The 72,089-nt window shown below is 45.3% G+C and overlaps 1 protein-coding gene across 1 annotated transcript; it reads right to left on the bottom strand.

Moving 5' to 3' along the window:
- Positions 1-18,109: 18,109 nt before the first annotated feature.
- Positions 18,110-47,854, bottom strand: LOC132825287 (putative sodium-coupled neutral amino acid transporter 10). Its single transcript, XM_060840391.1, has 5 exons — positions 47,742-47,854; positions 46,615-46,726; positions 45,130-45,236; positions 41,622-41,769; positions 18,110-18,231 (listed from the first exon to the last, which is right to left on the bottom strand). The coding sequence occupies exons 2-5, from the start codon at positions 46,691-46,693 to the stop codon at positions 18,110-18,112; spliced, it is 456 nt and encodes a 151-aa protein (XP_060696374.1). The 5' UTR covers positions 46,694-46,726; positions 47,742-47,854.
- Between the last annotated feature and the right edge of the window lie 24,235 nt (positions 47,855-72,089).

The following is a 72,089-nucleotide window of genomic DNA, read 5'->3' as shown; positions in this document are numbered from 1 at the left end:
GATCTCAATATATCAGCTCCAGAAGTGGGGTCAAAATTACATAAGATCTCGCTGTAGACAGACGATGTTCTAATTTTCTTAACAAATCCAGCAGTTACAGTGCCTTGCCTGATACAATGCATTCATGTGTTTGGCGCTTTTTCAGGGTAAGATTAATTTTGCTAAATCAGAGGCTATGCCTATGGGTGGTCTTACAAAAGAGTTGGCTCTTGAGAGTGACTATAGATTCCCATTTAGGTGGTCACAGGGGGGTTTTGTGTATTTGGGCATATTCATTACTCCAGTTCTGGATTGGTTTTTTCAAAGCCAATTTTACTCAATTATTTGAAAAAATTAAACAAGATCTCCAAAGATGGGAGGCACTTCCAGTCTCATGGTTGGGTCGGATAGCGCTTATTAAGATGAATATTCTCCCTCATTTGTTGTACCCTATACAGATGCTCCCCCGATTTTCAATAAACAAACACCCAGGAGATTGAACGGTTGGTTCAGCTCCTTTATCTGGCACCATAAACGGCCCCTTATTAAATTAGCAAAACTGCAGTTGCCTCACAGATTAGGGGGAGTAGACCTTCCGGATGTTAAAAATGACCAATTAAGCTCACTTTTGACCTGCGTGAGTGATTGGGTTTGTGGGGCCCCTCTTTCAATATGGCTAGATATCGAAGCCTCCCAGGCGAGGTGCCCCCTTACCAGTTTGCTGTTTTTGGACAAGGTGAGGACAGTTAGGGAATATTGCCATAATCCAATAGTCATCAATACTGTTAAAGCATGGAGGGCGATTCAGCAGAGGAAAGGTAATATTGGCAAAACGTCTTTGTTTACACCTTTAGTGGGTATGCCGGGTTTTCAACCGGGTATGATAGATTCAGGATTTAAACGTTGGGCAGCTCGGGGTATACCTTGCATGGGTGATTTATTTGAGGGAGATGTTATGATGTCCTTCAATCAGTTAGTATGGAAGTACAAGTTACCTAATAGAGACCTCTTTCATTTTTTTCAAGTTAGGGATTTTATTCAAAAAAAGACCACACTTTTGACAAATCCCTACAAATCTGACATAGAAAGAGGGGTACTAAGGGCTAAGAGTACACTCTAACTCAGTACTCTATATCACCAATTGGTGGGTGCCACCTCAGATGAGTCCGATCGACTCTGCAAGATGTGGGAAAGAGAGCTGGGTGTTGAAGTTTCTTCAGAGGCATGGGAGGATATTTGGGAGAATGCAAGGAAGATATCAATTTGCAAAAGGACCCATGCTTTACAGTTGAAGATTCTCCACAGGATCCACTTAGCCCCAGACCATTTGTCAAAATTTAAACCAGGGGTATCTTCAGCAATGCCCCAAGTGCAAGGTCTGTACGGGTACTCTTACCCATTGTCTTTGGTCTTGTGACAGGCTTCAAACATATTGGAGCGCTGTGGTGTGTGCAATGGAGAGGAGTTTAGGTGTAGGGGTGGAGAAGGACCCTACTTCGCTCCTTTGGGGCCTACCCACTGTGTTTCCTGCAGACGCGCATAAGAAAAAACTTTTCAATATTCTTACGTTCTGTGCAAGGAAGAATATCCTGCTAGGTTGAATATCCGAAAAACCCCCAGGCCTGTCGTGTTGGCGGAAGATTGTTATGGAGCATATTCCCCTGGATTTTCTCACAGATATGTTACACCACAAAACTGAGAATTTTTACAAGACATGGCAACCCTTTTATGAAATACCTGGACACAGATTTATCTGCCACACTAACAAGGGCTTTTATACAGCCGTAACGATTGTGTTTCATGAGTCCGATATCCAGGGAGAAGGAGCTGTGAATGTATGAGTGTTTTGTTTGGCTGGGCTGAGTTATTACTATTTATTTGTTTGTTTTTAGGTATTTATTTATTTAATTAAACAGCTAGTTTAGGTTTTTTTTTAATTTTATACTTCTATATATATGTTTATACATTTGTTTAAGAGGGTGGGTTGGGGAATTTTTTTTATTGTTTGGGTTTAGTTTTGTACTATTTTTGTACTCTTTTGAATTGCATTGTTTTGTATTTGTTGTAATATTTAAAAACCTATTTTTTCTTAATAAAAGTATATTACTAAAAAAAAAATCACACAACACCAGGTTATAGTCCAACAGGTTTAATTGGAAGCACACTAGCTTTTGGAGCGACGCTCCTTCATCAGGTGGTTCACTACCTGATGAAGGAGCGACACTCTGAAAGCTAGTGTTTCCAATTAAACCTGTTGGACTATAACCTGGTGTTGTGTGATTTTTAACTTTATGCACCCCAGTCCAACACCAGCATCTCCAAATCATTGCTGGAGAAAGTGCAATTTACAATCCTGATAAAATAAATGCAGAATATTATCGGGGAAAATGGTTGGCGTGATTAAACGTTTTAATGAGTACAAAAGACTAGGCACGAAATGACTATTTTTGATGATCAGGGAAACCAGAACAATAAGGCATAATCTTTCTGAAGATAGGCTACTGAGGGATATCAAGCTAAAGTGGTAAAGGTCAGCTCTGATCAAATTGAATGGTAGAAAGGGGTCGAATGGCCTGTTCCTTTTTTTAAATTCAATCAAGTGGTGTTGGTGTCGCTGGCTGGGCCCAGCATTTATTGCCCGTCCCTAGTTGCCCTTGAGGAGGTGGGGGTGAGCTGCCTTTTTGAACTGCTACAGTCTACCTGCTGTGCGTTGACCCACAATGCCATTAGGGAGGGATCTCCAGGATCTTGACCCAGCGATAGTGAAGAAATAGTGATATATTTCAACGTCAGGATGGTGAGTGGAGAGGACTTTGCAGGTGATCCCACAAATCCTCTGCCTTTACTCTTCGAAATAGAAGTTGGTCTTGGGTTTGGAAGGTGCTGTCAGGGGAGATTTGATGAATTGCTAATTGATTTTTGGTTTTGTTTCAATGAAACAATGTAGCTGCTCTGAATATCTATGGCTATTCTGATTGGCTATTGAGTTAACACAGAATGAGGGAAAAAATCACTTATGATTTGAGTTATTATTGTCACAGGTACCGCAATACAGTGAACAGTATTGTTTTGCAGGCTATCCAGTCAAATCATACCTTATATAGGTACATCAGGGTAATCGAACAGAATGTAGAATATACTGTTACAGCTACAGAGAAGGCGCAGAGAAAGATCAACTTTAATATTTGTGAGGTTCATTCAAAGTGTGAAAGCTGTGGGGAGAAGCAGCTCTTGAATCTGTTGGTATGAGATTTCAAACGTTTGTATCTTCTGCCTGATGGAAGAGCATGGAAGGGAGTATAAATGGAGGGGCCTTTGATGATGTTGGTTGTTTTCCTGAGACAGCAGGAGGTGTGGATGGAGTCAATGAGTGGGAGGTGGGTTTTTGTGATGGACTGGACAATGTTCTCAACTCTGTGTAATTTCTTGTGGTCCAGGGCAGAGCAGTTGCATTGCCAAGCTGTAATGCATCAGACAGGATGCTTTCTATGGTGCATCTATAAAAATATATACAAACTCCAGAGGAATTAGGGGTGTTGATGTGCTTTCTTCACCGTAGTGTCGATGTGGATGGATCAGAACAGATTGTTGGTGATATTTACCCCTAGGATCTAAAAGCTGTCAGCCATCTGCACCTTAGCACCATTGATATAGACATCCAATCAATGAGACCTAATTAATGATCAGAAACTGGATCACCGCTGACTTCTCTTTCATTTTGTATCAGAACCAAGTGTTACAACCAATCCCGGAGCAAGGGCCTCCAGTTTGCTATGGTTCTGGGTCCTGCTCCTGAGTGAGAAGTGATGACCTGGTTCCTCTGTTTTACTCGTGCTCTCCCTCAGTAATTCTAAATGGGTTAATTTCAAAAGGATTCTTTCCCTTTCTCCAGGCCAGATATAGTTGAATTTTAAAAGTGCCATTTTAATCAGGGCATTTTGAGTTGCAGATGTTTTATTAGTTAATAAAGCACAAGGAATGGTAATACTTCACATGCCCACACACATTAGGAATGAGGGGTGAATCTAACAAGTAAAAGTAAAAAAGGGAATGTACAAGCCAGTCTTTAGCTTGTCTATGATGAATCGATTGTAAAATGTTGCGATAAGTGGTTTCGGTCGCCCTCGACTTTGACAGTCAAATAGTTGTTGAGCGAGTCCTTGTTTATGCTGTAAGCTAAAAGGGATGGGCCAGAATTTGTTTTTCTGATCATTTGGGCTGGATTTTTTTTTAACCTGCACACCAAGGGGGAAACACAAGGAAATTCTTAGCTGGGTCCCTTGTTACATCTCACTGGGCTAGCGTGCTGGAAATCAAACCCCACTATTCTCAGAGTCATCACAACATATAAACATCCCAGGTAATCTTCCCAGTTTACCTATCCTGTTATACCCAGATTGACATGTTTCTGTATTTAACAAGAATGACTGTTTTTTATAAATAAGTAGATCTTGCTACAGGTAAACAATTATGACACATAACTAGAAGTTAAAACTTTAACAGTTTAATGCGGAAAAGTGTGAGGTGATTTATTTTGGAAGGAGTAACAGGAATACAGAGTACTGGGCTAATGGTAAGATTCTTGATAGTGTGGATGAGCAGAGAGATCTCGGTGTCCATGTACACAGATCGCTGAAAGTTGCCACGCGGTTGATATAGTTGTTAAGAAGGCGTAAGTGCATTAGGTTTTATTGGTAGAGGGATTGAGTTTCAGAGGTATAAGGTCATGTTGCAGTTGTACAAAACTCTGGTGCGACCGCACTTGGAGTATTGCATATAGTTCTGGTCAGCATGTATAAGGAAGGGTGTGGAAGCATTGGAAAGGGTGAAAAGGAGATTTACCAGGATGTTGCCTGGTACGGAGGGAAGGTCTTGTGAGGAAAGATTGAAGGACTTGAAGCTGTTTTTGTTGGAGAGAAGGTTAAGAGGTGACTAATAGAGGCATACAAGATGATCAGAGGATTAGGTAGGGTGGATAGCGAGAGCCTTTTTCCTTGGATGGTGACCTCTTGGAGGGGTCATAGCTTTAAATTGAGGGTTGACAGATTAGATTACTTACAATGTGGAAACAGGCCCTTCAGCCCAACAAGTCCACACCAACCCTCCGAAAAACAACCCACCCAGACCCATTCCCCTACATTTACCCCTTCACCTAACACTACAGGCAATTTACCATGGCGAATTCACCTAACCTGCACATTTTTGGACTGTGGGAAGAAACCGGAGCACCTGGAGGAAACTCATGCAGACACTGGGAGAATGTGCAAACTCCACACAGGCGGTTGCCTGAGGCCGGAATTGAACCCAGGTCTCTGGCGCTGAGAGACAGCAGTGCTAACCACTGTGCCCCACGCCGCCCACATAGGACAGGTAAAGGACAGATGTCAGAGGTAGGGTCTTTACTTAGACTAATAAGGGTGTGGAATGCCCTACCTGCAGCAATAGTAGACTCACCAACCTTAAGGACATTTCAATGGTCATTGGATAAACATATGGATGATAATGGAATAGTGTAGATTAGATAGGCTTTAGATTAATTTCACAGGTCAGTGCAACATCAAGGGTTGAAGGGCCTGTACTGTGCTGTAATGTTCTATGTTATATATCCAACACCCTTATAAAATTCTTCCTATAACCACATATAGACAGATAAAATAAATAAGACCCTTCACACAACACAGGCAGTGGGACATGAACCATGAGCTAGCATATGATCATGCTAGTTTTCCAGGGCAGTAGCACACACAGACCAAGGTTGTAGATGGTTTCTAACCCTCTTTATTTTGTATCCATCCAGAACTGCCTTTCTTTCGACTCGTATCTTGTCCTCAGTCTGGGACAAACCCCACAGGAGATCACAATACAGTTTTGAATGGCATGTCTCCTAAACTGTTGTCGCTTAGATAACTTTTCAGGTGCAACATTCCATAGTTCTCCTCAACACAATCCACACAGAGATTTTAAACATCTGCTGAATTTCCATTCTCAGCATTGTTTGCCTTGTTTACCTTTCTGTTATAAACACATATGTTGCACTTATCAGTGAGAGAAGAGGAGATGGCTTGATTAACTATGTCAGCCAAGGGATCAATATCTCAACAGTTCATACATTGTGAAGAGAGCTTCAGCCAACTGACCCCCAAGCTTCTGCTAATAGCTACATAGCAGGTAGGAGCAGGAGTAGGCCATTTGACCTCTTATAGGCGAAACTGAGGACTACAGATGCTGGAGATTAGAGTCGAGAGTGTGGTGCTGGAAAAGCCCAGCAGGTCAGGCACATCTGAGGAGTAGGAGAGTAGATGTTTCAGGTAAAAGCCCTTCATCGGGGATGACTTTTGAAGGGCTTCTGCCTGAAAGGTCTACTCTCCTGTTCGTCGGATGCTGCCTGAACTGCTGTGCTTTTCCAGCACCACACTCTAGACATTTGTGCTCTCATACCTGCTCTCCCATTTACTATGATTCTGGCTGATTATTGATCTCAGTACCTCCCCCATATCCCATCTACTTATTTGTATTTATATACATTATGCTTCAGCTGCCAAGCATTTACCCACTTCCTCAACCTGTCCAAATCACACTGCAATACCTCTGCATCCTCTTCACAGCTCAACCTCCCACCCAGCTTTATGTCATCTACAAATTTTGAGTTATTACATTTAGTTCCCTCATCCAAAATCACCAACATATTGTAAATAGCTGGGGTCCCCATACCGATCCCTGTAGTACCCCACTAGTCACTGCCTGCCATTCAGAAAAAGACATATTTATTCCTACTCTTGATTTCCTGCCTGCAACCCAATTTTCTCTCCATCTCAATACACTACCCCCAATCCCATGCACTTTAATTTTACGCATTAATCTCCTACACGAGACTTTGTTGAAAGCTTTCTTGAAGTCCAAATAAACCACATCCACTGGTTCCCCCATCAACTTTACTTGATACATTGTCAAAAGATTTGTCAAGCAAGATTTCCCTTTGTAAATCCATGCTGACTATGTCTGATTCTGCCACTGTTTTCTAAGCACTCTGCTATAAAATCCAAAATAATGGACTCTTGGATCTGCCTAGCTACAAATGTCAGATTCTCTGGTCTTTAATTTGTTGTTTTTTTCTTTACCTCCCTGTTTAAGCAGTGGTGTTCCGTTAGTACCTTCCAATCTATAAGAAATGTTCCAGAGTCCAAAGCATCTTGGAAGATGACCACCGATGCATCCACTGTTTGAAGGGCTATTTCCTTAAGTACTCTGGTATGTAGATTATCAGGCTCTAGAGGTTTATCAGCTTTTAGAACATAGAACATAGAACAATAGAACAATACAGCACAGAACAGGCCCTTCGGCCCACGATGTTGTGCCGAACATTTGTCTGAGCTTAAGCACCTATCCATGTACCTATCCAATTGTCGCTTAAAGGTCACCAATGATTCTGACTCTGCAACTCCCACAGGCAGTGCATTCCATGCCCCCACCACTCTCTGGGTAAAGAACCCACCCCTGACATCCCCCCATACCTTCCACCCTTCATCTTAAATTTATGCCCCCTTGTAACACTCTGTTGTACCCGGGGAAAAAGTCTCTGACTGCCTACTCTATCTATTCCTCTGATCATCTTATAAACCTCTATCAAGTCACCCCTCATCCTTCGCCATTCCAATGAGAAAAGGCCTAGCACTCTACCTATCCTCATATGACCTATTCTCCATTCCAGGCAACATCCTGGTAAATCTCCTCTGCACCTTCTCCAAAGCTTCCACATTTTTCCTAAAGTGAGGCGACCAGAACTGCACACAGTACTCCAAATGTGGCCTCACCAAGGTCCTGTACAGCTGCAATATCACCTCACGACTCTTGAATTCAATCCCTCTGCTAATGAACGCTAATACACCATAGGCCTTCTTACAAGCTCTATCCACCTGAGTGGCAACTTTCAAAGAGCTATGAACATAGACCCCCAAGATCCCCCTGCTCCTCCACCTGACTAAGAACCCTACCGTTAACCCTGTATTCCGCATTCTTATTTGTCCTTCCAAAATGGACAACCTCACATCAATTTCTTCAACACCATTTCTCTACTTTGCTTCAGTTCCTCCCTCTCGCTAAACCCTCGCTTCTTTGTATCAAGTTGCATGCCCTATTTATATCGAGAGTGTGGTGCTGGGAAAGCACACCAGGTCAGGCAGCATCCGAGGAGCAGGAAAATTGACATTTCGGGCAAAAGCTCTTCATCAGCCTGAAATGACGTTTCGGGCTAATGAAGGGCTTTTGCCCGAAATGTCGATTTCCCTGCTCCTCGGATGCTGCCTGAACTGCTGTGCTTTCCCAGCACCACACTCTCGACTCTAACCTCCAGCATCTGCAGTCCTCACTTTTGCCTGCCCTGTTTATGTGGCAGTAATTATTTTAGGGCCTTCTTTCCTTCGTTTCCATGAAGTAATTTTCGATCCTGCGAATCAGCTTCCATCATTCGTTACAAGTGCAACCTTGTACAAGTAAAAAAGTAAAAATCTTCCTGATGAAGGGCTTATGCTCGAAACGTCGAATTCTCTATTCCTGAGATGCTGCCTAACCTGCTGTGCTTTGACCAGCAACACATTTGCAACCTTGTACAAGACAAGGCTTTCCCCACCTTAACATCAATTTCATCACAAAGCAGGCAAAAAGAATTTACATCGCCCCTTCCGCAACTCAGGACGTTCCAGAGGACACTCCTGTTGAAGTGACTTTAAGAGTCACTGCTGAGTGGTAAACATAGCAGCCAATGTAAGCACACCATGCTCCCACAAACACCAATTAAATAAATGACCAGATGTTTCAGTGTCTCTGGCTGGGTGTAAGGCTCTGGGAGAGGGCCACTGCTCTTCAAATGCTGTAATGGAATCATTTGTATCCTCCTACAAACTTTAATATCCCATTGGAGGGGGAAATATCTGTCAACAGTGCAGTGTTGCCTCAGCCTAAGATTACTACTTGGAGTATAATCCGGACCCTTTAATGTCCTGAGCCCAAGGTGAACGTACTGCGGATCCAAGGTGAACTTAATGATCTTGAAGTGACCCAAATGAGCTGAAGTGAAATGGGTTTCGAGGATTTGCATGACATTGCCGCCCACAGTCAGTGCTGTCACATTTCACCACCCAACTGGCCCTGGGTTCACTGAGATCGACTTGAAGGCATGTTGCAGCCAGCAGGTGGCAGCACTGACACCATCAGAGCGGCATAGAGTCATACAGCACGGAAACAGGCCCTTCAGTCCATCCAGTCCAGGCTGACCATGTTTCCAACCTAAACTAGTCCCACCTGCCTGCGTTTGGCCCACATCCCTCCAAACATTTCTTACTCATGTACTTAGCCAAATATCTTTAAAATGTTGTAACTGTACCTGTATCCGTCACGTCTTCTGGATGCTCATTCCACACACAAATCATTCTCTGTAAAAGAAATTGCCCACCCCCCCCCATCTCTTTTTTAAAATCTTTCTTCTCACACCTTAAAAATATGTCCCCGGTCTTAAAATCCCCCACTGCAGGGAAAAGACACCTAACATTCACCCTACCTATATCCGTCATGATTTTATAAACCTCTATGAGGTCACCTCTCAGCCTCCTATGTTCCAGTGAAAAAGTCCCAGTCTATCCAGCTTCTCCTTACACCCGAAACCTTCCATCCTCGGCAAAACTATGCTGAACCCTCTCCAGCTTAATAATATCCTTCCTATAACAAGGAGACCAGAACTACACACAGTGTTCCACAAGAGGTCTCACCAACGTCCTGTACAACCTCAACATGACATCCCATCTCCGATATTCAACAGCCTGAGCAATGAAGGCGAGCATGCGAAATGTCTTCTTCACCACCCTGTTTTCCTGTGACACAATTTTCTAAGAATTATGTACACTGCCACCTTTAACTGAGCTGCCAACTCAAGCCTGATGCCTCCGTCCATGGCGACAGAACAAGTCATGGCGGGCCTAGTTCTGGCTATCAGCAATCATTGACAACTGGTGTCCATGTATCATGCATTCTGTCTGAATTGTCTCTTCGTTGGCATTAATGGAGTGCAGCGGAGAGTAAAAAGCTGTTGGGCAATTCACTGCCAGTCTGTCACTGGTGAAGCATAGAGAGAGAAGAAGGAATTTTAACCACAATTTTCTTTCACTTTAAAAGAGTAAAGGGACATTTACTTTCTGTCAAAAAGAATAGAAACGTAGAATATAGGAGCAGGGGTAGGCCATTTGATCCTTTGGGTCTGCCCTTCCATTCAGTATGATCATGGCTGGTCATCGAGCTCAATTGCCTAATCCAATCCTCCCCCATATCCCATGATCCCTTTAGCCACAAGAGCTAAATCTCCCTCCTTCTTGAAAACACATAATGTTTTGGCCTCGACCCCTTTATGTCATAGTGAATTCCACAGAATCATTGCTCTCTCAGTGAAGAAAAACTCGTCATCTCAGTCCTAAAAGGTTCACCCCTTATCCTTAAACTATGACCCCTGGTTCTAGACTCCCCCACCGTCAGGACCATCCTTCCTGTGTCTAAACTGTGAAGGCCTATTAGTATTTCATAGATTTCTATGAGATCTATCCTCATTCTTCCCAACTCCAGAGGATACAATCCTAACTAACTAACTCAATCTCTCTTCAATGTGGTAAACCTAGCTGCACACCCTCTATGACAAGGATATCCTCCCTCATATAAGGAGACCAAAACTGTGCACAATATTTCAGAACCGTAGAATTATCGAATCCCTATAGTGTGTAAACATGCCCTTTAGTCCACCAAGCCCACACCAACCCTCTGAAGATTAACCTACCCAGACCCATTCCCCTATCCTATATTTAGCCCTGACTAATGCACCTTATCGACACATCCCTGAACACTATGGGCAATTTACCATGTCCAATCCAACTAATCTGCACACCTTTGGATTGTGGGAGGAAACCAGTGCACCCAAAGGGAACCCAGGCAGACACAGGGAGAATGTCCAAACTCCACACATAGAGTTACCTGAGGTTGGAATCAAACCTGGGTCCCTAGGGCTGTGAGGCAGCAGTGCTAACCACTGAGCCATCGTGCCACCCCGAAGACAATGCTCACACTTGGATTCTGTTTGCCACAGACCCAGCCCTATCATTCTCCAAACACAGTGGCTGTTCACTAAAAGGTCCCACCATGCTTAGATCCTCACTCGAGGGGGATCTTCACGTGACAGGCAGGAATACTAACCACTATACCATGGACAACTTGATCTCCAGGCATGGACTCACAACACCTGTATAACTACAGCAAGACAGCCTTGTTCCTGTGCTGGAATCTCTCATTATGAAAGCCAACATACAGTCTGCCTTCTTTCCTGCCTTCTGTACTGCACACTTACTTCCAGTGGTCGGTGCAGGAGGACACCCAGGCCCCATTGAATGTTCCCCTCTCTCAACTTACAGACATTCAATAATCATCTGCCTTCCTGTTTTTGCAATCAAAGCTTAAATTAAATCTGGGCAGCTCGTTATCTGTAGGGAAGCATCATAGACTCATAACAAGTCATAGAGTCATAGAAATGTACAGCATGGAAACAGTCCCTTCGGTCCAACTTGTCCATGCTGACCAGATATCCCAACCCAATCTAGTCCCATTTGTCAGCCTGAAGCCCATATCCCTCCAAACCCTTCCTATTCAGATGCCTTTTAAATGTTGCAATTGTAACAGCCTCCACCACTTCGGCTGGCAGCTCATTCCATACACATACCACTGTTGCCCCTTTTATATCTTTGTATCTAGTAGCATGCCCTATTTATAGCAACTGTTTGAGGGCCTTCTTTCCTTCGTTTCCATGAAGGGATTTTCGATCCTGCAAATCAGCTTTACAACTCTTTACAACTGCAACATATCTTCCCCCGTCACCCTAACCTATGCCCACTAGTTCAGGATTTCCCCACCCCAGGGAAAAGACTTTGTCTATTTATCCTATCCATGCTCCTCATGATTTTATAAACCTCTGTAAGGTCACCCCTCAGTGAAAGAGAAGAAAGACAATCTTTGACTTTCAAGGAACTTTGACTTGAATTGGTTTGGTCAGTCTGACAATTTGTTCCTGGCTGGCAGGGATCAATGAACATTAACACTCAAGTTCTCTGAGGTATAGTGGTATAACGATGACACATTTCAAATGGAATAGGGAGCCATCACTGGATCGCCAGATAGGGTTGACACGTCTGGGTTTTCCACAAGTTATCGGAAAATTGTTGGCCATTCAGCCCATCGAGCCTGCACCACCATTGCATTCAACCATGGCTGATCGAGCACTTCATTGCCTTTTACCCAACCCATCCCCATAACCCTGTATACCCCAGGTCATCAGAAATCTGTAAATCTTCACCTTGAACATAAAGACTGAGCTTCCACAGCCCCCTGTGGTAGAGAGTTGCAAAGATTCGCAATCCACTGAGTAAGTAATATTTCTCCTCATCTCAGATGTGTGTGCTAATCCTCTTTATTTTTAAATTGTGCTTTTTGCTGTTGTAAAGCAGAGGTTGACCCCAACCCATCATACAGCCGTTCAGTACAAATGCTTGAGTTCAGGCTCTCTGTGCATTGGAACAACTCAAGCTGCTGCACAAGCTCATTCATTTAATCTCTAATTACAGAACAGAAAAACAACACTATCTTTTAAAGGGACCACACAATGCTTTCCCCATTTTACAATTTTAGACACACCAAATTCTAACTTCCTATCTCCCAATCTACAACTATACTACACAGCTTCACAACACTGGTTCCAGCATCTCTGACCAGGGGAGACATCCTATCTGTATCTATCTTGTCTATTCCTTGAGGTATTTTGTAAGCTCCTCCTCTCATTCTTCTATCGGCCCAGTCTTTCTTCATAGGACAGTCATATCTTCCCAGGAACAGGTCTAGTGAACCCTTGTTGTACTCCCTCGATTGATATCTTGTTTGAGATGAGGTCAGGAAATCTGCACAGGCTCCAACACAAATGATGCAAGTCCAGTCACGTGACAGTCCACCTCCTGCCACTTGGCCACAGCCATTACTCCTGTCTTGGCAGCCAGGACAAACCTGTATCCTCACAAAGTGTTGCCTTCCATGTTAGGCCTTGTGTTCAGGAACCTCGCGGGCACGGACTCAGTGAGAAAGGACTATAACTTGAGCACTTTAAAGATATGATTTGGAGGTTTTGGACTGGGGTTAAGTTAAAAATCCAAAATTAAAAATCTTATCAACACCAGGTTATAGTCCAACAGGTTTATTGGAAGCATTAGCTTTTGGAATGCTGCACCTTCAGTTGGTTGTGGATTATTTGATGAAGGAGCAGTGCTCCGAAAGCTAGTGCTTCCAAATAAACCTGTTGGGCTATAACCTGGTGCCTTGTGATTTTTAACTTTAAAGATACTTTTTATTTCCATTCTGGACTTCTTAAGCTCTGTATTCTGGTGCTAGTCTAATTCTTTTTAGTAATGCAATTCTGTAACACTTGAAGTATCTGCACCTAGATACCGTGTGTAGACAGGCAGGAGGCTGGAAGAACACAGCAAAGCAGGCAGCGTCAGGAGATGGAGAAGTCAACGTTTTGGGTGTAGTCCTTCTTCAGGACTGGGGGGGGGGTGGTTTAGGGGAGCTGCAGATAAAGGAGGTGGGGGGGGGGGTGGGGAAGGGTGGAGACGACAGGTAGAGGGTATGACCTGGCTGGTCAATATTGAGGAACCTAGATGCCCTGTACCTAAGTTGGTGCTGAGAGGTGACATTGCAAACTTTTCACCGCACTCATTCAAGTGCACGTGACAATAAAGGCTATTCTAATCGTAGCTGACAGCAAACAGACTGAATTAAATTGTCTTTAATAATCTGGATGTTTTTCATTGCTTTCAGCTTTGTTTCTTTTATTTCTGCTGATTTTTTGTTATTCCAGTTTTGTGATCAAGTGTGTAAACAAGATTGCGTCAGAGAATGGCATCCTGTGCACCTTTAACTGTACACCTATATTCCTGTACATAAGTACACATGACATTCAATTCTAATTCTAGGTTTTTGTCTGTAAGTTATAAAACGAGCTTCCCACATTCCCATTCTCACTTGTGTTATCACTCATAAACAAAACTGGTCAAAGGCAATTTTTAAAAAAGTTTGTTTATTTGCAAATTCTAGTTTGTTTAGAATATTTGTCTTGGTGATTAGTCTTTAATTCCTGGAGAAGCTGGGGCGAAGCAATGGATTGTGGGATGGGGTGGGGGGAGGGGTGGTGCGGTGGGAGGAGGGAGTGCAGAAGAATTTTCAGGAAAGCAATTGCAAACACAGCATTGCCAGTCACTGTTTTCCCAGAGAATTGTTTCCAACCGCTGCCATGCCTCTGGAAGCACATGGCCTCATGGACAATCCCTAAGGCCGTTATCAAAATGGTGCTTCGGACTGAAAATTAGACGAGACTACATGCAAATAGAAACGAAAACTGAAAATCTGAATTCAGGGCAGGAATGGACACACCCTGCTCAAGAGAGAGGTTACTTTCTTACAAGGTACGATCATCCGCACTGCTAACCTTTATCCCTCAGTCACTGACTGCCGCACACTCCCAACACTTCATATCATAGTCATAGAAACAGGAGTAGGCCATTTGGCCCATCGAGTCTGCTCCACCATTCACTAAGCCCACAGCTGATCTCAAGCTTGCCATGGTCACAAGATAGTGGAGGTTGCAATCTTTACTATTCTATAGCAAACTGAGGCCAAGCCCGGCCTTACACTAGTCAATCCACCATACGCTCACAAAGCCATCACTCTCTGATTGTATAGCTTCAGTAACTGACTGGAGTGAGTGGGGTGTAACGCCTTGCTGGTTCATGATTCACTCTATCCAACGATACCAATCCCTATTCGTAAAATCCCTACTGCCATTCTGCCCATCGAGTCTGCACCTCTGAAGGGCATCCCCACTCCCCATAACCCATGCACATCCCTGGACACGATGGGCAATTTAACATGACCAATCCATCTAACCTACACATCCCTGGGCACGATGGCGCAATGTAGCATGGCCAATCCATCCAACATATACATCCCTGGACACTATGAGCAATTTAGCATGGCTAATTCACCGCACCTACACATCCCTGGGCACTATGGGCAATTTAGCATGGCTAATCCACCGCACCTACACATCCCTGGGCACTATAGGGCGATGTAGCATTGCTAATCCACCTAACCTACACATCCCTGGACACTATGGGGCAATGTGGCATGGCCAATCCACCTAACCTACACATCCCTAGACACTATGGGACAATTTAGCATGGCTAATCCACCGCACCTACACATCCCTGGGCATTTTGGGGCAATATGGCATGGCCAATCCACCTATCCTACATATCCCTGGACACTGTGGGGCAATTTAGCATGGCTAATCTACTGCACCTATACATCCCTGGGTACTATGGGCAATTTAGCATGGCCAATCCAACTAACTTATACATTCCTGGGCACTATGGGCAATTTAGCATGGCTAATCTTCCGAACCTACATATCCCTGGACGCAATGGGCAATGTAGCATGGCCAATCCACCTAACTTGCACATCTTTGGACCTTAGAAGGAAACCGGAGCAGCTAGAGAAAACCCATGCAGACACATGCAATCTCCACACAGATAGTCACCGAAGTGAGAATTGAACCCAGGTACTGAGACCATTGCTTGTTATTGAAGGATGTTTCTAAAGTATTTAACATTATTGTTCATGAAGCTCTGTTATCTTTAAAATGTGCTCCCTGTGAAGGAAACAAACAAGAATCATCTTTAATGAAGTTATAGTTGATGGTGACTAACTTGGGACAATGATGATTGATGGCACTCTGGATTATGTAACGTAACAATTACCTTATTGGTTAGCGAGTGATGAGTGAGAACAGTGAAGGGACCAATGACTGCCTTCTCCTAATGTAATCAACTCTGAAAATGTAGACATGAAATGAATGTTAATTATGAAGACTTTAATTGAATAGATAGGCCTGAGAGAATGGACATCTCACTGATGCTGAACCCATTCTGATGAGATGATAGCATCCGGACTTGGCGTATGGTCAAAGGCCATTGATAACAACAATTTCTTACCATAAGAGACATTATAGAAAAAAGAACCATGTACTTATAACAAACCTTTGTCAAACTCATGACCTATCTTGTTAAAGATAATGAAGTGCTTTTCGAAGTGTAGCAATTGTTATATACAGGTTAGGGGGAGTTCACAACCATTTTGCTTCAAAGGCCTCTGAGTTGCAAACATTCCACAGAACCCAGCTATTCTATGCAGACAATATGCCACCAGGTCAAAACCAGCAGCAAATTCATGCACAGCAAGATCCCACAGCAGATGGCCCACCACATCACAATTTGCAGCTGGGCTCCAACCTCATTTGCCAAGGGAGGCGTCTGATGTTGACAGACACCCACATCTCGCAGGAGCTGCGGGTAGGCGCATTGATCCACTCGCCATGTCAACTACAGAATGGCAGCTGTCAGCGAATACCCATCCAAATCCTCACCAACATTCCCGTGTGAATTCTCATTCGCTTTATCCCGCAAAGCAGGCTTCAGGACCCTGCTGTTCTTTTACTCTGTTGACCATGACGATGGGCTATGTGCATTGCACAGCTAGCAGGGAGAAGGACCTGCTGTACAGTCAGGGGGAGAGAGGAGCCTGGCCTCCTTGTCTCAGTGATGGTTCACATGTGCGTCAGTGCACTGTCATGATATAAATATATAGTACATTGCAAGATCTCATTTGTAATAATAAATAGTACACCGATATTGGTCGTGTTCAGCATGACTTTATTTTTTTGTTAACCCTGCCTGAAGAATTAGTTCTTTGAAGATATGCTCATTTACTGCAGCCCTTTGTAAGCTCCTGCTTTGTGAAGTAAGGGGCCCAGAGATGACAGGCTTTTCTTATGAGGGGAGATTTGAGCAGTTGAGGCCGACATTCCCTGGAGTATAGAAGAATGAGAGGAGAGCTAATTGAGTACAGAAGATGCACAAGGAATTTGACTAAATAGACAGAGGAAGGATGTTTCTTGATGTGCGGGATGATCTAGAATGAGAGGTTAGAGTTTAGGATAAGGGCTAGCAGATTTAAAACATGGAGGAGGAGAAATTACTTTGCCTCAAAGAGTCATGAATTGATGGATTTCTCTATTCCAGAGTGTGATGGATCTTGGAACACTGAATAGGTTTTAAGGACGACATGGACAGATTTTTGTTTGGTAATGGGTTGAAGGTGAAATAACTTCACGACACCAAGTCAGCCTTTATTTACACGTGCATAGTACATGACATTGACACAGCTAGCTCAGAGCTGCAAATGTGTTGCTGGTCAAAGCACAGCAGGCCAGGCAGCATCTCAGGAATAGAGAATTCAGCTAGCTCAGAGCCGACTCTCAGAGTGAAAAGAACCCTGACACTCCTGTTTATATCTGTCAGGCAGGGCTCCCTGATTGGACCAGGTTAACAGCCACAATCAGGGAACTCATATTCAGTGAGATTCAGTTTGCTGACATTGTTCAAATCACTACAAAAAGGTTATGGAGCATAGACAAGAAAGTGCAGTTGAGACCAAGTTGAGGTCAGCCATGATTGTATTAAATGATGGAGTGGGCTTGAAGGGGCTATATGGCCTCCTCGTGCTCCTATCTCTTATGTTATTTGAATACAAATCAGTTTGTGGTGTAATAATGTGGTAGATAGCGTAGTCATGACAAATAATGATTTCTTAGGGAGGGAGTGTGGTGTGTGGAGAAGCTGCATTAGGCCTGAAGCAATGTCTTTCATGCTAATAAAGAGTTAGAGCTACCTTACAAGGACTGTATATCTGGATTGCTGGTAGAGTATGTTGGGACGGACCCTCGGGGGTCCCGTCGCCACGTGTCCTTGGAAGGAGAGACCACACCGGCTTCTTTAGTTTGGAGCGGAACACCGTTTATTTACAGAATCAAAACTGGCAAACTATACAACGAATTCTACAGCATGCAATTCGTTGGAGAAGGCGTTCTGTCTTCTCCTTCGGACCTGACTCAATTATACTTCGCGCCGCCAGGAGTTCCCGGTCAGTTCTCCCTCGTTCGTCCCCCTCATTGGTCAGTACACCTGAGAGCGAGGGGGTCTGTGCCTCTATTGGCCGCATCGAGGTGCCTGTCCAGCTCCCGCTGCGCCGGACAATGGTACAGCCATCCTGGGGTCGGCAGTTCCGACCCTGCAATCAATAGTCCATTGTTCAGAGTATCAATCTCATTACCATGTGTCTGACAGGCTAGGCGTTTTCCGTAACAGAGTCAATGGTTTTCCGCAAGCGAATTAACAATCATTATTATTTATCATGGGTTTCGATGGGAATCCGTTCTAGTAGGTACATTAACAGATGCTTTAACAATCATGTACTCCGATAGCGCAATTCACACCGTTCGACAGTAACCGGTTCCTTTATTAGTCATGAGTTCTCAATGGGACAGTCTGATACTGGCTGACATGATCTAATCAGCGAGGAATGTTGTTTCAGACAGGTAGCCCTGCAGTTGCTAGGTTCTCCCCCATGGCTGTGGTTAACTGTTTGGGGACTGGAACTGGTAATGTCTGCTGTAGCAATAGTGCTACCCTCCCTAGCCCCACTCTAGGCCCTCTGATGATGTATTCTCCCCAACAAGTACAACAGATAAGTTGGCCTACCAGGACAATCCTCAAGGGGTCAGAAGCAAACAAGACTCAGAGTAAGGACCAATCAGAAGATGGAGTAGGCCTCCATTCCATGGCCAATGAACTGACTGCAATGGGGGGGGGAGATGGGCCCCAAGTAGAAACTCAAATGCAGGAAGAACACATTGAGTCACAGCACAGAAACAGACCCTTCAGTCCAACTTGTCCATGCCAACCAGATATCCTAAATTAATCTAGTCCCACTTGCCAACATTTGGGCTATATCCCTCTAAACTTTTTCTATTAATGTACCCATCCAGATGCCTTTTATGTTGTAATTGTACCAGCCTCCACTACTTTCTCAAATAGTGCTATGATCACCACTAGGAGAAAATGAGGACTGATGAAGGACTTATGCCCGAAACATCGACTTTCCTGCTGCCCGAATGCTGCCTGTCCCGCTGTGCTTTTCCAGCCCCACACTCTTCGACTCTGATCACCCCTAGATAGTGTGGTTTGAGGGATAACTATTAGCTACAATTTCTCAGCTCATCTTCCGTGTAACACACTGGAACCTTCCATATCCATCTGAGCAAGCAGACGGGACTTTGGTATAATGCCTAATCTGTAAAATAGGACCTTTTAAACCAGGCAGCAGCAGCGATTAGCAGTTTACTGCAAAGCCGTACCCAAGCTGTGTTTCCACAAGATATGAAATGGAACTCACGTCGCCTGTCTGAAGATTCTTTTATCTAATTTCATAAAGGTTCCTACTTTCATCCAGAAGTGTATTTGATCATTCCCTGTGAGAAAGTGTGAACCCAGTAGAGTTATATTCATCCGTCTGCTTCAGGGAACAGAGCAGATTTTACATGCACCAGCAGTGAGATTCAGGAATTGAGTTACCTATTAATGAGGACAACATCAAAAAGGAATTCATTGCTGAGAACATGCTTTTTAGTGGGTGGATTTGATGTGCATAAAATCTGACGGTTCCATTACACAGCTGATACATGCTAAAACTTAGCATTGACATCCACCAACGTGCGTAGGCTGATCCATGAATACAGATCCATCAGGTTTACAGCATGGAAGGAAGTCATTCAGCCCATCAGGTTGGTCTTGGCTCCTTATTAGCCCTACCATTGTCTTCTGTTCCCACATCCCTGGACATTGCTTTGCTGATGTCCATTATTATTGTCTTTGTCTCAACTACTTCTCATTGCAAAGTACTCTGAGCTGCAAAAAGGCATTGAGCAAAGATATCTCCCAAGCAATTGTACTTTGTTATGCAATTTGTGCTTTTAGCTTTACAGTTTTGTTCCAAATGCTGTGTGCATTCAGATACAGATCCTCTAGTTTTGGCTTTTAATTATATTTGTAACCTTTAGTCTTGCCTGTTGTAGAGCCTTAGAGCCATACAGCACAGAAACAGGCCCTTCAGCCCAACTTGCCCATGCCAACCAAGTTTCCTAAACTGAACTAGTCTAATTTGACTAAAGTTTGCTCTTAGAATTGCTCTCTCTATCCTTTCCTGTAATGGTCTGTTTATCATTTCCTGGATGAATACCTTTCCCCCTTGCCTTGACTCTACTCTTTTGTTTACAACGTTTTCCCAAACTTGTGCCCTTGCCTCACTATTTAATGCAAAACTCTCTCTACTTCTGTAGTTCTGCAGCTCACTTGAACACTAGAACACTGGTCCCAGCATGGTTCAGCTGTAGACTGTCCCAATGGTTTAGCACCGACTCACCCTAGTGCTATTGCCAGTTCCCCTCGGAGCAGAAATCCCTGTACCTGCACTGATGTTTGAGCCATGTATTCATTTCCTAATCCTATTTGCCATGTGCCAAATCCCAATGGTTCAGTAATAATCTATAACATGTTATCTTTGGTCTTCTGCTTTGTTCATTTCTAGTCTTAATCACTGATGGATTAAAGACTCTATTATTAAGAGGCTACTCATATAGCGTCATAGAAATATACAGCTCGGAAACAGATGCTTCGGTCTAGATATCCTGATATCCTAACCTAATCTAGTCCCATTTGCCAGCACTTGGCTCATATCCCTCTAAATCCTTCCTATTCATATACACATCCAGATGCCTTTTAAATGTTGTCATTGTAACAGCCTCCACCACTTCCTCTGGCAGTTCATTCTATGCATGCACCACACTTTCTGTGAAAATGTTGCCTCTTAAGTTCCTTTTAAATCTTTCCCCTCTCACCTTACACCTGTGCCCTCTAGCTTTGGACTCATTCACCCTGGGAAAAAAGACTTTGGCTATTCACTCTATCCATGCCCCTCATCATCCTATAAGGTCACCCCTCAGTCTCCTAAGCTCCAGAGAAAAAAGCCCAAGCCGATTCAGGCCTCTCCCTAGAGCTCAAATCCTCCAATCTCTGAAACCTTTCAAATTTATTAACATCTTAGGAAAGATAGGGAGACGAGAATTGTACGCAATATTCTAAATGTGGCCTCACCAATGTCCTGTGACATTCCAAAATGGTGGACAGGGAGGATCCAGGCTGTAAGAGCTGCTTCTTTTTTTTTGAGGTTGTTTTCAGTGCTGGAGCTGAGTTCCTCGCATTTTGGATCAGTAATTATTATTTTTATAAATTTTGCTTTGTTTTGGTGATTTGAATAAAAGAGCTCAAAAACAATGATACTTTGAGCAGAAGGAAAGGCACAGAGCAGGAAATGAAGTTTCGGGTGGGCTTCCATGTGGGGAGGTTGGAGAATGGCTCAAGAGATTAAAGAGCAAATATCTTCTCCATTTAAACTTCACAAACGTAGTCAGAATGCCATTCTGTCATTCCTACAGTAGTATTTAACTGTATTGTCAGCAGCAGCATATCATCTCGCAAGCTGGGACATCTCAGTTGTGACAACACAACAGTTACTGTTAGCATGCTTTTCCAATTTAGCTCTGTTGGTGCAATGCCCAACTTCAATTCCCAGCTTTTCCAAGGGTAATGAGATGGCGTGGGAAACATTATGGGAATTGTAGCTTTCTGGCTGTGATAGCATGCTCTTTTAAATGAATCTGTATCAATGAAGCTTGCAGCACTAATGCAAGGTCAACAGTGGGAACAATGTGCTTGTCCAGCACAACGTCAAGCTCCATTGTTTTCTCTTTGAGTGTCGTGTTGAGGGAGCGATGAGAGATTTTGCAACTCATTTCAACGATTGTTACACATGTTTCAGCCTAGGCGGCAGGTTTTCCTGACTGACCATTTCAGTCTGTCTCTAAGAGATTTGCCCACATAATCCAAACCGACAGTTCAGCGCATACTGAGGGGGGTGCTGCTTTGTTAGGAGTGCTGTCTCTCACATGAGACTTTCAATAAACTATACTCAGATGGACAGAAACAATCCCACAGCACTGTTCACTGAGCAATCGAATACTCTTAAGACATTACCTTAGTCATTGTTGCATTGCTGTTAGTATGATCTTGCCGCTTGCCAACAGTTTCAGGATGGCCACAATCATTACCAAGCTACATTATAACTCTACATGTTCTTCCTCCATTCCTACACCTTCATCCCAGAGGGCTGAAGCCAACTTCAGCATGTGGGATTCGGGGTAAAGTTCTGACATGGATAGAGATGGGAAATAAATAGGAGGAATAAACAAGTCATTCTTCAAGTGGGAAGTCGTGACTTGTGACGTGTCACAGGAATCAGTTCTTGGGACCCCAGTTATTCGCAATATATATGAATGATCTGGATGAAGGAACTGAATGGAATATTTTCTTGATTGCTGACAGCCCAAAGCTGAGTGGGAATGGAAACTGTGCAGAGGATGCTTCAGTGTGATTTGACAAGCTGGTAACGAAGATGATCAATAGGATAGAGCAGTATATGTTGTCTATATGGAATTGAATAAAGCTTTCGACAAGCTCTCTCAGGGTAGGCTCATCCAGAAGATTAAGATGATTGGGATCCACAGTGATTCAGAACTGGCTTGGCCATAGAAGGCAGAGGTGGAAGGGTCATTTTCAGACATGGGTCTGTGACCAATGGTGTTCCGCAGGGATCCATACTGGGCTTGCTGCTGTTTGTGATATATAAAAATGACTTGGATGAAAACATAGATGGGTGGCTCAGTCAGTCTGCAGATGACACAAAGATCAGTAGAGTTGTGAATCGGGTAAAAGGTTGTCAAAGGATACAGCAGGATATGGAGATATGGGTGGAGAAATGGCAGGTGGAGTTTAATCTCGGTATGTATGAGGTGCCACCCTTTGGGGGATCAAATGTTAAGGAAAAGCATACAGTTAATGGCAGGACCCTGAACAACACTGATGTACAGAGGGATCTGGGGATTCAAGTCCATAGCTCCCTGAAAATTGACAAAGAGGTAGATAGGGTGGTAAAGAAGGTGTATGGCATGCCTGCCTTTATTGGTCAGGGAATTGCATACAAGAGTAAGGATGTCATGTTGCAGTTCTATAAGGCTTTGGTTAGGCCACACATACTAAATTGGATACAATTCCGGTGGCCACATTACAGGAAGGGAATGGAGACTTTGGAGAGAATGCAGAAAAGGTTTACCAGGATGCTGCCTCGATTAGAGGGTATGAGCTACAAGGAGAGGCTAGAAAAACCTGGTTTGTTTTCTCTGGAGCAGCAGAGGCCTTGATACTAGTCTGTAAAATTATGAGATGCATAGATAGGGTTGATGGTCAGAATCTTTTTTCCAGAGTTGAAATGTCTAATACTAGAGTCATGCATTTAAGGTGAGAGGGGAAAGTTCAAAGGAGATGTGAGGGATAAGTTTTTTACACAGAGAGCGGTAGGAGGCTAGGACATGCTGCAAGGCTGGTGGTGGAGGCAGATACAACAGGGACATTTAAGGGATTTTTAGGTAAGCACATGAATATGCAAGGAATGGAGGGATATCGACCAAGGGCAGGTGAAGGGATTTGTTTAATTTGGCATCATATTCCACACAATATTGTTAGCCAAAGGGCCTGTTCAGGTGCTGTACTGCTCTATGTTCTATGGTGAGTGAGCAAATACATTGCAGGAATTGAGCTATAGGGAGAGGCTGAACAGGCTGGGGCTGTTTTCATCTGGCCCTCACCCACCTGGAAAAGAAGGACACCTACATCAGACTACTGTTCATAAACTTCAATTCTGCATTTAACATTATCATCCCTCAGCACCTGATTGGAAAGCTGAGTCTGCTGGGCCTAAATACCTCCCTCTGGAACTGGATCCTGGACTTCCTGACTGGGACACCTCAGTCAGTCTGGATTGGGAACAGCATCTCCAACACCAACACACTGAGCACGGGGACTCCCCCAGGGCTGTGTGCTCAGTCCACTATTGCTCACCCTGATGATACATGACTATCCTGGAGAAACACTGTCTTGTTTTTACTGTATCAGTTGTATTTGGTAGAAATGACAAATCAAAAGCTCACTCTCCTGGCTATGGAGGGCGATTTACCAGACTAAAGAAGGGTCACTGGACCCAAAACATTAACCTCTAGTTCCTCTCCACCAATGCTGCCAGACCTGCTTGTGTTTCTGTTTTTGTTTTACAGACTGATGACTGGACTGCAAGACTTATGTATGAATCATAGAATAAAAAACCTTCGCAGTACAGGAGACCATTCGATCCATCGTGTCTACACTGGCTCCCGAAAGGCTTACCCAGGTGGTCCCATTCTCTGTCTCTGTAACCCTCTTAAGTCAACCCTTTCAAATATCATAGAATGATAGAATCATACAGTACAGATGGGCCGAAGGGTCTCTTCAAGTCTGTATTGCCAAAAGTACCCGACTACCTACACTACACTCGTCCCACTTTTCTGCACTAGCTCCATAGCCTTGAATGTCTTGACACTTCAAGGGCTCATCTTCGAGGAGAAAGTGAGGACTGCAGATGCTGGAGATCAGAGCAGAAAATGTGTTGCTGGAAAAGCGCAGCAGGTCAGGCAGCATCCAAGGAACAGGAGATTCGACGTTTCGGGCATAAGCTTATGCCCGAATCTCCTGTTCCTTGGATGCTGCCTGACCTGCTGCGCTTTTCCAGCAACACATTTTCAGCACTTCAAGGGCTCATCCAAGTATTTTTTAAAGGTTGTGAGGTTTCCTTTCTCAACTATCACTGCACTGCAAAACTACTGAAATGATACCATACAGAATCAACAAATACCTCTCATTTAATGAAATGCGAGCAGGACACCAATTGACCTTGCAAGATGTACACAAAGCTGCCTGGAGCTGTTGAAGCTTAAGTTTACTTGGCTTTGAGCTTCCAAGGGAAGCCTCCTTCCTTCTGAAGGGAACAGTCAGCCCATGCCTGACAATCCCATGAGATACTGGTTGCCTTTAATGACAATGAATGACACTTGGGTCATTTTCAAGAGTGTCAGGTTTTCTTCTAGGAAGCTGATAGTACGACGTTGTGACCAGGGGAGGAAAGCCCTTGACGACATGGCATCTGGAACACCAGGGAGACGTATTCCTCTCAGCCATCCACAATGAATTGGTATCAAAAACAGAAAACTCTGTAGGTCAGGCAGCTTCTGTGAGAACAAATCAGTTCACATCTCAGATGTCGTTCTTTGAAGAGATCAAAAATAAAACGCATCCAGTTGGGAAAACCTGACTTTGTCATTGAATTGGTACAGTATGGAAGCAGGCCATTCAGCCCATCAAGTATTCACTGACCCTCTGAAGAACATCCCACCCTATTCCTATAACCCTGTGTTTCCCATTGCTAATCCTCCTAACCTACACATCCCTGGACACTATGGGGAATTTCACATGGCTAACCTGCAGATCTTTGGGACTGTGGAAAGAAGCCAAAGCAAACACACACAGGCATGGGGGAGAACTTGCAAACTCTACACAGACCATTGCCCAAGGCTGGGACTGTGAGGCGGCAGTGCTAACCACTGAGCTACAGTGCTACCATATACTGACCAGATGTCTCAAAGGATATTTATGCATTTTAACATGTTATTTAAACGTAAAACTGATAGTTACATTCCACTCTGCACATTATCTTCAAAGCAGCTACAGTGGAGAGAAGACTAATCCCTTCCTTTTGGAATCCTTCAGGAATCTGCCTTTGCAAAGTCGGCCTGAAAGTAAGACAAACTGTTGAAATTCAACCCAAGCAGCTCCAGAACACGGCACTCGGTGCTTCATAGTCTCTTCCCAGATACATACTTTGAAATGCTCCCCCTTGACATTTAATGGCATTACCATTGCTGAATCCACCACCATCAATATCCTGGGGTGTTGCCATTAACCAGCTGCTAAACTGGGCATGAAAACCGAACATACAGCTGACCCAAGGATAAATATTGTGGCTACAGGAGAATGTCAGGGGCTGGGAACCCTGTGGTGAGTAACTCCCCTCCTGACTGTCCAAAACCTATCCACCATCTGCAAGTCAGGGGTGAGATGGCATGTCATTCACCATGAGTGGCAGTGTGTACCAGTGTTACTGCAACAACTCACCAAATCTCCTTTGCCAACAATCTCCAAAGCTACAACCTTCGACACTGAGAAAGACGAGGGCAGCTGACGAATGGGAACACTGCCACATGTAAATTCCATCCCGACTTGGAAACGCCACATCATGCCTTCACTGTTAAGGTGTCAACATCTTGAAATTCTTCCTAGCAGCACTAAGCATGAACCCACACCACATGGATTACAGTAGCTCACCACCGCCTTCTCAAAGGCGATTAGGGATGGACGGTAAATGCTGGCCTAACCACTGGTGCCAGACATCCCCTGAACAAATGAAAAAAGAAACTGTTGTTGGGGTTACCACCAACTCGCAGAAGAATGCTCTTTGGCCTGCCTGAAATCTGCTGGCCTTGCTGCGCTCAACCGCTGTCGGTGACTGAGTGTTGCAGACTGGCACATTGCAAGGTTGAGGGCCACGTGCTGACAGATGCACTCCATTATGGCGCAGTTATAACCAAGTCCCAATGGGCTGCTGGCGAAGGCCTTCCCATCATTGTACATCCAAAGTTAGTAAACCGTGGACTGTACAGACCACAGCATGTTTGACATGAAATGCGAACATGCATAATAAATAAAGCTGCAAAGACAAGTGTGGTCAGGCACCTCAAGTCAAAAGCAAGAAACGCAATGAGTGTCGTCAGATTTTGTTAACCAGCATGAAAACAATGGGCCGAGTGGTCTCCTTCTGCATCAAACAGTAATGAGTTGACGAGTCTACAGTTTGCATTGCAATTTTCTGTATTGCCAAATTTGACCTGTGGGTAATGTCCTTGTACAAATAATGTGCATTTTTTGGTTACCTCATAATTTTGGAATTGAAGTATAAAGCCAATCTGGGACGGGGAAGTTTTATTTTACTTTTCACACATCTTAATCTGAGGCATTTTTTGAAAATATTTTGATGTTTATGAAGCTTAAGGTTTAACACGTGCAGTCCAGAAAATGCAGCAGTTGTGAAGGGTTCATCCTTTGGTTCACAAATGTGAGGGGAGAGGAACAAATTAAACTGCGTTGCAGCCGGTACTCCCTCAATTTGCATCCAGAATTTTGGGAAAACTAACAAATTACAATCTGGGATCTGTAACTGGAGCTGCATCTTCACCAAAATGTAATCAATTCTATTTTCAGGCCATTTCCGATGTGTCTGCCAAGTTTTATTGGAAGCTGTCCATTAGTTTTTGAGATAGGTTGTTTACGTACAACAACAGACTAACATATGGGGGAAAACATTGCTGTGTTAGTTTTTCATTTCTTAAATACAATAACAGGTCAGACCTTAAGGTTTCTTTTAAACAATGTTTATTGACAATATTAATATACAAAGTGCACTGATGATGTGGCAGCATAGCTACCTGTTGTAAACTGTACTAGATCTGACCTTCTAATGGAGTCTCTAACACATGACCTCTACATCGTCGTGTGCCTCGGAGATTCATATGCATCTTAAAAACCGATTGTGACAATTCCTGGCTTCCCCCCTTCAAAGATGAATGTAGTAATAGATTCAGAGTTGGGATACAAGGCGTGTTCCTCCTGACAGCACTGAAGTACTGTTGTCTTCTGATTCCCGGGTCTGGCCCCACCTACAAGTACCTAGTTGGAGTGGATTATGAAGCCTCTTTCCCAAGTTATGAACGTTTATATAACTCAGAAGATATACTAATCTCGGCTGAACTCAGTCATGGCAATGGGTGGTGATGCAACAATTGTCCTGAATGCCTCTTGGCTTCAAGATTCCTTTGACTGACTTCTATCCATTGCCCCCAGTTGGAATATGAACTTTGGTTGAGGATCTAACTTAAGTCATGGTTGCTGAGTAGAGGGGGTCCCTTATGGGTCAATAGAGCAGCAGGGTGGGTCAGTTGGTTATATGGGCAGGACAGCCAACTGGCTCTAACCCAAAGGCACTGAGCTCAGAGTATTGGACACCTATTGTCACTCTGAATGATCTGAGGTAACTTAGCAGTAAATAAATAAAAACAAGTGAACAAAGAAGCTTTTTTCAGTCTAAGATTGTTGTTCAATCAAAGTAACTCAACAGAGGTCATCGGCAACTTGAACCTGTTCTTATTTTACGTTTAAAGATTTTAAAAGCATTTAGATCATGGCATTTAAACAGAATCATCTGTCCTCCAAGGACATTTACCTCCCCTCTATGTGGATTCCCACATGCTTACCTCAGCAGCCAATATCAGACAGGTTTGAACTCAGCACTGAGTTGAAATGGCCTTGCTCAGTTTGGATTGCTCTTCTGTGTGAATTGTACCCGTTTACCACCCCCCCTCCCCCCCAACACCCTCGCTGACAAAAGTAGAATCCGTCGTGTTTGGGGTTGCTGTTTCAGCAGCTGTCTTCCACCCACCATTCCAACGGTCCATGCAGTCTCCTGGGTCCCTGCAATACCCACCTCCACGATTAAAACTTCCACCAGCCAGCCACTGCTCCAAGGGTTTATTTCTCTATAGATTTACAAAGATTATAAACAAAGTCTCGCAGTGACATGGCAAGAAGTCTTAAGCTGCATCACAGAGTGTTATTCGATGGAAACATGTGACAGGCTGAAGGAAGAATTGTTGGGACGGAGGTGAGCTGCTTGCTCACAAAGTAGGGTATAAAAACATGTACCTGAAAAAGGAAAGGAGAGGGGTGTGGAGACGTTTAGGAAAGGAATGTCAGGACTCAGGAGCTAAATGGCTGAAGACATTTGATAAAGGAAGAAGTGGAGGGTGCACAAGAGGCTGGAACCAATGGAACTTGGTAATTACAAACGGTTACAGAGCTAAAGGAAGATACAGAGGGAGAGGAGATGCCGAGGTTCCCGAGGGGATTGAACAGAAGGAAAAGAATATCCAAGCTGATGTTGCTTGGGGATTGAGACCCAATACGGGCGCTCCTCCGAGATCCATGCTCAGGGAAGCATGGAGGGGTCTTCCTGCCTCTCAGAGTGATGTGATACAATGTGAGTTCAGCATGTGGATGCCATAGGGATAAGTCAGAGATACGGTCAGAGATACGGTCAGAGATACGGTCAGAGATACGGTCAGGATAGGGGTCAGGGTCAGGATTAAATTCAGGATTAGGTTCAGCATCATTTTATGGTCACAGTTAGGGTCAGGGTTAAGGTCAGAACTAGAGTCAGGGTTACGGTCAGTATCAGGATACATTCAGGGTTTGGGTTAGGATTAGGGTCAGGGTTAGGGTCAGGATTAGGGTCAGCATCAGGTATACAGTTAGTTAGGGTCAGGATTAGGGTCAGGGTTAGGTTCAGAATTGGGGTCAGTGTTGGGGTCAGTATCAGGGATACAGTCAGGGTTAGTGTCAGGATGAGGGTGAGCATTAGGGTCAATGTTAGGGTCAGGATTAGGGTCAGCATCAGGGATACAGTCAGAGTTAGGGTCAGGGTTAGGTTCAGAATTAGGGTCAGCATCAGGGATACAGTCAGAGTTAGGGTCAGGGTTAGGTTCAGAATTAGGGTCAGTATCAGGGATACAGTCAGGGTTAGTGTCAGGATTAGGGTGAGCATTAGGGTCAAGGCTAGGATCAGGGTTAGGGTCACCATCAGGGATACGGTCAGGATTAGGGTCAGGGTTAGAGTCACCATCAGGGATACGGTCAAGATTAGGGTCAGGGTTAGGGTCTGCATCAGGGATATGGTCAGGGTTAAGGTCTGCATCAGGGATACAGTCAGGGTTAAGGTCTGCATCAGGGATACAGTCAGGGTTAGGGTCAGGGTTAAGGTCTGCATCAGGGATACGGTCAGGGTTAGGATCTGCATCAGGGATATGGTCATGGGTTTGGGGTCAGGATTAGGATGCTGTAGTGAGCAGAAATTACAATGCTCATAATTTTAAAAAACTATTCCCACTTTCCATGGTGTCTTTAAATGTGCCACCATGCACACCCTCCTTCTGTCAGCATTACAACCCTTCCCAAGTTGGCAAGTGGCCTGAAATCTCTGCTCTTCCATCCTTTCAACATTGGAACTGATTATTTCCTGGGAAAAAAACAGATTCTGCACATACAATGTTGTATCATTCTGGCTTGATTACTGTTTGGTTAATGCTGCTTTGGAAATATAGTTATAAAATCCAAGTTAACATGCTCACAGAAAGAAGTTGCTCACATTGACCAATACTTGACATGCTTTGCAGATAGTTTGCTCAGAGTTGATTGTGAAATACTGCATATGTCATATTTTAAAAGGTTGTTTCATAGTGTTTGAAAGGTGTGCTATGGTCAGCAATGTTGGATCCAGGACTGGAAGTGGCAAATCGTTCTCCTGGATGAACAACAGACTCAGAGATGATTCATTAGTGCTCTCTTAAATAATAGCACAGAAATGAGTCAAGCCTGTACTTCCAGTCAATGACAGTTAAAGGAGAGGCACGTCAGATTCTTGGCATGGGTCTCCATTAGGGCAACAGTATCGAGGGCAGAGAGCAAAACTGAGGCATTGTGGGTTTTTTTAACTCCTCCCCTAATTCTTTCAGGCTTTCCAAAATTAAGTTATGTTAAAATGAAAAAAAATGGTAAGTTTTTGTGTGTTGCTTTTCACCTCATCCCCCTGAGGCACCATCTGTGTGTGTTTGTGCCGTAGGGAATTTGAATATTTTTGTCTCCCGCCTGTTTTCTGATACAGGTATGAATGTCCTTTTGGCTTCTTTCAGTTCCTTCAATCTTGCCCCAGTGCTGGGTGTGGAGGGTAAAACGCGTTCTTGTAGTTGGGTAATTTCTTTTGTACTGGTATTTTCTTTGTTGACACCAGTGCTTAAGGTAACTTGCTTGTATGTCAACATTCGACCTTTTCGTTTCATTTGTTTATCTATAACATCATTCATCAATTCCAGTAAGTTCACTTCTGTCGGTGTAGCGGCGTGGGTGGGGTGCATGGGGGAATAAATACATGTTAGTATATTCAGCAGGTGTTTTGCTCAAGAAGCCAAGCCTACAGGTAAGAGACACCAGAAGATAGAAGAACGATCCTTAAAGTACAGCGCATAGTCATTTGGATGATCAGAAAGTTCCTCACAAACAGGGACAGTGGAAATAGAGTCATAGAGTCATAGAGATGTACAGCACGGAAACAGACCCTTCGGTCCAACCCATCCATGCCAACCAGATATCCCAACCCAATCTAGTCCCACCTGCCAGCACCCGGCCCATATCCCTCCAAACCCTTCCTATCCAAATGCTTCTTAAATGTTGCAATTGTACCAGCCTCCACCACTTCCTCTGGCAGCTCATTCCATAAACGTACCACCTCCTGCGTGAAAAAGTTGCCCCTTAGGTCTCTTTTATATCTTTCCCCTCTCACCCTAAACCTATGCCCTCTAGTTCTGGACTCCCCAACCCTAGGGAAAAGACTTTGCCTATTTATCCTATCCATGCCCCTCATAATTTCGTCAACCTCTATAAGGTCACCCCTCAGCCTCCAACACTCCAGGGAAAACAGCCCCAGCCTGTTCAGCCTCTCCCTATAGCTCAAATCCTCCAACTCTGGCAACATCCTTGTAAGTCTTTTCTGAACCCTTTCAAGTTTCACAAATACTTTCCTATAGGAAGGAGACCAGAATTGCACGCAGTATTCCAACAGTGGCCTAACCAATGTCCTGTACAGCCACAACATGACCTCCCAACTCTTTCCTCCAGTAAGCTGCTAAATTGGAGGGCAATTCAAAATGTTACAATTGAGATTGGTGTATTTTTGTCAGAACGTTAAGGGTTAGAGAACCAACGCAGTAAATGGATTTAAGAACACATATCAGCCATGATGTTATTCAATGGCTCCAAATATGCTCATGAAGCATAGAGTCATAGAGATGTACTGCACAGAAACAGACCCTTCAGTACAACTCGTCTATGCCGACCAGATATCCTCTAACCTAATCTAGTCCCATTTGCCAGCACTTGGCCCATATCCCTCTAAACACTTTCTATTCATAAATTCATCCAGATGCCTTTTAAATGCTGTAATTGTACCAGCCTCCATCACTTCCTCTGGCAGCTCATTCCATACATGCACCATCCTCTGCATAAAAAGGTTGCCCCTGAGGTCCCTTTTATATCCTTTCCCTCTCACCCTAAACCTATGCCCTCTAGTTCTGGACTCCCCCAGCCCAGGGAAAAGGCTTTGTCTATTTATCCTATCAGAATGGCTTAATCTTGTTGCAAAGTTCCCTCCAAGCACTTCTTTGTCTATCAGTACAGAATGGGTTTTAAATCGTAAATGAACTATAATTCTGTCAAACCTTCCCATTATACATCTTTTTCTGGGGACCATTACTTTTAGGCATATATCTATTTTATTATTTGTCAAACTTGGAAACAATGCGCAAAATTGAGATCCACTTCTACAGCTCTGGTCAGTGGTTCAGTCGATTACAACATACCAGACGACAGGATTCAGGTCCTCGTCCTGACTTTGCAGTCTGGCTTAGACCAAATGAAGGAGAGTTCCACCCTGTCTCAGCAATCCGGAGTTAAGAAGGACACTTCAGCCCACCCTTAATGATAACCAGATGACACCTCATTGACCTGGTATTGAGGAAGGCGAATGGCTGTGGACATGGAGTCACTTGTAGGCCAGACCAGGCAAGGACAGGCAGATTTCCTTCCCAAATGAACATCAGTCAAGCATGTGGACTTTTAGACAAACTACAGTGGTTGCCATTAAAGTAGCTTTTCCAGTTAACAGATCTTTGATGAACTCAAATTTCACCATCTGCCATGTGGGATTCAAACTGATGTCCCCAGGACCTGCAGGTCTGGATTACCAGTTCAGTGTCGCTATTACGATGCAACCACCTCTCAGAGGGGATGGGAGCCAGTAATCAGGGTGGCATCCACATTGTATTGCACCACAGTGCCTGACGGTGGCCGGTGACTGTGTAACAGTACCACAGTGGAAAGTGAGGACTGCAGATGCTGGAAAAGGGTTGAAAAATGTAGTGCTGGAAAAACAGAAGAAGGGCTTATGCCCGAAACGTTGATTCTCCTGCTCCTCGGATGCTGCCTGGCCTGCTGTGCTTTTCCAGCAACATATTCTTCAACTAAAGTACAACAGTGCCGAACGGTGCCGCGGGCAGAATAACCAAACTTCAGTGCCTGACGGTGCCTGGTGACAGTGTAACAGTACCACAGTGCCCGGTGACTATGCAACAGTACCACAGTGCCTGACGGTGCCCGGTGACAGTGTAACAGTGCTACAGTGCCTAATGGTGGCTGGTGACTATGAAACAGTACCACAGTGCCTGACGGTGCCCGATGACAGTGTAACAGTACCACAGTGCTTGATGGTGCCCGGTGACTATGTAACAGTACGACAGTGCCTAACAGTGCCCAAGGACTGTGTAACAATACCACCGTGCCTGATGGTGCCCAAGGACTGTGTAACAATACCACAGTGCCTGATGGTGCCGGTGACTGTATAACAGCACAGCAGTGCTTGACGGTACCAGGTGACTGTGTAACAATACCACAGTTCTAAACAGTGCCCAGGGACTGTGTAACAGTACCACAGTGCCTGACAGTGACCAGTGACTCTGTAACAGTACTAAAGTGCCTGATAGTGCCGGTGACTGTAGAACAGTACCACAGTGCTTGATGGCGGCCAGGAGACTGCGTAACAGTATCACATTGCCTGACAGTGCCTGGTGACTATATAACAGTCCCACAGTGTCTGACAGTGCCAAGTGACTGTGTAGCCAAACCACAGTGCCTGATGGTGCCCGGTGACTGTGTAACAGTACCACAGTGCCGAACACTGCCAGGTGACTGCATAACAGTACCAGAGTGCCTGATGGTACCCGGTGACTGTGTAACAGTAACATAGTATCGGACAGTGCCCAGTGACAGTGCCCAGTGGGATAAAAGGTTCTTTTTCGGAATGGCAGCCAGTGACGAGTGGTGTCCCACAGGGTTCAGTGTTGGGGCCACAGCTTTTTGCATTATATATTAATGATTTGGATGAAGGGACTAGGGGCATTCTAGCGAAGTTTGCAGATGATACGAAGTTAGGTGGACAGGCAGGTAGTACTGAGGAAGTGGGGAGGCTACAGAAGGATCTAGACAGTTTGGGAGAGTGGTTCAGGAAATGGCTGATGGAATTCAATGTGAGCAAATGCGAGGTCTTGCACTTTGGAAAAAAGAATAAAAGCATAGACTACTTTCTAAATGGTGAGAAAATTCATAAAGCCAAAGTACAAAGGGATCTGGGAGTGCTAGTGAAGGATTCTCTAAAGGTAAACATGCAGGTTGAGTCCATGATTAAGAAAGTGAATGCAATGTTGTCATTTATCTCAAGACGGTTTGAATATAAAAGCACGGTTGTGCTACTGAGACTTTATAAAGCTCTGGTTAGGCCCCATTTGGCGTACTGTGTCCAGTTTTGGTCTCCCCACACCTCAGGAAGGACATACTGGCACTGGAACGTGTCCAGCGGAGATTCACACGGATGATCCCTGGAATGGTAGGTCTAACATATGAGGAACAGCTGAGGATCCTGGGATTGTATTCATTGGAGTTTAGAAGATTAAGGGGAGACTTAATAGAGATGTACAAGATAATACGTGGCTTGGAAAGGGTGGACGCTAGGAAATTGTTTCCATTAGGCGAGGAGACTAGGACCCGTGGACACAGCCTTAGAATTAGAGGGGGTCAATTCAGAACAGAAATGCAGAGACATTTCTTCAGCCAGAGAGTGGTGGGCCTGTGGAATTCATTGTCACAGAGTCCAATGGAGGCCAGGACGCTAAATGTCTTCAAGGCAGAGATTGATAGATTCTTGATGTCTCGAGGAATTAAGGACTATGGGGAGAATGCGGGTAAGTGGAGTTGAAATGCCCATCAGCCATGATTGAATGGCGGAGTGGACTCGATGGGCCCAATGGCCTTACTTCCACTCCTATGTCTTATGGTCTTATGGACTGTGTAGCCAAACCTCAGTGCCTGATGGTGCCCAGTGACTGTATAACAGCACCACAGTACCTGATGGTGCCTGGTGACTGTGCAACAGTACCACAGTGCCTGATGGTGCCCAGTGACTGGATAACAGTAACACAATGCCTGACAGTGTCCAGAGACTGGGTAACAGCACCACAGTACCTGATGGTGCCTGGTGACTGTGCAACAGTAACACAGTGCCTGACAGTGTCCAGTGACTGTGTAACAGTAACACAATGCCTGACAGTGCCCAGTGACTGTGAAGCCAAACCACAGTGGCAGACATTGCCCGTTGACTGTGTAACAGTACCACAGTGCCTGACGGTACCCAGTGACTGGGTTAACAGTGCCACAGTGTCTGGCAGTGCCCAGTGTCTGTGTAATAGTAACACACTGCCTGACGGTGCCCAGTGTCGCTGTAAAAGTACCACAGTGCCTGACAATGCCCAGTGACTGTGTAGCTGAACCACAGTGCCTGATGGTGCCTGGTGACTGAAACACTATACCACAATGCCTAACAGAGTCCAGTGACTGAAAAACAGTACCACCGTGCCTGACAGTGCCCAGTGACTATTTAACAGTAACACAGTGCCTGACAGTGCCCAGTGACTGTGTAGCTGAACCACAGTCCTGATGGTGCCTGGTGACTGTGTAACAGTACCACAGTGCCTAAATATACCCAGTGACTATATAACAGTACCACAGTGCCAGATGGTGCCCATTGACTATTTAACAGTACCACTGTGCCTGATGGTGCTCAGTGACTGTGTAAGAATACCACATTGCCTGACAGTGCCCAGTGACTATTTAACAGTAACACAGTGCCTGACAGTGCCCAGTGACTGTGTAGCTGAACCACAGTCCTGATGGTGCCTGGTGACTGTGTAACAGTACCACAGTGCCTAAATATACCCAGTGACTATATAACAGTACCACAGTGCCAGATGGTGCCCATTGACTATTTAACAGTACCACTGTGCCTGATGGTGCTCAGTGACTGTGTAAGAATACCACATTGCCTGACAGTGCCTGGTGACTATTTAACAGTAACACAGTGCCTGACAGTGCCCAGTGACTGTGTAGCTGAACCACAGACCTGATGGTGCCTGGTGACTGTGTAACAGTACCACAGTGCCTAAATATACCCAGTGACTATATAACAGTACCACAGTGCCAGATGGTGCCCATTGACTATTTAACAGTACCACTGTGCCTGATGGTGCTCAGTGACTGTGTAAGAATACCACATTGCCTGACAGTGCCCAGTGACTATTTAACAGTAACACAGTGCCTGACAGTGCCCAGTGACTGTGTAGCTGAACCACAGTCCTGATGGTGCCTGGTGACTGTGTAACAGTACCACAGTGCCTAAATATACCCAGTGACTATATAACAGTACCACAGTGCCAGATGGTGCCCATTGACTATTTAACAGTACCACTGTGCCTGATGGTGCTCAGTGACTGTGTAAGAATACCACATTGCCTGACAGTGCCAAGTGACTGTGTAACATTAACACAGTGTCCGACAGTGCCTCATGACTGTATAACAGTACCACAGTGCCTGACAGTGCCTAGTGACTGTTTAGCTGAACTACAGTGCCTAATGGTACCCGGTTACTGTGTAACGGTAACACAGTGCCTGACAGTGCCCGGTGACGGTATAACAGTACCAGAGTGCCTGATGGTGTCTGGTGACTGTGTAACAGTACCACAATGCCCATCAGTGCCTGGTGACTGTATAACAGATCCACAATGCCTGACGGTGTCCAGTGTCTGTGTAACATTAACAGAGTGCCTGACATGCCCACTTACTGTAACAGTACCACACTGCCTAACAGTGCCCGGCGACTGTGTAACAGTACCACAGTGCTTGACGGTGCCCAGTGACTGTGTAACAGTACCTCTGGGTCTGACGGTGCCCAGTGACTGTGTAACAGTACCACAGTTCCTGACGGTGCCCAGTGACTGTGTAACAGTACCACAGTTCCTGACGGTGCCCAGTGACTGTGTAACAGTACCACAGTTCCTGACGGTGCCTAGTGACTGTGTAACAGTACCACAGTGCCTGACAGTGTCCAGTGACTGTGTAGCCGAATTACAGTGCCTGATGGTGCCCGGTAACTGTGTAACAGAACCACAGTGCCTGACAATGCCCAGTGGCTGTGTGACAGTACCACAGTGCCTGATGGTGCCCAGTGACTGTGTAAAAGAACCACGATGCCTGACAGTGCCATGTGACTGTGTAGCCGAACCACAGTGCCTAATGGTACCGGGTTACCGTGTAACAGTAACACAGTGCCTGACAGTGCCCGGTGACTGTATAACAGCACCAGAGTGCCTGATGGTGTCTGGTGACTGTGTAACAGTACCACAATGCCCATCAGTGCCTGGTGACTGTATAACAGATGCAGAATACCAGACGGTGTAGAGTGTCTGTGTAACATTAACAGAGTGCCTGACATGCCCACATACTGTAACAGTACCACACTGCCTAACAGTGCCCGTCGACTGTGTAACAGTACCACAGTGCCTGACAATGCCCAGTGACTGTGTAACAGTACCTCTGGGTCTAACGGTGCCCAGTGACTGTGTAACAATACCACAGTGCCGGACAGTGCCCAGTGACTGTGTAAAAGTACCACAGTGCCTGACAGTGCCATGTGACTGTGTAGCTGAACCACAGTGCCTAATGGTGCCCGGTTACTGTGTTATGGTAAAACTATGCCTGACAGTGCACTATGACTGTAACAGTACCACAGTGCCTAACTGTTCCCAGTGACTGTATGACAGTATCAGAGTGCCTTATGGTGCCCGGTTACTGTGTAATGGTAACACAGTGCCTGATAGTACAGAGTGATTGTTTAGCCAAACCACAGTGTCTGATGGTGCCCGGTGACTGTTTAACAGTACCACAATGCTTAACAGTGCCTGGTGACTGTATAACAGTACCACAGTGCCTGATGGTGTCCAGTGACTATGTAACAGTACCACAGTGCCTGATGGTGCCCGTTGACAGTGTAACAGTACCACAGTGCCTGATGGTGCCCCGTTACCATGTAACGGTAACACAGTGCCTGACAGTGCCCAGTGACTGTGTAGCCGAACCACAGTGTCTGATGGTGCCCGGTGTCTGTATAATAGTACCACAGTGCCTGATAGTGCCCAGGGACTGTGTAACAGTACCACAGTACCTGATAGTGCCCGACGACTGTATAACAGTACCAAATTGCCTGATAGTGCCCGGTGACTGTGTAACTGTACCTCAGTGCCTGATAGTGCCTAGTGACTGTATAACAGCACCACAGTACCTGATCAAATGCCTGATGGTGCTTGGTGACTGTATAACAGTACCTGAGTGCCTGATAGTGTGCGGTGACTGAAACAATCCCACAGTGCCTGACAGTGCCACAGTGCCTGATGGTGCCCGGTGTCTCTGTAACAGTACCACAGTGCCTGACTATGCCCAGTGACTGTGTAGCCGAACCACAGTGCCTGATGGTGCCCGGTGACTGTATAACTATACCACAATGCCTAATAGAGTCCGGTGACTGAAAAATAGTACCACCGTGCCTTATGGTACCCAGTGACTATTTAACAGTAACACAGTGCCTGACAGTGCCCAGTGACTGTGTAGCTGAACCACAGTCCTGATGGTGCCCGGTGACTGTGAAACAGTCCCAAAGTGCCTGACAGTGCCCGGTGACTGTGAAACAGTACCACAGTGCCTGATGGTGCCCGGTGACTGAAAAATAGTACCACCGTGCCTTATGGTACCCAGTGACTATTTAACAGTAACACAGTGCCTGACAGTGCCCAGTGACTGTGTAGCTGAACCACAGTCCTGATGGTGCCCGGTGACTGTGAAACAGTCCCAAAGTGCCTGACAGTGCCCGGTGACTGTGAAACAGTACCACAGTGCCTGATGGTGCCCGGTGACTGTGAAACAGTACCACTGTGCCTAACGGTGCGCAGTGACTGTGTAACAGTAACACAGTGCCTGACAGTGCCCAGTGACTGTGTAGCTGAACCACAGTCCTGATGGTGCCCGGTGACTGTGAAACAGTCCCAAAGTGCCTGACAGTGCCCGGTGACTGTGAAACAGTACCACTGTGCCTGACAGTGCCCGGTGACTGTGTAACAGTACCACAGTGCCTAACGGTGCGCAGTGACTGTGTAACAGTACCACAGTGCCTGATGGTGCCCAGTGACTGTGGAACAGTACCACAGTGCCTGATGGTGCCCAGTGACTGTGGAACAGTACCACAGTGCCTGATGGTGCCCAGTGACTGTGGAACAGTACCACAGTGCCTGATGGTGCCCAGTGACTGTGGAATAGTACCACAGTGCCTGATGGTGCCCAGTGACTGTGGAACAGTACCACAGTGCCTGATGGTGCCCAGTGACTGTGGAACAGTACCACAGTGCTTGACGGAGTCACTCAACATCAATTTTCAAGGAATAACCATTGGGCACACTCACCATCCAGTTCAGGATGGAAAGCAGACTCCTCGTACAGGAACACCCATGTGTGCCCCTTGAATACTGAGAGAATTGCAGACTCTTAATGCAGGAGAGGGTGAGACAGAATGCCTCACAGTAAAGGGACCCTCTCAGCATTAATAAACACATTTGGGTGTTGCTGTGATTGGAGGGTTCGTGCTTGAGGTAGAAGCTGAATAGGCTGGGGCATCCTTTCACTAGAGAATTGGAGATCTGTGGCGTGGCCTTACAGAGGGTTATAAAATCATTGAGTAAAAAGGGAGATCTGCAGATGCTGGAGATCAGAGCTGAAAATGTGTTGCTGGTTAAAGCACAGCAGGTCAGGCAGCATCCAAGGAACAGGAAATTCGACGTTTCGGGCCACAGCCCTTGTTAGGGAGAATAGCCAAGGTCTTTTCCCCATGGTAGGGGAGTCCAAAACTAAAGGGCATAGGTTTAAGGTGAGAGGTGATAGATTTAAAAAAAGACCTGAGGGGCAATGTTTTGACGCAGAGGGTGGTGTGTGAATGGAATGAGCTGCCAGAGAAAGTGGTGGAGGCTGGTACAATACATCATTTAAAAGGTATCTGGATGGGTATATGAATAGTAAGGGTTTAGAGGGATATAGAGTCATAGAGATGTACAGCATAGGAACAGACCCTGTGGTCCAACTCCTCCATGCCGACCAGATATCCCAACCCAATCTAATCCCATCCGCCAGCCCCTGGCCCACATCCCTCCAAACCCTTCCTATTCATATACCTATCCAAATGCTTCTTAAATGTTGCAATTGTACCAGCCTCCACCACATCCTCTGGCAGCTCATTCCATACACGTCCCACCCACTGTGTGAAAACGTTGTCCCTTAGGTCTCTTTTATATCTTTCCCCTCTCACCCTAAACCTATGCCCTCTAGTTCTGGACTCCCTGATCCCAGGGAAAAGACTCTGTCTATTTATCCTATATATGCCCCTCATGATTTTGTAAACCTCAATAAGGTGGGCAGCACGGTGGCACAGTGGTTAGCACTGCTATCTCACAGTGTCAGAGACCCGGGTTCAATTCCCGCCTCAGGCAACTGTCTGTGTGGAGTTTGCACATTCTCCCCGGGTCTGCGTGGGTTTCCTCCAGGTGCTCTGATTTCCTCTCAGTCCAAAAAATGTGCAGGTTAGGTGAATTGGCCATGTAAATTGCCTGTAGCATTAGGGGAATGGGTCTGGGTGGGTTGCGCTTCGGTGGGTCGGTGTGGACTTGTTGGGCCGAAGGGCCTGTTTCCACACTGTAAGTAACCTAAAAAAAAGGTCACCCCTCAGCTTCCAACGCTCCAGGGAAAACAGCCCCAGCCTCTCCCTATAACTCAAATCCTCCAACCCTGGATCAAGTGCTGGCAAATAGGACTAAATTAATTTAGGATATCTGGTTGGCATGGACTGGTTGGATTGAAGGATCTTTTTCCTTGTTGTATATCTCTTTGACTATGACTCCTTGAATGACAGCTATCACACTGTCAGTGTGGAAGTTGGAAACTTCTTTAACAGGAAGTCACGTGACCATGGCTGAGGCTATCTTTTGACATTGATATTGGAGAGAGTAGGGTAGGTTGGTGTGGTAGCATTTTTTAAATACAACTGAAATATTGGCTCCAGATTTCCTCCCAGGAGGTCAGCTATTTTCATTTCCATGATTCATCCACCACAGGGGTTGCTTCTGAGCAGAACTGAGGCCTTAATTACCCTTAAAATTCCCTTAATAGCCTTTCCTGGCTTCCCGCCATTTGAAGACACTTCAGTGATTTCACATCGATGTGGCTTGTTGGAAACTAGCCCACAGTAGGGTAACTGCCAGCAAGCTGTGTATCGTACTCCCACTGCAACATTTCTGTCTACTCACCCCAGGATCCACCTCAGCGGCCAGATGAAAACGGAGCAGCTCTGATTATTCACATTGACCGTTTAAACTTTTTTTTAAATGATTGATATAAAGAAACATTTCTACAACGGCAGCATTAGTGAAGATTTAACAATTGCCTTACCTCCATTCCTTAATGCAATCTTTGCATTTCCTGATTCGTCGGTCACCCTGGATTTCCGGATTGGCTGTAATTGGAGTTCTTCCCCATTTAAATCAGTGATGCTTGATGCACGGATAAGGAGCAAGAGGATTCCGAAACCCAGAACAATCTGCGACACCACGTTTAAAATGAGACCCCTTTTGAGTGCATTGATATTGACCCAAATACATGCCTTAAAATGGGTCTCGCTACAACAACATCTGGAAGTATCATTTCACATGATAAGATCACATATTGAATGAGTTAGTGAGTTAAATTAACAATGAGCTTCATGAAGCAAATGAAGAATTTTCTGTTGAGTTTTGGAATGGCTTTTCTTTCATAATTCCAGCCTCAGCCTCACCCTCCAAGTCAACAATTGTGTCTTAAGCACAAAAGTTTGGACCAATTTGTTTAATGAAAACCCTTTACTGCATAGCATGTAAAAAACAGGAACAGACCGAAAAGCTCTATGAAAATATACTTTCTCCACACGAGCTTCCGCCTTTCCTTTACAACATTTTTCTCCTTGGACAGATCATGTCACTAAAACATTACCCTGACTCCCTGAGGGAGGTTCCTGAGGCCAAACCAGAGCATAGCATGATATTTTCCATCACGTTCAACTGCCGTTTCAGACTTGGAAATGCTGGCCAATGTAAAAATGGATAACCTCTTCCCAGCATGGACTTCCCTTTGCTTTGGGCATGGACCGTCACACCATCTATCTTCAAGAGAGAGATAGCCCAGGTAGAAAGCTCAGTGGCTCAATGGTTAGCACTGCTGCCTCAAAGCACCATGGACCGAGGTGGGATTCCAGCCTCTGTGTGGACTTTGCACATTCTCTCCGTGTCTGCAAAAGCTTCCTCTGGGGGCTCAGGTTTGGTGGATTAACCATGCTAAATTGCCCTATGTTGTCCAGGGATGTACAAGCTAGGTGGGTTAGCCATTGGGGATGCTCTTTGGAAGGTTGGTGGGAATGGGATGGGCCAAATGTGGGCGGCACGATGGCACAGTGGTTAGCACTGCTGTCTCACAGCGCCTGAGACCCGGGTTCAACTCCCGACTCAGGCGACTGACTGTGTGGAGTTTGCACGTTCTCCCCGTGTCTGCGTGGGTTTCCTCCGGGTACTCTGGTTTCCTCCCACAGTCCAAAGATGTGCGGGTCAGGTGAATTGGCCATGCTAAATTGCCCGTAGTGTTAGGTAAGAGGTAAATGTAGGGGTATGGGTGGGTTGCGCTTCGGCGGGTCGGTGTGGACTTGTTGGGCCGAAGGGCCTGTTTCCACACTGTAAGTGATCTAAGTGATCTAATCTAATCAAATTGCCTGTTTCCACAGTGTAGGAATTCTATGAAAGCTGCTTTGCCATTGCGAATGTAGGTTGGAAACAATTTGCATGTTCCTTGGAATATAGTTCAATAAGATGGCTGTATAGTCCCATTTTTGTTTTAAAAAAAAACAAATGTGATTGGTATTTACCAAACAATCAGAGCCACTTCAACATATTGCTGAATTTATCACTGATCAATAGGAATTACAGGTGGGACAGAATTGAATGATGGAAAAATCTCCTACTTCTCTGTGATAATGAATTTTATCCTGTCAGCCATTTCCTCTGCTATGCAGTGGAGTTAGTCACCTTCATTTAACTCCACTCTCATTGTCTTTTCAGAGCCAGAGGTTCTTCCCCTTGATCTGTGTGGCCACACCAACCATGCAACCTTGTGGAGTGCCCAAGGAAGCAAGTTTTGGGGCCCATTCCTCTTTCTCATTTCCACAGTGTCTGCGAAAACATCGAGGTCTTCAGCTCTTTCTCTTCATCATCACTCCTTACCCCTCGACTGCCCCATGCCATAAGATATCCAGTCCAGAATAAGCTGTGCCCTCCTATCCACCTAAATGTAGGGATGACTAAGGCTCATGGCAACCATCACAAATTCCATCTCACCTTCGCTGACTTCATCCCCTTCCCCCATTGTTTACCCGCTTGACAGCCGGAGCTGAGCATTTGAATCCTTACTGCTTCTTTCACAAAGACCGCCCCAGCCACCTCTGTCACACTGGCCACCCCCACCCTTCAAGAAATGCTTCTTTGTTTCCATCCGTAGCTCCGAATACTCCAATTCTCCCCAGTCGGATACTCACTTCCAAGTGAGGAGAGTCTCAGGGTTGTGCTGGGGGTGGGAGGTGAACAGGCAGGGGGGATTGCTGATTTGACACCAGGAAACACAGAGGAGCAGGCTTCTCTGTCACACGCCAAGCCAAGCCCTGATGGCCATATTTTGTCTCTGTTTCCTGACCATGGATGACCAGACAGAGAGGCTGCTGGATAGGCCATTCATCACCAGGCCACAGCTCAGGGAATATGGGGAGGTCGGAAGGCCAGACTAAAGAGGATGATCCCAGTCTGAGCCCAGAGGAGATCAGGGAAACTGGAGGTGGGGTCATTCCGATTCCGGCAACACCAAAAAGACCAGGAACAGAGAAGATCAAAACAGTCAAGAGTGGGAGGTTGAACGCTGTCATGTGTAATTGTGTGTTTGATTATGTGTTTAGTATTGATGCTTACTGTGATTGGTGGCTTAAGCCTGGGTTTAGACTCAGAGAAAATAAAACAAAATATGAAGAGTGAGAGGCCTGCGCCAAAACATGAAGAAGCTATTTGAGAGTACCTACATCATCACGACATAAGTCGGACATACAGTATTGTCTGATTGCAGCAACGTGGTAAAGCAGCAGCAATACTGGGGCCAGCAGGAAACCTTTACCCACCCACCCCTTCCCCCACCTCCGTGTCAACAGATTCACCTCTCTTTACCCATTTGGTTTTGAGAGGCCAGGGTTAAGTATAATCTAGTGACACGACATGATGTCTCACTGTAATAATTACATTGCCTACCTCCTTCCAGTGAGCTGATTGGCTGTCAGCACCCTTGCGTCCCTCGCATTAAAATTGGGGGTAGGAAGTTTTGAATTTGGGTACAGAATTTTCATATTTTAACACCACACCTGTCCTATGTATGCACAGTGTGAGGGTTAAAATGACTCCTGATCCACCAGTTGACTGGAAAAAGAAAATGCACCCTTCTATAGAATCCCTATAGTGTGGATAGGGGCCATTCAAGTCTGCACTGACCTTCTGAAGGGTATCCCATCCAGACTCCTATGGCCAATCCACCAAACCTGCCCATCTTTGGGCCATGGGAAGAAACCTATGCTGGCACAGGGAGAACATACAAACTCCACACAGATAGTCACCTGAGGCTGGGATCAAACCCAGGTCCCTGGTGCTGTGAGGCAGCAGTGCTAACCACTGAGCCACTGTACCAACCTTCTAACCAGAAGGAATGATCCCCTAGGAATATATTCCATGGTTTGAGGTGTGAAAATGGAACCTAGAACCTCCCAACACTGGAAGTGAAATAGTAAATGACTAACCCTAACTTCCAAAGTTTACAGTGTAATGTGCCGGAGTAAGGTTATACTTACTCTTCCTGTGAAAGTATCTTTCCGTAGTTTCGCATGAAATACAGATGGGCAAATGAAGCAGATGACTGTTCCCATGGTGGTTCCTATGATTGCTAACACAGTCTGCACTGAAAGACCAAACACAGACCGCTGTCAGGGCAATGATAAGAATCTCATCAGAGGAACAGGAGCAAAGGTAACACTTGTCTGAAACTTTGAACATGGAACCAAGATCATGCATTTACAGTTGGCACAAGTTACAGCGCATTATCAGGAGGAAAAAGTAATGGTTGTTATTAGGAGCTTGGGATTTACCGGAATCAGAAAGCACAGAAGAAAGACATTTAACCTCTTGCATGGTTTGCTGAATGAGCTATCCAGTTACTCCCACTCCCTTGCCCCTTTCACATAACCCTTCAAATTGTCTCCTTCATTCATTTAACCAATCCTGTTTTGAAAATTGCATATGAAACTTTTTCCACTTCCCTTTTAGGCGGTGCATTTCAGATTGAACGACTTGTTGTGATTAAAGAGCTCCCTTCATTTCCCGTCTGGTCATTTTGTCACATTTTCCTTACTCTCAGTCCCTCCTCCAAACAAAACTTCACTCGCAGTGGGACAAACCCTCGTGTTACTTTGCACTATAGCACTTTGTACTAGTCCCTGAACTCAGTTTCCTAGATATGACATAAACTGTCTTATAAAAGTGAAGTACCCTAATCCTAACCCTCACCCTAACCCTAATCTTATTGCAGAGTACCCTAACCCTAACCATAATCTTATTGCAATGTACCGTCACCCTATATCCTAACCCTAATGCTACTGCTACCTTAAACGTAAACCTAATCCTACTGCAGTATACCTTAACCTTCACCCTAACCCTGTTGCAGTATACTCTAACTTTATTGTAATATACCCTCACCCTAACACTAATCCTAATCCTAACTATAACCCTACTGCATTGTAACCTAATTGTAACCTAATTGTAATCCTAACTCTAACCATATTGCAATATATGCTCATCCTAACCCTCACCCTAATCCTGAGCCTGTTTCAATGCACCTTAACCCTAACCTTATTGCAGTGTACCCCAACTCTATTACAACATACCCTAACCTTAACTCTGTTGCAATGTACACCTAACTCTAATCCTAACCCTAACCCTAACTCTATTGCAATGTATCCTAACCGTAATCCCAACCCTAATCCTAAACGTAACTACCACTAGAACATGCCAGAAGCAATCATCTAGAGAACATGTTTATTTGGAAAGAACAGTAAAGCAGTAATAATAGACAATACAGGAGACTGTCATAGTTTATGGATCAAGCAACAACAACAGAAAACGACGGGACCCTAATACTTACCCAGGACATCATTTTATCAGAGTTCCCAGCCCCCTGAACTCAGAAGCCATTCAGCACCCCCACTCCAAGTCTGTTTTCCTATTAAATTAAACCACTCTCATACTGTTAGTTCCAGCTCATACATTCCAATTGCACTTACCATCCGGTACCAGGATCCCCATGATCATGGTACCATAAACTGTCACCATTGTAGTTATTACATGCTGACAAAAGGGCATATCTCCACTCACTGAGAATGTACCATCTTCTTTCTGTAAAATGTGCAAAGAATATATCAGTGATTGCTGAAAATCCTTTGAGTTTTTTTTAATCCAACATGTTTACTCATTTTTAAACAAATTCAGAAAAAGGGAAGACCCAACAGATACGATCCATGATCCAGGAGTAATTTCTCTCTGCATACTCAATAGAATATCCTTCCTGTTCTATATGGTAATGACTTGGCTAGGGATATGGCAAGTTCTGAAGCATCAATATTGCCGGAATATTGTCAGGGCCCATAGCCTTTGCAGTACATCAGCCATTTCTTTTTATCGCATGGAGTGAATCGAATTAGCTGAAAACTGGTACCTGTGATGCTGAGGGCCTCTGGAAGAGGTTGAGATGGATTATCCACTCGGCATTTCTGAATGAAGATGTAAATGCACTCATGTGCCAGGCTCCCCCAATCATTGAGGATGGGGGTGTTTTGTAGAACAGTCATAATGTTCCTAATGCTTGCAGTTGTGACTTCAGTCTATAACTGAGAACTGCCAACATGAGTTATTATCAATAGAAAACTAAGCCAACCAGAAGAGTAATTGGATGGGAAAGGGCATGGAAATCCTATGGCATTGGTTGTGTTCTTATAATCCACCAATGCTACACCAAACTCAACAAACATACAGAAGCAAGTGGCTCAATTTAATTGTCTATAATGGGATTTCTGTTCCAGGTTTCTTCCAACCTCACTCTATTTCACCATATCAGCATACCCTGCCGTCTCCCTCAAGCCATTGTCTACCATGCTTCGAACACAGCCATGTTAATCATTACAATCTCTCCCTGTAAGGAATAAATTCTAACTATCCTCTGATCAAGAAATTTGTCTTGAATTGCTCCTTGTGTTCTTAACTGTAACTGTCTTACAGTTCCGGCCCTCAATGTCTGCCAGTCTCCCACAAAATGGAAATCCCTTCTCTATGCCTACCCCACAAAGACTCAAGTTCTCTTCGGTTTTCTCTCATATTGGCGATTACCGTTTGTCTGATTGATCAATAAACTAACCTCTTGTTCAAAAAGGAGCGTGCTAATGGCTTGTCGACAGGGTAGAATGACCAGTGGGAAGCTCAGTGTGAGTGAGACTAGAAATATAGCACGGGTGACGTTTGTTGCAAAACTCGGGGGTAGAGCAGCAAGTATATCGCCCGGTACAGCTTCAACCAGAGTCAGATAGCCACAGACTCCAACCTGAAATGTTTATTCAAAGGAAGAAAATAGTAAAATATGAAAATCTGCTTTCAGTTTAAACAATCAAAACCATAGCAGTATTATAATCCAAGCACTTCAAACCCGAAACTGACTAGACTCCTTACAGTGTGGAAACAGGCCCTTCGGCCCAACCACACCAACCCTCCGAAGAGGGACCCACTCTCCCTGACTAATACAGCGGGCAGTTTAGCATGGCCAATCTACCTAACCCGCACATCTTTGGACTGTGGGAGGAAACCCATGCTGACACAGGGAGAATGTGCAAACTCCACACAGAGAGTTGCCCAGGGTGGGAATTGATCCCTGGGGCTGTGAGGCAGCAGTGCTAACCACTGAGCCAGCATGTCTTTGTCACTGGTCATGTAAATAACTTCCCAGCCCGTGATCATTGCTGTCTTGAAATGAAAGAATAACAGAGAATGTCGAGTTCCTTATTAAATCACCTCTATTCTGCCTTAAATATGTATTGCCAGCTCTTTACGGATGCTGCCTGAGGCGATTGGTTTATCTTGAATCATCTTAACTTGTGACATGCATCTTTTAGTAACATGTTTACATCTTATACTAAATTTGCTTCTAATCTTAGGTTTGCATTTCAGCGTTGCCTTGAGATACGTAAGAGTGAAGAGACAATTTTACTTTGGGCCAAGGTTACGCAGTCTAAACCCCAATGTCACCTGCCATTCACTTCAATTGAAATACAGTAAAAGTGAGGAATTAATGGGTATAAAACAGCTGATCAGTTACTGCCCATTTACAAGGTAAAATGTCCCTCTCCAGGGCCAGAAACGTCAGTTCCAAATCTGCCTTTCATTGACTTAAGATTGATTATGTCTTATCCCCAGGATTGCAAGGTTCACATCTGCTTTTTTCTCTAAGTGCAGCTAAATGCAAAGTGAGGATCTGACCTGATCCCACCACAAGGTGAAACAGAAGTACTCGGAGGGGCAAGTTCTGTCCTGTTCATTCTGGGCTACGAATAAGGAATCAAGCCATTCAGGACTGAGATGAGGACGAATTTCTTCACTCAGAGAGTTTTGGAAGGGTGGAATTCTCTCCCACAGAAGGCTGTTGGGAACAGTTTGTTAGATATATTCAAGAGGGAGCTGGAGTTGGCCCTGGCAGCTGAAAGGGTATGGAGAGAAAGTGGGATTTGGATACTGAAATCACATGATCAGCCATGATTGTACTGAATGGCAGAGCTGTCTTGAAGGGCCGAATGGCCTATTTCTGCTCCTGTTTCTATGTTTCTGCGTTTCTATGAATCAAGTAGGACTTTAATGACTTGGATTTACAGCTCGCAAACTCAGGGACTACTCCAGTGCTAAAGCATCGGTCGAAACACACGCTGAGTAACTCACTATTGTGTAAAATGCAAAGGTGATGATGGTTGCTTGCTTGCAGATCACATTCATCTGCTCCACAGATTTCCCTATGAGGTTGAAGTACATTGGAAGCACCAGCCTTGACATAGAACATCGAAGAGAAACCATAATGTAAACATAGCTTAGATTGGAAGGTCAGTGGCTGACTCCAACATTAAATATTGCTCGCACATGCAACCCTGGGTAATAAACGATCAAACCTGGCCTTACAGATGGGAGGGGTCTTATTGATCCTGAGGCCAATTGTTTGCCGGCCCCTTCCCTCCTGATTGTCCAATGACAGAAAAGTACTGTCCGTCAGGTTGGTGTGAGATAGGGTGGAGGTGCTATCCAGTGATTCCTCCCTCAGAACGGGTCACTCAACCTGAACTACTAACTTTGGTTTCTCTCCACAGATGCTGCCTGAACTGCTGAGATTTTCTACTTTGGGTTCTGATTTCCAGCATCCACAGTTCTTTTGGTTTTTATTGAGCCTGGAACCTGCGTCTTGGTTCCAGAGAATACCTGCTCATTTCTCCCATGAGTCCAGGTTGACCTGGTGACAGCTTCTGTGTTGCAAATGGTATTTCATCGGAAGGCAGTCCGACTCTGTCGCACTCAGACGCGCAATAACAATATACATTTCTACAGTGTCTTTCATGTGGCAAATGACTGCAAAGCAATTGGCAGGTCCATTTATCAAAAGAAAATTGATGCTGAGACACATAGGGAGATATTAATGGAAAACAAAACAGAAATTGCTGGAGAAACTAAGCAGGTCCGGCAGCATAGAATTCCTATAGTGTGGAAGCAGACCATTCGGCCCATCAGCTCCTCACCGACCCTCGGAAGAGCATCCCACCCAGACCAAAACCCCCACCTTATCCCTGTAATCCTGCATTTCCCATGGCTAGGTTAATTAGCCAGCACATCCCTGAATTCTATGGGCAATTGAGCATGGTCAATCCACATAACCTGCACATCTTTGGGCTGTGGGAGGAAACCAGAGCACCCAAAGGAAACCCACGCAGACAATTTACGAACTTCACACAAACAGTCGCCCAAGACTGTAATCAAACCTGGGTCTTTGGCGCTGTGAGGCAGCAGTGCTAGCCACAGAGACACCCACGCTGCATCTGTGGGGTGAAAATAGAGTTAATGTCTCGCGCCTGGCAGTTCTAATGAAGAGTCATTGGACCCGAAACGTTAACTCTACTTTCTTGCCACAGATGCTGCCAGGCCTGCTGAGTGTCATCAGTAATCTGTGTTCTTGTTTCAGACCTCCTGAATCTTTATTTTTTATTTGAAGGAGATATTAAGATGGGCACATCTTCAAAGGAAGTAAGAGAGGTTGATATGGGCAATGGATTTGCGATAGAATTCCAGGACTCAGGGATAAAACAGCCAAGTTGAAAGTGTGGTGTTGGAAAAGCACAGCAGGTCCGGCAGCATCCAAGGAGCAGGAGAGTCAACGTTTCGGGCCGGAGCCCCTCATGAGGAATAAGCCCTTCCAATGAAGGGCTTAGACCCGAAACGTCAACTCTCCTGCTCCTCGGATGCTGCCAGACCTGCTGTGCTTTTCCAGCACCATACTCTCAACTCTGATCTCCAGTACCTGCAGGTCTCACTGTCTCCGAGATAAAACAGCGAAGGCATGACAATTAATAGGAGGAACAATTAAAATTGGAGACACTCAAAAGGCCAGAATTGGAGGAATCTTTGAGCTGGGAGTGGGTGGAGGTGGGGGTGGGGGGTGGGGGGGTACTTGTTGGAGATTAGAAACTTAAAATCGTAAGTCTCGGCATGACGGCTGAATAGTTAGCACTGTTGCTTCGTAGTACCAGGGACCTGGATTCAATTCCAGCTTCAGGCAACTGTCTGTGTGGAGTTTGCACATTCTCCCCGTGTCTGTGTGAGTTTCTTCCGGTTTCCTCCCACAATCCAAAGATGTGCAGGTTAGATGAATTGGCCATGCTAAATTGCCTAAAGTGTTCAGCGATGTGTAAGTTAGGTCCTTTAGTTAGGGGTAACTACAGTGTAGTAGGAGAATGGGTCTGGGTGGACTCCTCTTCAGAGGGTCAGTATGGACCTGTTGGGCCAAATGGCCTGTTTCCACACCGTAGGGATTTTATGATAGAATCCCTGAACACTATGGGCAATTTAGCATGGCCAGTCCAGCTAAACTACACATCTTTGGACTGTGGGAGGAAACCCATGCAGACACGGGGAGAATTTGCAAACTCTACACAGGCAGTTGCCCGAGGTTGGAATCGAACCCAGGTCCTTTAAGCTGTGATGCAACAATACTAACCACTGAGCTGAAGAGGGAGAAATCCACTAGGACTTTGAAAACAAGGACAATGGTTTTAAAATCAAGATATTACAACATACACAGGAAAAAGGGTGATGGATATACATGTGCACAAGGAAGCTGTGTTCTGAATGAACAGCTTAATTATACACAGGATACAGGAACTTCGATGCCCCTCAGTCCACAGGAATAAGGTTAACCCTCCTTTCACAGAAGCACTGAGGACAAAAGAGTTTTTCAGGTAATCAAGCCCCTTCACGTTGCAATGTCTAAAGCAAGCAGTTTGTTGGCACCACAGTTTTGCTTCACTTACGGGTGACCGCAGAAGGAAGTGGCAAATATTGGCAGGGTGGTGGCAATTCCTGGCCACTGCCAGAAGCGGACTTTCTCCATCACCAGTTCCCCAGATATCACGGAGTTCAGGCAGTATAGCAGCAGCTGAAATGCAAGTGCAAAAAGCCCCAAGTGACCTTCTTGTCTCTCTCAAAACAGTACATTATGTGAGCAGAAACACTGGTCTCAATGTGATCATAAGGAACTGCTGATATTTTCAGAGCCACAAGCACATTATGTCAAAGAATATTACGACAGTGGACTGCAATTGCTACAATATGAGTGTTCAGTTATTCATTTTCAGGCGTTAAATATACATCAGAGTAGACCTTTTAATCATTCTTTACCCTCCACACAATTATTTTGTTATGTTTCCCATAGACCTACAGAGGAGGGTCACAGTGAGACCAGGGTAAAGGGCAGTGAGACTGGAGAATAGGGCACAATGAGACTGGGGTAGAGGGCACAGTGAGACTGGGAGTAGAGGGCACAGTGATACCAGAGATAGAGGGCACAGTGAGAACTGGGGTAGAGGGCACAGTGAGACTGGTGGTGGAGGGCACAGTGAGACCGGAGATATAGTGTCACCATGAGACTGGGGTAGAGGGCACAGTGAGACTGGGTTCAGTTGGCACAGTGATACCAGAGATAGAGGGCACAGTGAGACCTGGGGGAGAATGAACAGTGAGACCATCGGGGAGAGGGAACAGTGAGACTGGGGATAGAGGGCACAGTGAGACCAGATATAGAGGGCACAGTGAGACCAAGGAGGAGGGCACAGTGAGACTGGGGGTAGAGGACACAGTAAGACCAGAGGTAGAGGGCACATTGAGACTGGGTGAAGGGCATAGTGAGACCCAGGATAGAGTGTCACAGTGAGACCCAGGCTAGAGGTCACAGTGAGACCGGGAAGTAGAGGGCATAATGACACTGGGAGTAGAGGGCACAGTGAAAATGGGGATACAGGGCACAATGATACCGGGGATAGAATGCACAGTGAGACTGTGGTTACAGAGTACAGAGATACTGGAGTTAGGAGGCATAGTAAGACCCGGCATTGAGGACACCGTGTGACTGTGGTTGGAGGGCACAGTGAGACCAGGAAGTAGAAGGCACAGTGAGACCTGGGTTAGAGGACGCAGTGAGACTGGGATAGAGTGTCATAGTGAGCCCGAGGGGGTGAATGGCACAGTGAGACCATGGGTAGAGGACACAGTGAGACCAGGGTTGGAGAGCACCGTGAGACCGGGGTAAAGGGCACAATGAGACTGGGGATAGAGGGCACAGTGAGACCACGGGTAGAGGACACAGTGATACCAGGATTAGAGGACACAGTGAGACTGCGGTTACAGGGTACAGTGATACCGGAGATAGAGGATACAGGGACACCCGGAGTAGAGGGTACAATGAGACTGGGGTTGGAAGGCACAGTGAGACTGGGGGTAGAGGGCACAGAAAAATTGGGGCTAGATGGCACAGTGAGACCAAGGTTAGAGGGCACAGTGAGACTGGGAGTGGAGGGCAAATTGAGATCGGGGATAGAGGGCACAGTGAGACAGGGGGTAGAGGACACAGAAAAATTGGGGCTAGAGGGCACAGTAAGACCAGAGTTAGAGGGCACAGTGAGACTGGGAGTGAAGGGCTCAGTGAAATTGGGGATAGAGGGCATAGTGAGACTGGGGTAGAGGCACAGTGAAACTCAGGGTCGGACGGCATAGTGTGACTTGGGGTAAAGAGCGCAGTGAGACTGGGGTAGAGTGTCACAGTGAGACCCAGAGTAGAAGGCACAGTGAAACAGAGGAGTAGAGGGCACAGTGAGACCATGGTTAGAGGGCACTGTGACACTGGGGGTGAAGGGCTCAGTGAGATGGGAGGTGAAGGGCTCAGTGAGATGGGAGGTGAAGGGCTCAGTGAGATGAGAGGTGAAGGGCTCAGTGAGATAGGGGGTGACGGGCTCAGTGAGCGATCGCAGGTGAGATGGGTTTTGCAAGATGGGATTCACCTGCAGGGTGGGATTCACCAACAAGTGTCGAGGCAGTGCGGGGGGCCAAGACGTTGGCATCTGTGTGGGGGCCACCCTTCCTGATGCCAGGTCCATCAATCAGGCATGAAGCAACGTCCAGCCCATCGGATAATGGTGTCAAGCCCACTACATACTGTTGGGTGGATATCAGTGAGAGGTGGGATGAAGCATTCAGGAAGGTCACCCATGGGCCTAGCCACCTGGAAGGAGACCGGAGGCAAATGCAACCTCACAGCCGTCCTGTTGTCAATCACACTGTCTCCCCCTGTCATTTCCCCACCCCACACCCTCCAATTCACCCGAGTGTGGGGGAAGAGAAGGGAAATAAATTCTACCTAACAAGGGCAAAACTCACGAGAGAATATTCTTTATTTTTAAGTGGAGGTCCTAAACATGGTTAGAAATTCTGGCATTTAACACGAAGTCTAAAGATGTGCAGGTTAGGTTGATTTGACATGCTAAATTGCCCTCTAATATCTAGAGTTGTGCAGGTTAGTGGATTAGTCATGGTAAATACGGGGTTATGGGGATAGGGTGGGGAGGCTGGGTATGGGTGGGATGCTCTAGAGAAGGTTGATGCAAACTTGATGGACTGAACGGCCTCTTTCTGCACTATAGGGATTGTATGATTCTTTGATTCAGACCCTCATGGCTGTTACTTCCTCTAAACTTAGGCTTCTATTTCCTGATAGCTATTCGACTGGTTTTCCAATCAAATGACACCAGGCTATTTCGGGTTCTCACTTTGCTTGATTTCCATTTGAGCAAAGGTCAGATGTCAAAGATTTACAGCAAGGACATAAAGGCTGTGGTCTCTAGTTCTGAATTGCCCAGTCACCAATTGTGCATTTCTATGGAATCACTTCAGGTTTGATGCTCTACAAGCAGGAGTTGACATTGGGTGGTGACCCTGTCTCTGAAACAGAAACTCTGAGTTTGAACCCTATGCCAGGACTTAATGGCTGAGGACGCTGCAATCATAATGCAGTCAAGTGTCAATCTTCAAATTTTTCCAACACCAATGGCAGGCAGGAAGAACAGAATTCTCAATCAGCCATGTGATGAAAAGTTTGTTGGATTCTTTACCATCAGAGGTACAGAGCGAGAAAGAATGTGAATGTAAATTCAGACACTGCCTGGTAAAGTCCTCTATGGAGTTCTCCACCTCTAGAGGGATAGAGAAATTTCATTCAGAGAGCGGAACAAAATAGGAAGAGGGGGCTAACCATCTCCCTCCATCACCATGACACCCCCTCTCCTCTCTGCTGAAAGCCATCTCTCAAAGATGTTTTTGTTTCACCCTCCTAGGAACCTAAAGAGAAAGGGGTAACCATGGTCTGTGTGTGAGAGCAGGACAAGGTATGCTGGTGAACTAAGTTCCCTGTCTATTAGCCTAGGTTTGAGCGGTAGTGTGCTGTGGAGGTCACAGTTGAAGAACCACCTGCTAGTCACTCCTGCACTGCAGGTAAAAGGACTATCTGAATCCAAGTGCTGGAAGTCAATTAAGCCAGCAAGCCAAGAGTCCCAAATCCAACCGCTCAACTATTAATTTTCCACTGTCTATTTTTTACAAAATACCTAAAAAGACTGGGCCATATACCCATGCTTTTTTGCTTACACACTTCTTATTTATAACCCATGTGTTACATTATTAATTCATGTTGCCTTTCAGAACTCATTCTTTTGTTAATGCAAGAAAATCTGTATTGGCGCCTTTTCAAATATTTGATCAGAGGGAAATGCAGCCACGAGGGAGGGATTATTTTTGAATTAACCTCATTGTGTCTAACCGAGAGACCAGTGAATTGAGAAAGAGCAGGCAGTTTGTCACTCCTAAAGTTTAATAATGTAGTGTATCCAGACGGGACTGTAATAACAGAGGGTCTGGTCATAACCTGTGCACAGAAATGTAGTCTCCTCAATGGGTTTGAATGGCTCAGTTGATGGGATTGGTGCCAATAACACAGGACTTGATGTGCTTTCTTTGGATGGGGTGAATTTGAGACCTGCCTTCTTGCCCTACCTGCAGTGCAATGTGGTTTGGACCAGCCTTTTGGGAGACAGCTCAAGAAAACAAGCATATGTATGGTAGAGACAGGAGAGATCGAGTGAATCCTTAGAAGAGTGTAAAGGCAGTAGTTGTATACTTAAGAGAGAAATCAGAAGGGCAAAAAGGGGACATGAGATAGCTTTGGACAATAGAGTTAATGAGAATCCAAAGAGTTTTTACAAATACATTTAGGACAAAAGGGCAACTAGGGAGAGAATAGGGCCCCTCAAAGACCAGCAAGGTGGCCTTTGTGTGGAGCTGCAGGAGATGGGGAAGATACTAAACTAGTATTTTGCATCAGTGTTTACTGTGGAGAAGGACATGGAAGATATAGAATGTAGGGAAATAGATGGTGACATCTTGAAAAATGTCCATATTACAGAGGAGGAAGTGCTGGATGTCTTGAAATGCATAAACGTGGATAAATCCCCAGGAACTGATCAGGTGTACCCTAGAACTCTGTTGGAAGTTAGAGAAGTGATTGCTGGGCCTCTTGCTGAGATATTTGTATCATTGATAGTCACAGGTGAGGTGCCAGAAAACTGGAAGTTGGCTAACAAGGTACCATTATTTAAGAAAGGTGGTAAGAACAAGCCAGGGAACTATAGACCAGTGAGCCTGATGTCAGTGGTGGGCAAGTTGTTGGACAGAATCCTGAGGGACAGGATGTACATGTATTTGGAAAGGCAAGGATTGATTAGGGATAGTCAACATGGCTTTGTGCATGGGAAATCATGTCTCACAAACTTCATAGAGTTTTTTGAACAAGTAACAAAGAGGATTGTTGAGGGCAGAGTCATTGAAGTGATCTATATGGACTTCAGTAAGGCATTCGACAAGGTTCCCTTTGGGAGACTGATTAGCAAGGTTAGATCTCACAGAATACAGGGAGAACTAACCATTTGGATACAGAACTAGCTCAAAGGGAGAAAACAGAGGGTGGTGGTTGAGGGTTGTTTTTCAGACTGGAGGCCTGTGACCAGTGGTGTACCAATAAGATCAGTGCTGGGTTCATTACTTTTTGTCATGTACACACATAATTTGGATATGAACATAGGAAGGATAATTAGCAAGTTTGCAGATGACACCAAAATTGGAGGTGTAGTGTACAAAAAAGAAGGTTACCTCAGAGTGCAACAGGATCTTGTCGGGCCAATGGGCTGAGGAGTGACAGACAGTGTTTAATTTAGATAAATGTGAGGTGCTGCATTTTGGAAAAGCAAACCTAAGCAGGACTTATACACTTAATGGTAAGGTCCTAGGGAGTATTGCTGAACAAAGAGACCTTAGAGTGCAGGTTCGTAGCCCCTTGAAAGTAGAGTCACACGTAGATAGGATGGTGAAGAAGATGTTCGTTATGCTTTCCTTTATTAGTCAGAATACTGAGTACAGGAGTTGGGAGGTCATGTTGTGGCTGCACAGGACATTGTTCAGGCCACTGTTGGAATATTGTATGCAATTCTGGTCTCCTTCCTATCAGAAGGATGTTATGAAACTTGAAAGAGTTTAGAAAAGATTTACAAGGATGTTGCCAGGGTTGAAGGATTTGAGCTATAGAGAGAGGCTGAACAGGCTGGGGCTGTTTTCTCTGGAGTGTTGTAGGTTGACAGGATGACCTTATAGAGGTTTATAAAATCATGAGGGACATGAATAGGATAAATAGGCAATGTCTATTCCTTGAGCTGGGTGAGTTCAGAACTAGAGGGTATAGGTTTAGGGTGAGAGGGGAAAGATCTAAAAGGGACCTAAGGGGCAACTTTTTCACATAGAGGGTGCTGCTTGTATAGAATGAGCTGCCACAGGAAGTGGTGGAGGCAGGTACAATTGCAACATTTAAAAGGCATCTGGATGGGTATGATGACGGCTTTTGCCCAAAAGATCGATTTTCCTGCTCCTTGGATGCTGCCTGACCTGCTGTACTTTTCCAGCATCACTCTAATCTAGACTCTGATCTCCGGCATCTGCAGTCCTCACTTTTGCCTAGATGAATAGGAAGGGTTTAGAGGGATATGGGTCAAGTGCTGACAAATGGGACTAGATTGGGATATCTGGTCAGCATGGACGAGTTGGACCGAAGGGTAGGTTTCCGTGCTGTACGTCTCTATGACTCTATGATTCTAAAACGGAACAGGGATATATTGCCCCCATTGATCTTGTAAGCTCCTATTGCAGAGGCTCTTTACCAATGGGCTGACACATGAATATTTAAACAAGACAGTGCAGAGTGCTCCGAAGTACCCTATATGATTGTGTAAGTGAGGGCAGAAAAAAAAACAATGTTCCTCATTCGCCTGAATACAAGTCAACTAGAAGAAAGTGAGGCCTGTAGATGCTGGAGATCAGAGTTGAGAGTGTGGTGCTGAGGCAGCATCCTAAGATCAGGAGAGTCAACGTTTCAAGCATAAGCTCTTCAGCATCATCACATTCCTGATGAAGAGCTGATGCTCAAAACGTTGACTCTCCTGCCCCTTGGATGCTGCCTGACCGGCCGTGCTTTTCCAGCACCACACTTTTTGACTCTGAATGCAATTCAATCCTGTTAGACATTGTGCTTTACAAAACGTAACCTCTGTATAACATATACATATAGAGCATCACAGTGGCTCAGTGCTTAGCATTGCTGCCTCACAGCGCCAGAGACCCGGGTTCAATTCCCACCTCAGGCAACTCTCTGTGTGGAGTTTGCACATTCTCCCTGTGGCTGCGTGGGTTTCCTCCCACAGTCCAAAAATGTGCCGGTTTGGTGAATCAGCCATGCTAAGTTGCCCGTAGTGTTAGGTGAAGGGGTAAATGTAGGGGAATGATTCTGGGTGGGTTGCTCTTCGGCGGGTCGGTGTGGACTTGTTGGGCTGAAGAGCCTGCTTCCACATTGTAAGTAATCTAATATACACTGAGACAATCCATACCACTATCTGATTAATAATCCCAGCACTCCAGTCTGGAAGTACTCACCACAATCATTAATAACACGTAGAACATGAGAGAGATCAGCATTTGCCAGGTTGAGTCTGACACCTTTCTCGCCAGGCTGAGAGGGAGAACCACTCCAGAGGTGATAGCAAGCAGCACTAAAGCACGCTGCCAAGGGGTACTCTGCCAGGAAAATGCACAAGAGGTTATGAAATGCATGAACAATGGATGTCAGTACCTCAGTTTGTTTTGTCTGAATTCCCCTTGTTGTGCTTATTCCTGCACTGCTCTCCACGTTCAGAGCTTGGGCAGCTGATAAATGACCAAATCTTGCATTGAACTGGCAACGTGAGCCAAAATGGTCTGATCTCATGAGAGCGGCGTGCTTACTCGTAGCTTTGATTACATCAGCACTGCTCTCTTTCCCTCTGCACGTCCAGGTTCTGTCCCCTTGTTTTCTCAGTGTGAGGGTGCCTGACACTGTGGGTGCCAGGATCCCATGGAGTACCTCAGCCAGGAGGTCATGCTGAACGTGAGCAGTGAATACTGCAGGCTGCTGAGTCAGGGAGTGCCTCACCGGGTGGCTGCTCCCAAGCGTCGGCAGTTAATGATTACAAGTGAGACACTATCGAGGTTTTTTAATCATATCCTTTACCGGGTTTCTTATGCTTTGCGAAAGTGAAAAGCGAACAGGTACAGGTGTTGGCAATCTAAAATGAAAACAGAAGTGGGCTAGAAAAAGCTCAGAGGGTCAGGCAAGGTCTGTGGAGACAGAATCAGAGCCTCAGGATGACGTTTTGTAGGTCACAGGTCCAAAACCATTCATGTTTGCAATGTTGTATTGTCATGAATTCATCAAAATGGGAGGCTAGATCCTCCCGTTGCATATGATATGACTGGGCCCCTTTCTCTGTGCACTCCATGCAACCACCCAAATCTAACTTGGGATCCTATTAGTGCTACCTAACATCCCTTCCAGCTTATTGGAATATATGGGCTAACTTTTTGCTTGTGTATTTTCCAAGCAGTAAAAAGATGAGGTCTGCAGATGCTGGAGATCACAGTTGAAAATGTGTTGCTGGTTAAAGCACAGCAGGTCAGGCAGCATCCTATTCCTTGGATGCTGCCTGACCTGCTGTGCTTTAACCAATAACACATTTTCAACTATTTTCCAAGCACCTCAGTGAAGGTTTACTGTTGACTGTCATTAGCTCCAGGGCTGTGTCAAGCCATCAATGCTTTCAAGGCGTTAGCTATCACTTGGCCAGCAGTCTGAATGAAGCATGTTCCAGTGGCACTGCCAACACAAGCTGCTCCTATTGTCCACTGTGGACTGATAGCAGTCAGCTTGCGAGAGACCCCAACACTGTACAATTAAAGGAAGTGGGAATGAATAGGGAAGAGATTTAAAAATGAAAGCATCAGAAGGGTTGGAGGAGCACTATATGGGTTGTTTAGGAAGGAATTAGCAACAGATCACTGATTCCTGAGCGTTCACACTTCAGCTGGCCTTGCTCACCATGTATCCATAATTGGCTTCAAGCGTCATGGTTGACTTGCCCACATTGGTCCTCATAGAAACTGGGTTCACTAACTATCAGCACAGGAGTTACATTAAGGGAGCTTCCAAAAGCTAAGAGAGGAGAGTTAATTGTTCTTGGAGTTGATCTTATGGTTCCTACACTTCATTCCTCAACAGCAAGGAAGAGTCTTTTAATACTCTAACTTCAGCCATTAAGAGGCTCTGACTGGAAAATGCCTTCCTCCAGTTTACACTTTGGGCAGATGCACTGGTGTAGATGACCCTGTCCCATTTACTACAATATATAATGGGGAGAAAAAACTTTGAATCTGACCAGGCTGTGACAGTAACTGGAGATTTGCCAGAGTCCAAGTTTTGGTCAATCAAGCCACACAGATAAGGGACACTGGGGTCTGGTCGCTAGTAGAGTCACAGAGTCACGCAGCATGGAAACAGAGCCTTTAGACCACCCAGTCCATGCCGAATAGAATCCCAAACTAAACTAATCCCACCTGCCTGCTCCTGGTGCATATCCCTCCAAACCTTTCCTATTCATGTCCCTTCCAAATGTCTTTAGATTGTGTAATTGGATACACATCCGCCACTTCCTCAGAAAGTTCATTCCACACTGAACCATTCTTTGTGTCAAACGTTTGCCTCTCCTGTCTTTTTTTTTGCAATTTCTCCCCTCTCACCTTAAAAATGTACCCGTAGTCTTGGAACCCCTATCCTAGGAAAAAGACAACTCCCATTAACTCCATCTGTGCCTCTCATCATTTTACAAATTTCCACCAGGTCACCTCTCAACCTCCTGTGCCCCAGTGAAAAAATCCCAGCCTCGGCAGCCTTTTGTTATAACTAAAAGCGTCCATAGCTGGCAACATCCTGGTAAATCTTTTCATGTCAAGAGTGACAGCTGGAAACTTAAAATTGACATCAATGTCCTTGGGTTAAGAAAACAGAAAATCAGCCACAATTCACCTTTGTGTGCCAAGTATGTTGCTGTGCTGGGTTCAGGTGCAAGGGAGCATTGAACTGGACTGGAATCTGTCATTCAGTCATACAGCCTAGCAGTCATCAATGTCAATCCTCACTCATTAACAACTGACAGAATAGCAGAGAGTCACTGGGATATGAATGATTGGGTTATGATGGAAGATGGGTGGGGAGAAAATTGAGAGAATCAAAACAGGGACATAAAGAGAAAAGCAAACTTCAGATTTTTCTCCTTTTTATTGAACAATGTATTGAACTTACCAGGGATCCAGTTAAAGCCAGGAAGAGGTTGGCTCCCAGACCTTCAAGCACAGCAAAGAAAGCAATACTTGTTCCCAGCATCAATCCAATTATACTGTCGGAGAAAAGCCAACAACACCTCCGCATTACAATTCAGTTGCAACTAAAGCAGATTTCTGGATTTGGTGCCAGAAAGCAGAAAGTATTTCAATGACAGGATTAAATCAGATTCCCTACAGTGTGGAAGCAGGCCCTGGAAACAGGCCCTTCAGCCCAACCTGACGAGTAACCCACCCTGACTCATTTCCCCTCTGACTAATCCACCTAACACTATGGGCAATTTAGCATGACAAATTCACCTGACCCACACATCTTTGGACTGTGGGAGGAAACCGCAGCACCCGGAGGAAACCCACGCAGACAGTCGCCCAAGGCTGGAATCGAACCCGAGTCCCTGGTGCTGTGACACTGCAGTGCTAACCACTGACCCACTGTGCCACCCTGTGGATATGGGACTGTGATGTGCCGATGGTTGCTTTCTATTTGGTGTCTCCTCCCTCTCCTTAGCCGTGGCTCAGCAGTGGTTTTCAGGCAAGTCTAAAAGGCAAAAAGGGAAGTGGAGAAACCACCTGGGGCTTAGGGCACAGGCACCGGTGATGAAAGACGGGGAGAGATGCTGACGAGACCAGAGTCAGTGCAACTGAAGGTAACCCAGTCTCAACATGATTTACGTAGAAACACTTACATGATTGAAAATGAATCCATGAAACACAGCTGTCGCTCCAGGGTTTCATCACTTGCTACCATCGTTTAGACAGGAATTTGGAAGAGCAGTTACAAAAATTCCAAACCAACTGATGCAGCTCAGATTGACATTGATCAAGTTCCTGGTTAAACTGAATATTAATTTGGGGGCGAAAAGGTGACGTTTCAGACAAAGAACCGGTGACTGGGTCTTGTCTCTGTAAAATTGTGTTAAACTGGAGGCAGTGAGTCAAGAGCCCATTGTATAGTGCTCAGCATTTTGTAATTCCTTTGGATCCAATGAGTGGCCGGCTTCCTTTACTACTTGCCAATTGAAAATGAGCTGAGGATACCCGAGAATTCCAGAGCTGACAGTAAGCTTAGTACTGGAGAGGGAGAATGTATTGCCCACCAGTAACCTCAAAGCCTTGTGGGGTAGTTGGGCAGTGTAAGAGCAGGAGCCCATTATCTTCCCACCAACATGTCTTTAATTCAATCCCCTCCCTTATTTTTACACAGCCTTTGGTGGACAGTGGTTGTAATTTGTTAACTTGGTTACTTGCAAATTTGGTGATGCGTTTATTTACTAAAAATAGTTAGGTTCTTCCCCAATGGAAAGTTGGTTCCTGGAAATGAAGCCAAAGGGAAAGGTGGAAACCAGTGTTTGGCGTAAACCAGAGTTTTACAATAAAATCCTTGTAAGCAAAAAAAGGGAAAAGATCTGGGCCGATCTGTGCACATTGGTTAGCTGTTGCTGTTGAAGTCCTGCAGGAGGCTGAGCTCCGTCATCTGATGTCCTGATTGTAACCAGGACAGGGGGTGCTTTGGTCAGAAACAAAATGCAAATTTTTGACCAGAGGACATAAATGTGTCCGCTTTCAAATTTACTGATGACCACTTACCTTATTTCAACGACTAATTTTCCAGGTATTCCATACGAGGTTTGAGCTAAAAAAAATTGTAAATTTGGTTAGTTACAATTCAACATTGTCTTGAGTGAAAAGAGCTGTGTGTATAGGTGAGAGACCGTGTGTGTTAGTGAGACTGTGCATATATGCATGTGTGTTAGTGAGTGAGAGCGTGTGTTAATGAGTGACTGAGAGGCTGTGTGTGTGTTAGTGAGTGAAAGGGTGTGTGCCGTGTGTTAGTGATTGAGCTAGAGGCTGTGCGTGTGTTAGTGAGTGCATGAGAAGCAGTGTGTGTCTGTGTTAGTGAGTGTGACAGGCTGTGTGCGTTAGTGAGTGAGAGACTGTATGTGTGTGTTGTGAATGAGAGGCTCTGTGTGTCTGCGTGTGTTAGTGAGTGAGAGGCTCTGTGTGTGTGTGTTCTAGTGAGTGAGAGGCTCTGTGTGTGTGAGAGTGAGTGAGTGAGAGGCTCTGTGTGTGTGTTAGTGAGTGAGAGGCTCTGTGTGTGTGTGTGTGTGTGTGTGTGTGTGAGTGTGTGAGAGGCTTTGTTTGTGTGTTAGTGAGTGAGAGGCTCTGTGTGTGTGTGTGTGAGTGGCTCTGTGTGTGTGTTAGTGAGTGAGAGGCTCTGTGTGTGTGTGTTAGTGAGTGAGAGGCTGTGTGTGTGTGTGTGTGTGTGTGTGTGTGTGTGTGTGTGTGTGTGTGTCTCTGTGTGTGTGTGTTAGTGGGTGAGAGGCTCTGTGTGTGTGAGTGTGAGTGTGTGAGAGGCTCTGTGTGTGTTAGTGAGTGAGAGGCTCTGTGTGTGTGTGAGTGTGTGAGAGGCTCTGTGTGTGTGTGTGTTAGTGAGTGAGAGGCTCTGTGTATGTGTGTGTGAGTGTGTGAGAGGCTCTGTGTGTGTGTTAGTGGGTGAGAGGCTCTGTGTGTGTGAGTGTGAGTGTGTGAGAGGCTCTGTATGTGTTAGTGAGTGAGAGGCTCTGTGTGTGTGTGTGAGTGTGTGTGAGAGAGAGGCTCTGTGTGTGTGTGTATGTGTGTGTGTGTGTGTGTATGTGTGTTGTTCGTGAGTCTCTGTGTGTTAGTGAGTGAGAGGCTGTATGTGTTTGTGTTAGTGAGTGAGAGGCTCTGTGTGCGTGTGTTAGTGAATGAGAGGCTTTATGTGTGTGTGCATTAGTGAGTGAGAGGCTGTGTGTGTGTATGTATGTGTGTTGTTAGTGAGTGAGTCTGTGTGTGTGTGCGTGTGTGTGTGTTAGTGAATGAGAGACTGTGTTTGTATGTATTTGACATAACCTTAGCCTTGGCATCAACTGACACTGACAAAAGAGTACTTCAAAACCCAATCACCCCTTTAATGTAGAAGATCTACCTCCAGCAGTATACAAAGCAATGGAGAGATTTTGACCCTTCCTCCTATTTATTCTGATCTCACTAGCAGAAGAGTCAGTCACATAGGGCACCTATATACAATAATTGGCAAAGGGATCCAAAGAGACATTCACTGACAGTGCAAGTTGTGACCTGGAACACACTGCCTGAAAGAGTGGTGAATGTTGATTCAAATGTAACTTTCCAAAGGGATTCAGATACATGCTCAAAAGGAAGTAATTTGTGTGACCCTTGGGCAAAGACAGGATCTGTGCTTTAACTGGATAGGTCTTTCAAAGATGGGTAAATGGTCTCCAACCGCGCTGTAAAGTTCTGTGACAAAATTGAAAGAGAGAGGAACAATGTTTATCGCTTCAAGCTTCTGCCAAAAGGCAGGTCCAACCCACAACCCCACATGCAGGGCCCAAGTTATCATCAAACTGATCCACACTAGCAGTTCAGGTGTTGTCTTCGAAGGAGTCGGAATTACTGTGTCAACAGGCACTTTTACATGCATTAGTGAGGCTAGAGGCTCCAGTCTCCATCCATCAGGCAGCTGACCAGGAATCTCTCCCACTCTCATTGCCTGTCATTGGTGAGCGTTGGAAGGATTGATACTGAATCTGTTTAGCTGCTTCATGGACCCACCTTCATTGGCCAACAACTCCTGGAGTGGGACTGAAACCTGGAATGTCTGTCTCAGAGGCAGGGACACTATCCACTGCGCATCACAAAGCCGCCTGAACCAGTCACATCAGCAGTTTGAATGGGATCAGGAAGGCAAGTCAGCAATGTTTGGCCCAGAAAATGGCTTTGGGGGTCAGTGGCTGGATGGGGTAGGATTGGGAAGCAGTGTGATGCCAACAGCCCCACACCAGCTGAAGTTAGCATGAAGGACCCTCCTTCTCAACCTCTCTCCCCTTGCCTGAGGAGTGGTGACCCTCAGGTTAAACCACCACCAACCATCTCTCTCTCTCTCTCTCTCTCTCATGAGTTTGGTATGTCTATGGTCTGGTAAGAAGAGGGTGACTTGATTAAGATCAGTAACTTCTCTAAAGTGGTAGCTGGGGCCCTGTGTGGCATTAAAGCAACTAATGCTAAAAATTCAAATGGTGTGGCCTGAAGTCTATGTTTAAATCAATGAAAAATGGTGCTGTTATAGCACAAAGTGGTGCTTTCAGCAGGAAATTAGTGCTCATGACGGAGCTCACTGGAATGGTTGGCTGCACACAAATGACAGCACTGGCATCCTCTCGCTATTTATCATCATCTCCGCTCAAGGCAACCTGCTTCCTCTGGTTTTTATGGGGAGAACTCACCGAGACCAAAGTACGTTTTGCGATTAGCAGCGACTGCTGCTTTAAGCAACATCAGACTGGAGCTGTGAGTCATCCAGGAGCAGGAGACCAGCAGGAGGGAGCCCAGGATAATGCCGCACTGTGAGCAAAATAGAAGGAGCATTAAAGCGTTATTATAACACACGGCACTGTGAGGATTACACCCTCGCTCTGGAATCTTGTCAGGTTTGGAACTAAAAGTCAAGGCTGAAGGGGGAAATGACTTGCATTTATGTAGCATCCTTCAAGACCCCAGATTGCTCACTTACATTATGACAGTGATTCGCTCATGGCTAGACCATTGGTTGCTAAGCTCTCTGCCTCCTATTTGAGAGAATATGCAACAAACACCATGGTCACCTCTACACCCAGAACAGGCCCCAGAACATTTTGTTGTAACCAACAAAGGACTTGTTAGAGTATATCATAATTTGGGAATTTGGATCCTACAAGATCCCTGCATGGCAGTGTGACAATGATATGTTGTTTGAAAGTGATGGTGATTAATGGTAGCTGCAGACTCAGAACTGCGCTGAGAAGGAAAGATCTTGCGAGGGCAAAATAGGTGGCACGGGTGATAAATGATTGTAAATACATTCTTGTGTTTGGAAATATATGTTCCCCTATCGTCATCAGTTGTGTGAGTGAATGTTTACCTAGCTGAAATGATAACTTGTATTAATTTTAAAAATATATTTTATTCATAAAAATATCTTTTATATACACAGTCACAAAATTCTGTACAGTCGCATATTAAGGAAACAAATAAACAAACATTGGAGTTTGACTCCATCCAAGGGCATACCTTACAAGAGTATTTTTACATGCATTTGAGGCACTGGGGTGGATGGGAGGACCCGGTAATTGAACAGATCCACATTTATCTTCAGCAGAAAGACCTCAGGTGAACATCTTTCCCCACTGTGCCTTGGCAGCAGCTGCCTCAGGCTTTAATGGGTGCCTCAACACGTTGTCCTGGACCTTAGAATGTGCCAGTCCACAACACTCAATCCTTGCACTGGTAGACCAACATGTTTTGGACAGACCAAACAGCATCTTTCATTGAGTTGATAGTCCTACAGGTGTAGTCGATGGTTGTCGCGGTGTGTGTCCATGGGGAACAAAGCGCAAAGGACAGAGTCCTGTGTCACAGAGCTACTTGGGACAAACCTGGACAAAAACCACTGCACCTCCCTGCAGACTGCCTTTGAAAAGGTACATTCCAGAAGGAGATTTGTGACAGTCTCATCCCAATAACATTGAAGGTACAGAGTCCAGTCAAACTTAGCACTGCACAGGGTTTAACAATGCAAGGTGTGAAGTAAGCAGCTCCCTGCTTTGGTAACTAGAGTCAATCTCTGTACCTGTATTACATTGCCTTTGCATCATAGCCATGATTGTCTTTGATTCCTTAGTGCTTGCTTGGTGTGGACAAGAGTGCTCAGAGTTTGGGATCTCTCGTCCCTGCACGTGGTTAATGCCTCCTGTTCACTTTGTGTGCAAAGCTCAGAGCTATACAACAGAAATAATTCTTGATGTAAGAAGCACCTCAGGACATCCTTGTGCAATATAAACGCAGCTTCCTTCAGAATCGGGAATATCAATCCCAACTAATCTCTGCCCATCACAGTTGAATCGGTATTTTGTGCTTGCATCACCGACTACAGACTGGGTGACAACTTGCACTCTGAACTTTCGACCTCTGCTTTTCTCACTGTGGAAGAATTCCCTTGCATGACAAAACAGGCAGCCTCACCCAGATCAGCCCTTGGTAGCCTTGAGGCAGCCCAGTTAGGAATTAGAGCGGATAAGACCAGGGTTGCTATGTTACCATTGTCTTACAAATTGAGTCAATTGTCTCAAATCATTTGTTAAGTCCCTGAACTGATTGGCAAGAATATTTCCTTAACCATCAGGCTGTTTCACTGTTTACAAAGAAGTTAACAAATGGACCAGAAATATCAGGGCAGCAGGACAGGTCTGACTAGTTGGTGAGCTCAAAGTTCCTGTATGAATCCGTCAAGCTAAATTCAATAAAATGAGAACAGCTTAACATTTGTTTCAGACAATTGATCTAAAACAATGGCTCTTCCACACCCCACCCAGCTCCCATGTCACTGCTTGTTGTCAGTGGTGACGGGCACAAAAACAAGTTGCTGGAAAAGCTCAGCAGATCTGGCAGCTTCTGTAAAGAGATATCAGAGTTAACGTTTTGGGTCCAGTGACCCTTGCTCAGCACAGTTGTGAAGCAATTAATGTTTTCGCAACGGACTTCCAGGATCTGTAGTTGTTTCGGTTTTTTTGCTAAGTGGGTGGTGAGTTTGTATGTGTTGGCCCTCACACCAGCCTATGGAGGATTCGTATGTACAGTATGTCTGCATGCCATGAATACTCATTAATGCAAAACATAATGTAAACTAGGAGACTGACCACATAACAACCCCTGTCCATTTTTCCTACATCCTCCAACCACATCCCATTGAATGGAGTCAAACTCCAATGTTGTTTGTTTGTTTCCTTAATATGCGACTGCACAGAATTTTGTGACTGTGTATGTAAAAAGATTTTTTTATGAATAAAGTATATTTTAAAAATTAATACAAGTTATCATTTCAGCTAGGTAAGCATTCATTCACACAACTGATGATGATAGGGGAACATATATTTCCAAATACGAGAATGTATTTACACTCATGTATCACCCATGCCACCTATTTTGCCCTGACAAGATCTTCTTTCCTTCTCAGTGGTTTGTGTCATGTTTACTTTTTTTCTCAGCAGAGGTGAGTCCCTTTCCCCCATTTGTGCCTTTGCTTCCACCTATACCACACCTCTACTCCTCCATCACCATTAGCAACCCTTTTTGCCTTTTGCGCTGGGTCTCCACACCATCTGTTCCCTTCACTCCTCTTCCACCTCCGTTAAAAATAGCATCAGCATCCAACCTCTTTCAGTTCTGCAGAAGTCATACTGGACCCGGCACATTAGCTGTACCTCTCTCCATAGGGTTAAAAAAACACCAGGTTATTGTCCAACAGGTTTAGTTGGAAGCACTAGTTGACAACCAGCTGATAAAGAAGCAGTGTTCCGAAAGCTAGTGCTTAAACCTATAACCTGGTATGTGATTTTTAACTTTGTACATCCCAGTCCAATACCGGCATCTCCAAATCATCTCTCCATAGATACTGCCAGGCTTGCTGAGTTTCTCACTCTGTGGGACCATAAGATATAAGAGTCAAGATTAGAGTTGTGCTGGAAAAGCACAGCAGGTCAGGCAGCATCCGAAAATCAGGAAAATCATTGTTCCAGGCAAAAGCCCTTCATCAGGAATTCTGATGAAGGGCTTTTGTCCGAAACGTCGATTTTCCTGATCCTCGGATGCTGCCTGACCTGCTGTGCTTTTCCAGCACTACTCTAATCTTGACTCTAATCTCCAGCAGCTGCAGTACCTACCTTTGCCCAAAAGATATTAGATCGTAAGACGTAGGAGCAGGATGATGCCATTTGGCCCATCGAGTCTGCCCCACCATTTGATCATGGCTGATATGTTACTCAATTCTGTTATCCTACTTTTTCCTGTAACCCTTGATCCCCTTATAAATCAAGAACCTATCTAACTCTGTCTTAAATACTCACAAAGACTTTGGCCTCCACAGCCTTCTGCAGCAATGAGTTCCACAGACTCACCACCCTCTGGCTGAAGAAATTCCTCCTCATCTCTGTTCTAAAGGGTTGTCCCTTCACTCTGAGGTTGGAACCTCAGCTCCTAGTCTCTCCTACTAGTGGAAACATATTGTCCCCATGTCCACTCTATCCAGGTCTCTCGGTATCCTAGAATTTTAAAAAAACCTGAAAGAACCGCAGATGCTGGAAACCAGAAACAAAAGCTGGCATTGCTGGGCAAGTTCAGCAAATCTAGCAGGATCTGTGGAGAGAAATCAGAGTTAATGTTCAGGATGGCCCCTTGTGCAGAATGGATGGTAACTCAGAAATAGTTGTTTTTTTATGCAGAAGGTAGAATGGGGGCAGGATATAAAGACTAAACAGTAGGTGGAGATAGAGCCCAAAGAGAGAGAAGAACAATTGGAGAGGCAAAGGGGTGGATATCAGTCAGCCTGGGGGGGTGGGGGCATGAGTAGCTGCTAATGGGAACTGTTAGTGGTTAACAATGTGTTGTGTATAATAACAGCCATGAGATAACAAGGCCTAGTGTGTGGGGAAAGTGTGGGGAAGGTGCTCAGGCCCTGAAATTGCTGATCTCGCTATTTCGTCCAGAGGGCTGCAGAGTTCCCAAGTGGAAAACAAGGTGTTGCCCTTTCAGCTTGCTGTCTAGAATAGAATGGTGCTGGAAAAGCACAGCAGGTCAGGCAGCATCCAAGGAGCAAGAAAATCGAGGTTTCGGGCAAAAGCCCTTCATCAGGAATGCTTGTGCTGAGCTTCACTGGAGCACTGCAGCAAGTCTGAGACAGAGACATTGGCCAGCGAACAGGGTAGGGTGTTAAAGTGGCAGGCAACTGGAAGCTCAAGGTCTATTTTGCAGGCAGGATGTAGATGTTCTGTGAAGTGTTCAGCCAGTCTATGCTTCATTTCCCCACTGTAGAGACCACATTGTGAGCAACAAATGCAATAGACTAGACTGTGAGAAGTGCAGATAAAGTGTTGCTTCACCTGGAAGGTGTGTTTTGAATACTGAGGAGGGAGGGAGGAGGGAGGGAGGAGGGAGGGAGGAGGGAGGATACTGAGGAGGGAGGGGCAAGTGTTACATCTTCTGTGGTTACAGGGGAAGGTGCCACAGGGGTGCTGGTCGGTGATGAATATGGAGTGGACCTGGGTATCCCGCAGGGAATGGTCCCTGCAGAAGGCTAATAGGGAAGAGAAGGGAAATATGTGTCTGGTGGTGTCATCTCACTGGAGGTGGCCAATGACCCTACCTGGGATGATAGATGAGGACAGGGGGTACCCTATAGCTGTTACTGGAAGGAAGAGAGGGGTTAAGGACTGAAGTGCAGGATATGGGCTGTACCCAGCTGAGGGCCATGTCAGGTTGAGGAAGAAGGTGGACATTTTGGAGGCCCCCATGTTGAAGTTGGAACAGATGCAAAAGAGACAGAGGAACAGGAAGAATGGAGTCTTTACAGAAAGCAGGGTGTGAGGATATATAGTCAAGGTAGCTGTGGGAGTTGGTGGGTTCATAGTGGATATCAGTGGCCAGCTTATCCCCAGAAATGGAAACAGATTTCAAGGAAAGGAAGGGAGGAGTCAGAGATGGACCAGGTGAAGGTGAAAGCAGGGTGGAAATTGGTGACAAAATTGATAAACGCTTCCAATTTCAGATGAGACAGGGAAGCAGCTGAGGATATCCTCAATATACTGGAGAAAGAGTTGTGGTTGGGGACTGTCATAGGATTGGAACAGGGAACGTTCTAAGTACCCCACAAAGCGACAGGCATAACTGAGGCCCATGAGTGTACCTATGGCCACCCCTCTGACCTGAAACTATTGCTGAGTACCTCTAGTATTCTGTCAGTTTCAATCTGGTCCCCCCCCTCATCTTTCTAAACTTCATCGAGTTCAGACCCAGAGTCCTCAACCACCCCTCATATGGCAAGCCCTTCACCCCCAGGATCACTCAGCAATGCCAGCACCTCCTTCCCTAGATACAGGGCCCAAAGCTGCTCCCAATATTCCTGATGCAGTCTGACCAGTGTCTTATACAGCCTCAGCAGTATATCCCTGCTTTTGTATTCTAGCCCTCTCCAAATGGATCACTAACATTGCATTTGCCTTCCTAACTGCCAACTGAATCTGCATGTCAATCTTCTGAGAACCCTAAACTAGAGTTCCTAAGTCCCCTTGTGCTCCAGATTTCCAAAGCCTTTCCCCAATAGTCTACACCTCTCTTCTTCCTACTGAAGTGAATAACCTCATACTTTCTCTCATCTGCCACTTCTTTGCCCATTTGCCTAGCCTGTTCAAGTCTTTCTGCAGCCTCCCCATTTCTTCAACACTACCTGCACCTCCACTTATTTTTGTGTCATCTCCGTGATTCCTAC

This window comes from Hemiscyllium ocellatum, chromosome 20, assembly GCF_020745735.1.
Source record: "Hemiscyllium ocellatum isolate sHemOce1 chromosome 20, sHemOce1.pat.X.cur, whole genome shotgun sequence".
Lineage (NCBI taxonomy): Eukaryota > Metazoa > Chordata > Chondrichthyes > Orectolobiformes > Hemiscylliidae > Hemiscyllium > Hemiscyllium ocellatum.
Note: the sequence above shows the minus strand (reverse complement) of the source record. Positions and strands in the feature narration are given on the sequence as shown.

Bases quoted from the DNA above. Each gene is read 5' to 3' on its own strand.
- LOC132825287 (XM_060840391.1), bottom strand. From the start codon at position 46,693: ATGCCCTTTTGTCAGCATGTAATAACTACAATGGTGACAGTTTATGGT. The intron at 41,770-45,129 runs GTAAGTATAACC...GTGGTGTCGCAG, and splicing joins AAGATACTTTCACAGGAAGA to ATTGTTCTGGGTTTCGGAAT. The intron at 18,232-41,621 runs GTAAGGCAATTG...TATTGATTGCAG, and splicing joins GATTGCATTAAGGAATGGAG to GGTCGGAACTGCCGACCCCA.